The 72,089-nt window shown below is 37.9% G+C and overlaps 1 protein-coding gene across 1 annotated transcript; it reads left to right on the forward strand.

Moving 5' to 3' along the window:
* Positions 1–22,062: 22,062 nt before the first annotated feature.
* On the forward strand, positions 22,063–58,354 carry TSPAN8 (tetraspanin 8; the record flags this gene model as incomplete). The annotated part of the gene is made up of 8 exons (XM_080706363.1): positions 22,063–22,122; positions 34,327–34,389; positions 39,446–39,583; positions 41,689–41,763; positions 42,100–42,207; positions 49,791–49,925; positions 53,583–53,666; positions 58,301–58,354. The coding sequence occupies 8 exons, from the start codon at positions 22,063–22,065 to the stop codon at positions 58,352–58,354; spliced, it is 717 nt and encodes a 238-aa protein (XP_080562489.1).
* Positions 58,355–72,089: the final 13,735 nt, after the last annotated feature.

A 72,089-nucleotide genomic window follows, 5' to 3' on the forward strand; every position in this document is an offset into this window, starting at 1 on the left:
GGAAGGGAAATTACGTCTTGAACACGCTTTCTGTCTTTATCAAAATATAAATATTAAACCATCCTTTAACTATGAAAGAGCCTACCTTTACTGCATCTACTACATTCTGGAAAATGACGATGCATAAATTATCAAAAAGCTTCTGAAAGAAATGGGGCAACTTAAGACTGGCTACACAGAACTAACTGAAGAAAATAATCAATCTAAATTAGCAGCATAATTTACTTGGAGCAAACTTCGTCAAAAAATACAAGTTGACGAAGGTCATGTTACAGAGAAAGGTATTATTTGCCTTGCTTTAATGAGAAAATTCAGGTCATTTGTAATCAGCACATTAATTATATGCAAATGTTGTAGTTATAGCTCTCAGAAACAACAGGTTTCCTTAATTTCACATTCTGCCTACTTACACTTTGATTACATTATTCACTCACTTCGCAGAACAAATGTAAAATACTTAATTATCAGCCTGAATTAGTGAGATTTTGCCATAATACAGAAATACAGATGAGAGAATCATTAAGGGAAAAAGCAGGAAAGGAGGCTGATTTCTTACGTGATTTCTCTATGTTTAGCAGAATGCCCTATATACTTTCTTTTTCTTAAAGATGTAATTGCTGCTGGTTATTGTATGTCTTTTAGGGTACCAAAAAAATGCCCAGTTATCCTAAGCATTTATAGGTCAGCTATAAAGAAATGAGATCGAGCCCGGCGTGGTGGCGCACGCTTGTGATCCCAGCATTCAGGAGGCTGAGACCGGAGGATCTCGGTTCGCGGCCAGCCTCAGCTACTTAGTGAGACCCTCTGCAACTCAGTGAGACCCTGTTTCAAAATAAAGAATAAAAAATAGGGCAGGGGGGTGTAGCTCGGAGGTCAAATGTCCCTGGGTTCTAATCCCAGACCCACAAAAAAAAAAAAAAAAAGAAAGGAGATCAGTAGACATAGCAATGATTATAATAATTTCTTCCTTAAATTAAAGCATTTACAAAATGCCAGTCCCATGCCAGATACTTTCTATGTATACTCTTATAAGAGCACCCATCTTGTGCATGAGGTACAAATCTTTATTCTTCCTGGCTAATTATTAACCACAGACTCTTTGGCTGGCTCCTTAGTTATCGTATCAAGTAAAACATTACCTTCTGGCTGGAAGCATTTAGACCAGGTGGTCAAAGTAGGTTCTTACAACCAATGACTTTCTGGATACCTTGTGTTTTTTTTTTTTCTTCTTCATGGAACTTACCATAATTTGTAAGTATAGATTGATTTATTGGTTGGCTAGACTATAAAATCCACCAAGGCCGAGATTATATTTTCTCTTCTAACTATTGTATACCCAGCACTTACTTGGCACTTAATAATACACGTTGGACAGGCAAAAGAACAAAGTTCTCTGAGCTGGTAAGAAGCAGGTTCATATTTTCAAACTCAGAGCTTTGTGAAAGCAAAGCCCATGCATTTGCCAAGAGCCTTTGGCTTGTACTTCCCTGCACAGCTCGTGCCTCCTTTATTTTACCCCTTCATCTCACAATTTCTCAGATGGAGCCCGATAGTCTTTCCTACAAGCTGAGCTGCCCTGCACATTACTGTTTCAGGGGAAAAAAAGTTGTAAAACCCATTCTTGAGAACATTGTGCTATTCTGATTTCAGTGGACAATGTTTCTACCCTGCCTGCTGCCTGCTAGTTTAATTAGAACCTTCCCTCCTCTTGGGAGGGCTGGGTTGTTCAAGGGGATGTCGGGACTAGCAAACTTAACAGGAAAGCATTCAGGAATGTCAGATAGTTAGAAAAGCTGGGGAAGGATTTTAGAGTTGATAAAAAGGGGGATGTTGAAAGCTAGAATGTGCTGGTTGTTTTTATTTTGCTCCTTTCACATGGGGTTACAATATTACAGAAGGTTTAATCAAAGGAAACACTGGGTAATGTGCCAAAATACCTAGAAAGGTCTAAAAATATCTCTAATTATAGTAATGATGAAAATTAAGTCGGTGAGTTGAAGAAGTATTGTTTTGTTAAATGAGGATGGTTTGTCAAAATTATGCTCTCTTATCTCTCTAGAAATTAGAAAAATTTAAAACTCACAACATTTACTTTTTTTTCATTCACTTAGTTTTAATTAGGCAAAAGTCTTGCAGAAGTCTCCTTATGGAGCACTATTGTACTCAGTCTGCCATCACGGGGTACTGGAAACCGAGGCCTCCTTTTTCAGCCTGCCACAGCTGGAATCAAGCCAAGTCTCACTTCCTTTCAAAGCCTGGATTTTTTTTTACTGATAAGACCAGATCAAACCTGCAACTTCCCGGCCTCAGTGGGTTGCACAACAGGCCCCACCCATCCCTCTCTCTATTGGCTTCTGGCCCTGCACAAGGTGAGTAGCTTTTCTCCACGTGGGCTCCTTGCTTCATTCTAGGCTCAAAAGCAATGAAACTGGCTGACCACAGATGAAAACCTCCGAAACTGTGAGTCAGAGCAAGCTTTTCCTCTTTTTAACTTGTCTCTGGTACTTTGACCCAGTGACAGAGGGGCCAGAGGAATGGGAGTACAAAGAGATCCAGCCAAAGAAGATCTCGTGTGAGAAGCATCTCTTCACTTTATGCTTGAACAACACAGCTGAGCATATCAATGAAGCCGCTATCAGGAGGGCATCTGAGCCGGGAGAATGGAATAAATAAAAAGATAAAGCTGGTTAATGGGGAAAAGGCAAAAAAGTTTATATTGGTTGGCATAGATGATACATATCAGGAAGTTTTGGGGTTTATTTATTTATTGGTACTAGGGACTGAATCCAAGGCCATTCTAGCTCTGAGCTATACTCTCCCCTATTTTATTTTTTATTTTAAAACAGAGTCCTGATAAGTTGCTCAGAGTCTTACTAAGTTGCTGAGACTGGCCTCAAATCTGTGGATCCTCCTATCTCAGCCTCCTAAGTACTAGAATTACAAGCATGCACCACCACACTCAGCTTAGGGATTTTGATTAGGAGTAATTGAAGGACTGGCTGTAAAAAGCCCTGATGCCCTGCTAAAGAGTTATATTTTGTTTAGGTAATAGAGAACCATTACACATACTTTTGTTAAACACAAAGATATTCTAAAAACTGAAATACATGTTCTGTCAGTTCACTGTGAACTAGAAAGATGAGATATTATGTTGGAAAAAAGTTCTTTATTATTCTATGTCATTTCAGCACAATTCAAGAGCAGGAGCATTAATGGCTTTTGTTTCATTTTTTTTCCTTAAGAATGTTTGTATGACAAACAGCCTCGGAAGTAAGATATCTGTCTCCCTTCTGGCAGAGTGGAAGGAGTCTCTTTAAAAGATTGGGGTTTCCTAAATTCAGAGTCCTTCAGTTGTGATACAAATTACTTTGTACTCAAGTATCCATCTGAGCCATTAGACATCTCTCCCATGGGACATGGGAAACAAAGAAAAACCCATATAGCTCTGATGCTCCTAGAGCTTGCTGTGCCATGACTTTCAAAATCATTTGTATCTGATCCAGGAATCTCATGCCTTCTGACAGCAACCATTAAATTGTGGCAAGCTCAGAGGGAAACACAGCAAGGGATATGTGCAGGTGTTTATGTATCACTTTGAGTCTCACTATGATGTATAATTACAAGGCACCAATAAAAAGATTTAAGAATCTTTTTAAAAACTGAAAACAAAACAAACAAAACCCCACTGTGGTAGGCTAATTTGTTAGTTTGCAAGTATAGTAAAAATCTCAGAGCCTTCACAGTCTCAACAGACTGAAATCTTAAAGTTCAAGGAAGTAGTTACTATATTTACTCAATAAGATATAATAAGACATTGGCAGTGGGCATGAGGCTAGAGATACTCCAGAGATATCAAAGTCTGTCTGTAAACTGGAAAATAACTAGTCATAAATAATGGTTGTAGAGTCTCATTTTACATGGGATGATGTTGATCTCATAAAAAATAAGAGAATGAAAAGATAAGGCAGAGAATGAGAGAAAGTATTTTCAAAACACATCTTGGGGCTCAGAAAAAAATATGTTATACACTCCAAAATATCCTATTTGAGACTTCAACCAGAGCACCTGAGCAGCGGTCAGTTCAGGGAAGGACTGTCTCTGAAGTGCTACCTACCTAAGGACTGGCTCTGCCAGAGGAACACATTTGCCTTCAATCCTCTTACTAAGGATTAACCAAAGATTAGGGAGGGCATCTCCTGTCAAACCTCACACCCAAGGCCCAGATGAACTTTGTCCCAGACTATTGCCTGTTCTCTTGGCTCATTCATTTCCTCAGAAATTTTCTCAGAAATTCTTTATTGCCCCACTTCTGCTTGTGAACATCTGTAGACATCACTGCCTTCAACCAGGCTGTCAATAATCCACCATGTGGAAAATGGTAGTCATTATGGTAATGCCAGGACCATGTCTGGATATCCCAGCCTGTTAGGCCTCTATCAGGTCCTGTCAACACTACTGGCATGCACATCAACTTAAGGGCCAGTGGAACCCCAAAAGGCCCAATCTTTGCAAGTGTGGTGATGGGCTGCCTCAAGCTGGTTCTGCTAGAGCTCAACTTCCTACTGACCACAGGAACCAAGCTGACCAAACAGCTGCTCCTTCTGGCCCATGTGACTCAAGGACAGTGAAGCCTCAAAGAGCATGCCACACAACCACATCCCTTCCTTTGAGCCCTTGTGCTGCAGTTCAAATGCTGCTACCTGCATTGCAAGGAGTAACTCCACTAGCCAACCTGTATGCACCAGCTCTTGGGGCTCCATCTCCTCTCTCTGCTGTTCTAGAACTGAGTTTCTGAGTTCTGTGCAGAGTTAAAGTGCCTGCCTGCCAAGGACATCTAGATCAATGTCTAGGTCTAACACCCCATGTTCTTTGTGTCTCTTAAGCAATACCAGATGGAGAGAAGCTGCAACAAAGTGTACCTGACCAGGGGTAGCACCTCAACTAAGAGCTACATCTTCATCAACATCCCATGGACACTATTAAAGATGAAATTGCTGAGTGCATTCAGAAGGCCTTTGAGAAAATCCTTTTCACTGAGCCCACCTGGACTCTTTTCTTCAACATGCCACCAAAGATGACAAAATATGTCAAAAACATGAGACATAAACCCCATCAGATACTACAGTTTTGCCAGCCAACAGCAGAATAGAGAAGACCCTTCCTTCTTCTTCCCTGATCAAGCGAGTCATTGAGTATACCTGGCAGCTGGAGACTGTCATTTGAGCCAAAAAGGCCCTGGGGTCATGTTATAAAGGTTACAATGCAAGGTTTCCTCCAATTAAGATGGTTTAACATTAAAAAATCATTTACTATCTCTCTAAAATTGCCTGTATTTGCTACTTTCTTCTCTTCCACGAAGAAGACATTTCAACATTCTGGCCCTCCTTTGAAGTTCATATTTTTTTTTGTTGTTGTTGTTGTTTGTTTGTTTTTGCGGTCTGAAAAATTTGCAGATGGAGCCCAGGGGCATTCTACCTCTGAGCTACACCCTCAGCCCTCTTTTTTATTCTTTATTTTGAAACAGGGTCTCACTGAGTTGCAAAGGGCCACATTAAGTAGCTGAGGCTGTCCCCGAATTGTGATCCTTCGGTCTCAGTCTCCTGAATGCTGTGATTACAAGCGTGTGCCACCACGCCTGGCTGAAGTTTATATTTTGAATGGGTATCCTGCACATGCCCATGCTAAATAAACTTGTGTACCCGCTTCTCCTACTGATGTATTGTCAGTTTGTTTCAACTGACTTGAGCCTTCAGCGGGGAGGGAAAAAATTTCTGTGTCCCTATACACATATTTGATAAAGGACCAGTTTCTGAAATATGCAAGTTAATTAATCTTAAGATAGCAACAACAACAATAATAAAGCCAATCAAAAACTGAACAAAAGATGGAAAACATATATATATATGTATATATATATAGTGACAAATAAGCATATGAAATTATGCTCAACATCATATTTCATTAGTTAATTGCAAATAAAGGCCATAATGAGATCTCACTGTATATGGATTAAAATGGCTAAAATCCAAAACACCGATAACACAAAATATAGACCAGGTTATGGAGCAACAAAACTCATTCATTGCTAGTGGGAATGTAAAATTGTACAGCCACTTTGGAGGATGGCATAATATTTTCTTAAAAATACTAAGCATTATCTTACCATGTAATCCAGCACTTTGTATTCCTGGTATTTGCCTAAATGAGTTAAAAAAAACATGTCTAAACAATGTTTACTGCAATAGACATTCCTTTTTTTGTGTGTGTGGGTCTGGGGATGGAACCCAGGGGCATTCTACCTCTGAGCTATACTCTCACCCTGTTTTTTATTCTTTAGTTTGAAACAGGGTCTCACTGAGTTGCAAAGGGCCTCACTAAGTAGCTGAGGCTGTCTGCAAACCACGATCCTCCAGTCTCAGCCTCCTGAATGCTGGGATTACAAGCGTGAGCCACCACCGCCCAGCAGCAATGGACATTTCTATACAATGTCTATGAATGTTTACTGCAGCTTTATTCATACTTGCTAAAACTTGGAAACAACTAGTGTGGCTTTAAAATTGGTGAATGGATAAATGAGCTTTAGTATACTTATGCAGTGAGATATTGTTCAGCGTTAAAAGGAATTGTGCTATTGATCCACAGAAAGGCATGGAGGAAACTTACATGCATATTACTAAGGAAAAAAGCCAATCTGAAAAGGGTACATGCTCTAGTCCCAAATGCCTGGCATTCTGGAAAAGACAAAACTATAAAGAGGGATAAAAGATCTGTGGTCATTAGTAGGCGGGAGGAAGGGAGGGTAGAGTTCAGGGAGCATACAGGATTTTGAGGGTAGTGAAACTACTCCATCTGGTGCTGTGGGAGCGAGTACATATGTGTCAATATTCATGGAATGAACAATACAAAGAATGAACCCTAATACAGACTATGGATATTATTTATTCTTATTTATTTGCTTTTGTTTCATTTTGTGGTGCTGGGGATAGAACCTAGAAGCATTCTGCCTTTAAGCTACACCCTTGGCCCTATATTATTATTATTATTATTATTATTATTATTATTATTATTATTTTTTTTTTTTTTTTAAATAGGATCTCATTGATCAGCCAAGCACAGGAGAAGATACAAATGTTTCCTCTAATATGCCCAAACTAGGAAACACAAAGGATGCCAGTGGGACTCCAGATAATGGAGGGGAAATACCAGCAAAGTTTGAATGGAAAGATAGGAGAGGAGGAAGGCTGATCTTGATTAATGAGGGTCTACATCTGAATATGTGTAAAATTATGAATAAGACATGGTTAACCTAGACAACCATTGGTGGGAGGGGGGAAGGGAAAATGGGGGTGGGGGGGAGAGGGCACCAAATATAGTTTAAATGTATACTATTTATGTTCAATAAAAAATTGTTAAAAGAAAAAAAAAGAAATATAAAAAATAAATAAATAAAACTATGCTCTTCCACTGTGAAAAATAAATAAATAAATAAATAGGATCTCATTAAGTTATTGAGAAGCTCACCAGGTTGCTGAGGCTGGCTTCGAACCTGTCATTATCTTGACTCAGCCTCCCAAGTACTGAGATTATAAGCATGTGCCACCACACTCATCTAGACATTATTTAAATAGTAACATATTAATATTGAATCATCAACTGTCAAAATTTACCACACTAATGCAAGATGCTAATAACAGTGGATACTCTATGTGGTTGGGGGTGTTGGAATATAGAGAATATAGTAATTCTCTATTTTCTGCTCACTTTTTCTGTAAACCTACAACTGCTCTAAAAATTGTCAACGAAAAAAGTAAAGAGAGCTGGTGATTGTTTGGAGGAACAGATTAGTTTCATTTGATGAAGTCTTGGGTTTTAGGTCCTGAGAGATGTAAAGATATTAGTATGTCATATAAAAAACTGCAATCCCAGGACTTGGGGGATTGAGACAGTAGGATCACAGGCTCAAGATCAGCCTCAGAAACTTAGCAAGACTCCCAACAACCTAGCAAAACCTAATTTCAAACCCCAAAATAAAAAGGGGCTGGAGTATAACTCAGAAGTAAAATGCCCCTGGGTTCTATCTTCTGTCTCTCTCTCTCTCTCTCTCTCTCTCTCTCTCTCTCTCTCTCTCTCTCTCTCTCTCACACACACACACACACACACACACACACACACTCTTAATGTTAGGGGGAAATAGTGGCCCACTAATAAGGCCAAACTATGCTAGAAACAACAGCATGGAAATTGAAAACAGTAAGTGAAACTGGTAGAAATCTCAGAACTCTTCATATTCCAAAGTGTTTGTATCTGGCAGGCCCACCTCGGGAAGGCCATGTCGTAGAGATGCCCCCAAGGTCCTTGTGAGGAGCTGGCCTTCTTTCCTTACTGCTGTCATTAGCGCCCAGCTTCAGCAGAACTCATCCTCCCCCCTACACACACACCTTGTTGGAGAACATGTACAAATTGGTTGTTAAACTCTGAGGGGAAAAAAAAAAAAACCCTCATTCTAGAATGGCTGTGCCTAGGACATTTTCCTCATATATGTGCCTGTTTATTGCATTGCATCTGTGATAATAATACTTAATTCTCTATCCTGAGCCTTCTGAAATGTTTGATCTGGCTCCTGGTCACTGAGTTCCCCTTCATACATTCAGTCTCTGCTTCCATCTAGCCAGCAAAGAACTCATTCCTCTCTGTTACTTCTCTGATGTGGCCCTCTGCAAGACCCAAACACCCTCCCAGCCTGGCTGCTGAGACCCATCTGGTTTACTGTCTTCTTAGCATAGGATGAAAACTCTGAATTTTCAAATTTTCTGGATAGTTAATACATCTTCAGAGCTCAAACATCAAAAGGAAATAAAAACATATACCATGAGAAAATTTGCCCCTTATCTAGTCTTTATTTATTCTGTTACCTTAAATTTTCATGTTTATTTATGCATATAACACTTATATATATTCATTTTATAAGCTGTCCAAAATTATTTCTGGAACATGGCATAATAGAACCATTGGAATTCTTACCATAGCTTTCCCTTGATTTTTTATCTAATACTTTTATATTTTATTAATTTGCTTTCTATATGTGATTTCTTATTAATAACCATTGTATAAAGTGCTATCTGGGCTCAGCTTGACAGTACTACGGTCATGCTGATTGTAATCACCATGATCGCTCTGGAGTAACCCTCTTTGGGTTTTCTTGCATAGTTTCCCAGCAAACTGTAAATATACAAAACTATTAAAGTGGTAGGTGAAGCTCTACAACCAAACCCAGGTGCCCAGAAATGTTCCTGACACTTTAATATTAGCTTAAGATAAACCAGGTACATGTCAACGAGGATGACATTTTTGTCTTGACCTGTTTTTTTCAGAGCAGGCATAATTCCTAGTTACTGTGGTATCTGAATGCCTATACAGGAAGTTTCATCTAAGAAATTTTATATTGATATTTTTCTATTCTTTTTTTTTTTTTGGTGGTACTGGGGTTCCTGGAAGCCCTTCTACCTCTGGACTACACTCCCAGATCTATTTATTTATTTATTTATTTATTTATTTATTTATTTATTTATTTATTATTTATTTTGGAAACAGGGTCTCTTAAGTCAGTACAGCTGGCTTCGAACCTGCGTGATCCTCCTGTCTCTGCCTCCCAAGCACGGGGATTACAAGCGTGCGCCACCACGCCCGGCCTCTATTCTATACTATAATTTACTTAGCTGTAATCTCCACTTATGATTTTCTACAGGCTTTCAAAGGATCAATGAGGAGATTATGTCAATTGTGATATAACATCCCAACATTAGCTGTACATATGGTAAGAAACTCTCCCTTCAATATTATATGGGAACTAATTTTTCACATCCTTCTTAAATTTCTGGTGGACAGTGGAACTGCATAAATCCACATTATCATAGATTCCATAGAGGGAATCCTTCCCTTTATAGCAAAACTTGAAATCACTGTTCAAAGTAAGTGATTTTACTTTCAAATTTCTCATTCCTTCTTCAGTCCTTTCCATGTGGGCTCCGTCTCCACCACGTGAGTCAAAGTGGTCTTTTTTTTTTTTTTTTTTTTTTTTTTTTGCGGGTCCTGGAATGAAACCCAGGGGCATTCTACCTCTGAGTTTCACCCTCTGCCCTATTTTTTTAAAAATTTCTTTATTTTGAAACTGGGTCTCATTGAGTTGCAGAGGGCCGCACTACATAGCTGAGGCTGTCTGCGAACCGCGATCCTCCGGTCTCAGCCTCCGGAATGCTGGGATTACAAGTGTGCGCCACCACGCCCAGCTAAAGAGGTCTTCTCTCAAACACAGCAACGACTGATTCCAATGCTGCCCCAAACAGTGGTGACGTGGAGTTCTGTCCTTATGAGGTCTTTTTCTCTACGGCACTCAGCAGCTCTCCATTTCTCTTCTTAAGACACGTTTCTTTTCCTTGCTTCCAGGACACCATGCTGCTGAGTTTTCTCTTAATTCTCCATTAAGAAAAAAATGCTCTTTAGTCCTTTGTGTTTATTCCTCATTTTTATAACTTTAAATTCTGGCAATGCTGTTAGAGGAAATGTCTAAGTTCCCACCTTACCTAGCTGTGCCTTCTCCTCAGGTAATTTCAGCTAGTGTTTCTAGATATCATCCAAATGACTTGGATTCCTATTCTACATCTCTTGCTCTGAAGTTTTCCTGAAGTTCATATTTAAATATGGAATAGCTCTTGATGTGTCTACTTGGATATGATATAGGTTTCTCAAGTCTGTGATGTTTAGAACAGAACCTCTGTTCCTTCCCCGGTTTTCCATCTTGGTGGCATCACCCAGTCAAAATCTAGGTGGCATCTGTGTTCCTTTTTTTCCTTCACTGCCAAGGCTGATTTCACCTCTAAAGCACATCTTGAATCCATGTCCACCTCTGCACTATTATCAACCTCGACCAGCCACCATCATCTCCTGCTGGGATCACTGGTCCATGCCATTTCATTGCTTAAAATATGCCTGCACTTCCAATAATTCTTCATTAGACCCTATTTTATTTCCCCTGGCTTAGAGATTTCTGCAAGTTTTGGACTGAGAGCTTTCTCTCTGAATGCATCTCACGCTGCACTCCTCAAAACTATGCAACATACACACTGACCGTCCTTCTCCAACATGCCAAGCTTGAGCTCACTTTAGAGCCTTTCTGCTGTTAACCGCTGACCATCTGGAATGTTCTTACTCAATGTCTTGGCATGTCTTGTGACTTCTTATCAGACAGGACCCAGCTTAAATGTCACCTTCTCTGAGTTCTATCTAATGGGAAGAAGTATATTTGTAATACATGCTTTGTATATACTTTGTAACACAGGATCTGTTATGGTAACACAGGATCTTATAGACATTGTAGCATAGAATCCTATATTGTAAAATAGTATCTTGCCTACTTTGTAACACAGAACCCTGCTATTTCTGTCTTCTTGGTGGCTTCTTGTATAATTATGTATTTATGTGGTTGCTGTCTCAAGTTGATAGAGTATGTGGTCTATTAAACCAGCACAGGGTTTGTTTTTCTCTTGCAAAGCAGAAGCACATAGTTGTGATTATAATCTGCCCATTACAATGGTAAACACAATAGATGCTCTTTATTTTTTTATGAAAGAAAGCAATTAGTATATTTAGATAACTTGTTATTTGGTCATTCATTAAAGAAATATTTGTTGGGTGCCTAGCATATTCCAGGTCCTAGAGGTATGGTAGCAAAACAAAAGAGAAGATGACCCAACTTGAGGTTAAAAATTCCAGAGAGGCAGCAGAAAAGGAAACAGCAGATAACAAATATGTAATTGAGAAACCCATTACATATTTGCAATTGGAGAGGGTGAAGCAACTTCTGCAGAAGAGGAGATTCTGAAGGAAGAAGAAGAAGCAGAAAAGCAGTAGATGGCAAGTCCAAGGACCAGCAAGGGGCCTGCTAGAGTAGGAGCCGTGGGAAGAAGGAGGGAACCAATCAGGTGAGGCTGCCAGGTTCCCATCTTGTGTGGTTTTGCATTTTATTCTAATAGCGATGGGACTCCATTAGAAGGTTCAAGGCCATGGAGAAATATAATCTTTTACTGCAGAGAATAGTTCAAAATTGCAGTTTTGAACTATTTCTTGCCCAGAAAGCTCCCACGGCACTGGCTGAGATACAGTGATTCTCAAGAAACTTGACATTTCTGGCTGATATTTTGTATGCATCAGGGCCTGTGCTGGCAGCTAGAAATCCTGGGACATGTTCCTATATTTGCACATTTCTTTCAGAGGGCCTTGGCTGGGCCAGTCTGTCTGGCTTACCAACACCTCTTCATTCTCTGGCTTACCAACACCTCTTCATTCTCATGTACTCAAGAAAGCATGAAATGAAGAGAAGGAACATAGGAATTCCTTGGCTCTCTGAAGCCTCTACCAAGAATATGGTTTACATAAATTAGTATGCAAAATAGAGTTTGGGTCCTTTCTACAATTTGATAAAATGAACAAACAAAAACCTCCCAAACTCTCAAACCAGGAAGGTGTCCTTTGGAATATTTTCTGAAGGTTTAATGATTTGTGTAGGCAAAATTAGAGACCAACATGATTCCTGTGAAGCAAAACAATCCCTGGGATTTGTATTACCCATAGGTATTTGAATCACCCCCAAGAGCAGGAAACAAGAATCCTGCCTTCCTCACATGGCTGGGTCCGGGAAAGGCACTTGCTGAAACAACAAAGAATTAATAAGTAAGAGAGTTACTGAGAAGGTCAAGCAAAGAGGTGTTAATGCCTGACCACAAATGGGGAAAGGACCCAAATGAGGTCTAGGAGAAATGGTGAGTTCTGTTCCTGGTTTCTGGAAACACTGCATTTGATACTGTCTTCTTAAAGATATGTACTTTTATTTGTTATGATTGAAGTGAGGATGGCATATTCATCTGAGATGATTGTCAGAAAATGCAGCAGATAGACCATTGTCCTTTTGGGGGGATGGAGGAGCTAGGGACTGAACCCAGGAATATTCTACCTCTGAGCTGTACCCCCAGCCTTTTTTATTTTTATTTTTTTGAGAAAAGGCCTCACTAAGTTGCTGAGGCTAACCTCAAACCTGCGATCCTCCTGTGTCAGGCTTCTAAGGACTGGGATTATAGGTGTGAGCCACCCCACCATGCCTGCCATCATTGTCCCCCCCACCCCAATGATGGTTTAGGTGTTCTGCCACAGGTTTCCTGGGGTATGTTTTTTTTTTTTCACCTCATACTAACAGAGAACCAGATCTTTCAAGTGCTCAAGATAAAACTAAAATAGAATTCTCTGTGGTTTAAGAAAATCCATCCAAACTAGATCGTGAGTTCTTTTCTACCTGAGCTTATCGGGATATATTTTATTGTTTCTTATAAAGGTGTAAAATGGAGATCTGGGATTTCCTCATAAATGACCTTTACAATGACTTTCTGTTGTTTTATGATTGCTTGGGAACCAGAATAGCAGTGCAATTCTTTTCCCACTATGTGAGGTTGACTAAATCGTTGTAATTTGGAATTAGTCACTTGTGGGATCCTAATTTGTATTATGAGTGCAATGCCTATGTTTATTTCTGACCAGTCATGAGACAAGCCTGAGTTAAATTCAGTGTAACATTTTGTTGGCTTCTTCAGTTTGAGAAGCTGGTTTCTGATTCAACATTAAATGCCCCATACTATTCTATTTTTATTATTTCATGTTTAAATTCTGTGTTGATAGACTCCACTCACTAACCCTACCTGTTAGTCATGGTTAACTCAGAACCTAATCTTATTTAGTAACTAATGTGTACCTTGTGAACCTACTAAACAAAGGAAGGATTCAGAGAACTCATGGAAGAGAAGATTGATATTTAAACTGTAAACTTAAAAAGCAAATATCCAGGCAAATATTTGGCATGAAAATGGACTACCGAAAGGTCCCGGGCTGGTGATGACAAAGCCCTGTTTTGTATTCTTCATCCCTTGTGTTAAGTGTTGTAGTTCATATATGGACACAAGTCCTGAATAAGAGTGAAGAAAAATAAAATTGACCCCTGAGAAATTGGCTAGCATTACTTAAAAGACTGGACAAGGGAATCAATGGTGTGTGAGAGAATAATTTTGGAAGTATCTAAAATGCAATTAAATTGAGATCTTGGAAGGACAACAATTGCAATTGTAGTCTGGTAAATCTGGAGATAAACTTTGATCACAGAGAGGCAGGGGCTGGATGGAGTGCAGAGCAACCTTGAGCAAGAGGCGAGGTGGCATGTCACAGCAATATGCAGGGAGAGGCTGAGACCACCGGAGACCCTTCTGGAGGGTTTGGCTGTCGGATCCCTGGGATGGTTCTAGACTTACCAGCCTAGTAAATTTGGCAAAACATCTACGGACTCCTTTACTGAATTCATCCCCAAGACACCATCTGTGCATGCTTGGCTTCTGTGACACTTTTTTTAAACAGCGACAAGATTTTCTGAACAGCTATTATTTTATGCTGGATGGTTTTTGGGTGTGTTTCTTGTGATGAACTAAGAAAATGACATTCTGGCTCCTGGATGGGCATTTAAGGTGAATATTTCCTAAAAAGCAGATGGCTCCAGGAAAGGCTGGCACAGCTGAGCGTTGGGGGCTGTCAGTCGAAGGACCTGACCTTGATCCCCCCACCTGGCACCTAGCATCTGGCTTTATTCTCAACTTGCCATAACTACTATAAGTATAAAAAGAATATAAATGAAGTGAGGCATAGTAATAATTCAAAGGCATCTCTGATCCACCATGGTCTGAAACTGTATTTTGAATTACTATACTATTTAGCCTTAGTTTTTTTTTTTAACTAAAAAGACTTAACAACAGATCTATGTGATCAAAAGCCTATTTTTCTTATTTATAGTGCTTTGTTTTTCCTTATGTAACCTCTGTCCAGATTCAAAACATACATATTTTAGGCTAAAAATATTAAAGAAAAGGAAGACTTGGGTTTTGGATAATGGATACTCATCGTTTTATGCTATGCTTTATTTTCTGAGCTGAAATAAATACTACAAGTACAGATTGTTGTTTAAAAATGTCCTGCAAAGGAAGGAGAGGGACCCTTCTCACACCAGATGGTTCCCACCCCCATGGCAGTACACTAAGGGCTTTTGTGAGCCAGGTTCTATAAGCACTCTGGATAGGAAGCACTGAGCAGTGTGCTAACATAAAGCAGAAGAACACTCGTCTCTGGAAGTGGGAATGGGATTCCAGGACAAAAGCTAAGTCTCTGCTCCTGGGAAGGGAACCATGAAGCTCATACATGAGTAGCTTCCACTTTCTAAAAGTAAGAAAAAAAAGTTTTCAAAATGAGAAATGCTAAAAAGAATCAGAATTCTTTCCTAACTAATTGTGTTTAGGGTACATGACCCAATTCCCTTATGTGCCCACCTCTAAGTACAGTTGCAGTCACAGGGAGGAGGAATTTCAACATCATTTTCTTGTCACCAACCTCTGAGAAAAATGACTCAGAATGTCGGGAGATTCTCAGCAACCTAATGACATGTTGTTTCAAAGCAAAAAATAAAACAAAATTTAAAAAGTGGGCTGGGGATGTAGCTCAGAGATAGAATGTCCCTGGATTCAATCTCTAGTACCACACCACACATGCAGCAGGAGGAGGAGGAGGAGGAAGAGGAGGAGGAGGAGGAGGAGGAGGAGGAGGAGGAGGAGGAGGAGGAGGAATAAAGAAACCACACAGTATACAGTGACAACAGGAGAATATATATTGAAGAAACACGTGATTTGCTTCTAAACTGTCTATTCCATTGACTAATATTTTAGGATTATTAGATTTCAGAAATAAAAAAATTCAAAAGAGAAGTGATTTTCTTACTACATGCTCCAGAAAGCAGTGATCTTTATCTTGTTTGTAAATTCTGTGCCTGGAATATAGTTTGAGTGATTTTTTTAAGTGTATCTTATAGAAGGGAAGATAATACCAGGATGATAATATGAACTTCCTGTCTAGACCTGCTTTCTGGATCCAGTCCATCCTTACTCCATTTTGTGTTGCTGTAACAGATTATCTGAGACTGGATAATAATTTTCTTTAATTTGATGGTACTGGGGTTCCTGGAAGCCCTTCTACATCCGGGCTACACTCCCAGAACTTATATATATATATATATATATATTTAAAATTGGAAACAGGGTCTCTTAAGCCAGCATGACTGGCTTCGAACCTGTGTGATCCTCCTGTCTCTGCCTCCCAAGCATGGGGATTACAAGCGTGCATCACCACGCCTGGCTTGGATAATAATTTTTAAAAAACAGATTCATTTCTAACATTCCAGAGGCTAGGAAATTCAAGGTCAAAAGGCCAGTATATGATGCTGCTGTAGAAAGCAGAGGGGCAAAAAGTTGTGCTTGCATGCATAGTGTGGAGAGAGAGAGAGAGAGAGAGAGAGAGAGAGAGAGAGAGAGAGAGAGAGAGAGAGAGAGAGAGAGAGAGGAAGGGAGAGAAAGGGAGAGACAGAGAGAGAGAGAGAGAGAGACAGAGAAAGAGAGAGAGACAGAGACAGAGAGACAGAGAGAGAAAGGGAGAGACAGAGAGAGAGAGAGAAAAGAAGAAGAAGAAGAAGAAGAAGAAGAAGAAGAAGAAGAAGAAGAAGGAGGAGGAGGAGGAGGAGGAGGAGGAGGAGGAGGAGGAGGAGGAGGAGGAGGAGGAGAAGGGAAGGGAAGGGAAGGGAAGGGAAGGGAAGGGAAGGGAAGGGAAGGGAAGGGAAGAGGAAAGCAGAGGAGGGGAGGGGAGAGGAAAGGGAAGAGAGAGAAGAGAGAGGGGGCTGAAGTTCCTTGGACAGCAGACACATTCTGAAGATAACAAACACCCACAGTAATGCTGGCAATCCTAAGGATCACATTACTTTTAAAAGTGCCACTTCTGTCGACACAGTTGCACTGAGGATTCAGTTTCTGACATGTGAAATTTGGGGGCACATTCAAACCATAGCAAGTCCCAACTGTAAATATATTTTGCCTGATGACCTTGAAGGAGTGTCCTGTCCTTATAGGACGTCCCATGGTCCCATGGTCATCCCATAAAGCATCTCTCTTTCTCCTTTTCCCGGGCGGGGTTCCCATGTTGCTATGGAAACCTAGTATAATGGTGATGACTTCCTGGAGTGTTTTCATGATTAATCAGATTAGAATCCTTATCTTGCTTTGCCCTGTGCGTTCACTGTGAGTAATAATAATTGGCATGATAGTCACATTAGGCAAACAATCTAAATATGCGGGTCTTGTCTTTTGTTCTTTCCCTGGTTGCTCCCAGTCATGACAGCCCGCTCTCTGCTGCCACTCCCTCCGGCCTCTTTTATGGGGTCTAAGATTTATAACTGACACTTCCAACTCCACCCCACCCTCACCCCACCATCACTAAACTACTTGTTAGGTGGTAATTCCTCAAGATCCGAATGACTCACACCTCCTAACTGATGGTGCATGATTGATGCCAGTGAACCCAATGCCACCCACCCTGACCTCATTGCTAAAGGAGGCTCCCCACTACCCAGCTTTGTGAACTTGGGTACTCAATGTCCTTGACTGCACCTTTCTCCTGTATAAAATGTGTGTGGGGGTGTCCAGATCAAGGTTCCCATGCCTATCATGTGTGTTCTATAACACTGCTTCTAGACATGTTTTTGGAAACATGTTCTGGGGCGATGCTCATTTGAGAAATGCTTTTATTACCTATTTGAGTGTTAGAAATTGATAGGCTCTGATGAGGCCTGCAAAAAAGAAGTTTTGTTTCTTTACCTCATAATTGACTTTGAAGGAGAAAGGGTGGCATATTGGTAGTTCTCTAGAGAACGACCCAGTGGGGAGGGAATCACTAGTGAATTGTGGGGGGCAGGCTTGCAGATTGCAAGCTGCTTTATCCCCAGTGGCAGCTGCTGTGAGTTCAGAAAGGACTAGGCCCTTTAGACATAAAGGATCAAAGAGGAGAGAGATGCCCGTCCAAGAATATTGGATGGCAGCTACAGAGTAAAGGCTCGTTCAGATCATAGTGAGTGAGGGCTGAGGAGCAAGAGTGGGCAGGAACAAGGACCTGAAGCTTCTGTGGGTGACGTGCCCGTCGAGCTGTGCAACAGGTGTGTTTGAAGTTATTCACCAGGCAGAGAAGGTAGGAAAGAATATTTCAGGCAGGAGGAACAACAGGTCATAAAGACATACAATTACAAGGTTTGCCAGAGGCCTGTGAACTAGTTCTGTAATTCTGAAGCCTAGGAGTGGAGGCTGCAGAGAGAGAGAGAGGAGCAGGGCAGTACTCTACCAGGTGGGTGCCACGTGCTTTGACTGCCATCCTAAGGAGCCTGAAATTTATCTTACAGGTACCAGAAAACTGTCCTCTACAGATACCAGGAAACTGTCCTTAGGTTGTTTGCTTTTTTTTTTTTTTTTTTTTTTTGGCAGTACTGGGAATTAAACCCCGGGGCATTCTACTTCTGAGCTACACCACCAGCCTGATTTTTTATTCTTTATTTTGAAACAGGGTCTCACTAAGTTGAGAAGGGCCTCAAGAATTAGTAACTGTTAACTCTGTGTACATTGTCTTTGGATATACAATTTTTTTTTTTTAGGGAGTTTGTATACTCCTCTGTTGCCTGTGCCTTTGAAATCATAACCAAGAAATCACTGCCAATTTCAATGTTGTGAGGTTTTATGACCCAGGTTTTCTCCTAAAAGTTTATAGTCTTAAGATTTATATTTAGGTCTATTATCTATTTTGAGTTAATATTTGTATATGGGATTAGGTAAGGGTCCAATTTTATTCTTTTCCATGTAATTATTATTTTTTAACAATATTTAGTTAAAAGATTATCATTTCCACCACCAAATGTTCGTGGAAACCTTGTCAAAAATAACTTGACAATATAGGGAAGAATTTAGCTCTAGGCTTTTATTTAACTTCCATGGTTTATATATCTGCCTTTAGAATAGTACTACACTGTTTCAATTATTGTAGCTTTATATGGTTTGAAATCAGAAAATATATATCTCCTAGCTTTGTTCTTTTTCAAGATCGTTTTGGGTACCTAGAGTCCATATTCCATATTAGGATAGATTTTTTTCTGAAAAATAAATATATAAATATATGATAGTTTCACCTAAAAAATAGAAAAAAATATTCTCTGGTAAGAAAGAAAGCAAAAAGAAATATTGAAATGTTATCTTTAAGTCATCAAAAGCTTGGTATCAGACAAATGAAACTGTTATGTGAGATTATCATTTTTAATTTTAGATAAATTGCCATAATACTAGATGTCAACTACTAAGCCAAGCATGGGAGGGAGGGATAGGGAGAGAATGGGGTGGGGATTGGGTGGGGGCTGACTGGGAAAAGTGTGCATGTATGTCTACAAAAGTATGTATCCTACTATGATGTATGAATACAGTGCACCAATAAAAATAAATAAATTAAAAAAAAAAGAAGTAGCTGAGGCTGGCTGTAAAAGCGATCCTCCTGTCTTAGTCTCCCAAACAGAGGTTAAAAGTGTGTGTCACCACACCCTTAGGTTGGTTTTAAATATGGGGTAGTACCTATCAGTGTTTACAAAAAAAATCCTGGAATGGTGGGGCAGAGGCGGGAAGAGACTGGCATGGAAACCATTTATGATTCCATTGAAGGGCTCAAATCGTAGATGGCAAAGGGCTGGCAAATGACAGTAGCCAAAGGATGAGATGCAGGGAACAGATAAAGGAACTGTAGGAGCTCAACAGACACCCAGGGATGATTGATATGAGGCAAGAAGGAAAGAGGAAAACAAAATGACACTACAGTGTTTAGCTTGGACACATATTTTACCATTTCCTGGGAAGAAAATTTAGAGACATCAACTGCATTATATTGGTTTTGATTTGGACTGGAAATTCTATTACACAGAGTCATTTTCCTGTAAAAACACATCCATTGATTGTTTCAGAGTTCAAGAATGATTCAATTAAAGACTATGTTCTTTTTAAGGAGATTCAGCATCCACAAGAAAATCTATTCTAAACTGAAAGTAGATAGGCAATACATTTCTGTCAACAAAATAACAAATAAATACATATATTTCTTTTAATTTTTACCTCTGTAAGATACATAATCATTTGGGGATTATGAACCCATTTGTTTTTTTTATTCAGTCTAAATCTTTCTTCTTTTAGCCATGGATTACTCCATACACCTTAGCATCTCAGTAGGAGTTGGTGAGATTATTTCTACTTTCTAGGAGACAGTGCAGGAAACTGACAATGTTAGTGGTGATTTAAATGTTAAGTCATTGTTTTGGGAACTATTTCTAGATGTGGTCTTTAGCACTAAATATTTTTTCCACTAATGCATTAAGATATATTGTTTATAACTAAAGAGTAGGACTGTACATGAGCAGAAATTCGAAAAATATCCTTCTTTCGAAACAAGTCCAGTTTTGCTTATTGCATAGAATTTAGTAAAGACTTTAAAGAATTGTTTTCCCAAAAACTTTTTAAAGTTTAAGATTCTGTTATTTATAAGGAGAGGAAATCCCTTTGAGAGACCAGATATAGAAGCTAGCACTTCCTGGGTTGTTCCTTAAAGTAGTTCTCTTCTTTTCTTTCTTTCTTTCTTTCTTTCTTTCTTTCTTTCTTTCTTTCTTTCTTTCTTTCTTTCTTTCTTTTATCCTTCCTTCCTCTTTCTTTCTTTCTTTCTTTCTTTCTTTCTTTCTTTCTTTCTTTCTTTCTTTCTTTCTTTCTTTCTTTCTTCTTTTGTGGTATTGGAATTGAACCCAGAGGCATTATACTTCTGAGCCCCTCCTATTATTTTAATGTTTTGTTTTGAAATAGGGTCTCATTAGGTTGCCAAGAGTCTCACTATGTTGCTGAGGTTATACTGAACCTGTGATCCTCCTATCTCAGCCTCCCAAGTACTGGGATTACAGGTGTGCACCAGCCATGCTTGGCTCCATACCTCACACAAAATTCTTTAGGTCAGAGAATTGCCTTTACCTGGGGACAGCTGCCCTCTATTAGCACTAAGAACAAATTCTATAACCTGACATCACAGATGCATGGCCACCTCCCCACTTTTATTTTATTTATTTATTTTTGTCTCAGAGAACCAAGAATCTCAAAACTGAGTTGGAGGGATGGAGCTGTTGTTGCTACACATAATTTATCAGAAGAAAAAAAAAACAGAGTGTCCATCTTAAAACAACAACAACAAACCACGCTCTCAAAACTGGCTCCACATAAAATGGACACAGTAGGGGCAGTCAGACAGGGACTCCTGGGAACTTTTCTTTCTTTTCACATCATAAAGAAATAAAGATAAAAGTGGAACAGTCTTACCATGATAGGCAAGGCAGCCTCTCCCTCCCACTTCCCACAACTGTGGCGTAAGTGAGGCTGTTCCTCGCAATTTTCTTGAAAAAAAAAAAAAAAAAAGTAGTCGATTTAGAAAGGAAATACAGGGTTGGTTTCACAATCCCAAGGTTTATGATAAAGGGTTGCTCCGGAGACTTTGCAGATCTCTCAGCGCACTTTATTACAGTTGAAAGAGATTTCGTATTCTTGATTAAATGCTATGCAAAAATGAGTTGAAACACAATGTCCCTTTACCTGAGCAAAGCAACCTATTTCCCTATGGTCAAAACAGAGGGCAGGAAACGCAGGCTGTGGTTTCTGAAGTCAAACCACCTACTATCTCGCTGTGCCACTCTCCCCTCCGATCCAGCGCCACTCCCTTAACTTGATATCTGTTTACTTTAGAGGAGGCAGCTTTTGAGAAAGGATCATAAATATCCTGGCGCAGTGCCCCAGCAGCCATGACAAGCAAAAGAACATACTCTCCTGGAGATAGCCACTGTGACATTTAAATGTGTGGGTTAATTTTTTATCCACTTTAATACTCTGCCTCCCCCCCCCCCCTTTCCGTCCCTGCCTACTTCTTAGCTTTTTATTTCTTGCACGGAAGCTGTGGGCACAGGAATCTCTGCAGGCAGAGCACTCAGAGCATATTGCAGGACAATCCTATAACGAAGAGTTAAAATCACGGTGACTGGGTTCCTGCTCCTTTTCTGAAATGGCAGGTGTGAGTAGCTGTATAAAATATTCTATGTTCATCTTCAACTTCTTGTTCTGGGTAAGTGTTTTTCTTTTAATTATCAATTCTATGCAAGCAAAGGGATTTTGATATAAATATCAGAAACAAGAACAGGCTTTCTAGGAGAGAGATAAGATGAGGAGGAGAATGTATTTTCCAATTAATTTCTTTGGATTGTTTGTTTTTTTCATTGGTTATTTCAGTAACTGAACATAAGCCAATGGCAAAGATGTGTACTTCAACGTCCGCGAGGGTAAACATTTCATAAATGTTTTGAAATTTTTGCAAAAACAATCACAAAGGGGAAAACTCCCTTAATTTAAAGACAAGTATTCTTAGTTGTGTATCAGTTAGGGCTCTTTTGTTTAAGGACTCTGGGAAAAACATGGTCTGATTCTTTTAGAGCCTGGCTGGTCCCTGATTCCCTCTCTTACTTTTAGGTTTGAAACAGGTGACTAGCAGGTCGGGGGATGATAAAGGCATGAGAAAAGAATAATTTTCAGAACCCCGAGTTTAAAAAATGGGTCATGAAAAATTTGAGGGTGAAATGGCAAAAATCATTTAATCATGAGCTTAACCTAAGCCAGTGATTATGTGTTGGCATTTCGAAGTCAATATTTTATGTGTCCTCAACCTACCTTGTAATCAACAGGATTTGTATTTAGCAAGTTATAGTTATCTTGAAAATTGTCTGTCCATTAATACAGCGAATACATTGAAAGCTGCATTTAATATTGGAAAATGAAAAAGCAAGGTGTGAAAAAGGCAGTTTGGGAAACTGATCCTGTTGTTAGTAGGTATGGTACAGTTAAAGATGGCTCAAAAGTAAGTCAACCGAAATGACCCAAAAAGCTTCAAAGAAAAAAAAATCATCTTGTATTCTGCATTGAAAAATAGCATTTTCAGTATAAGAAGGATAAAACTCTGGTGTTGTTTTTGAGCCAGACTGCCTTTTGTAAACAGTTATCCGGTATCTCTATGTTGATAGATTTCTATCCCATTAAAATAATAAAGGACTTAAACTTAACTAATATAATCCTATGGTATAGAATGACTTTCCATTCAATAGTGAATTGTCCTAACAAATGTTCTATTAATTTTAATTTATCCATAAGATGGCTTTTTTCGAGCCTGGCTGGTCCCTGATTCCCTCTCTTACTTTTGGGTTTGAAACAGGTGACTAGCAGGTCGGGGGATGATAAAAGCACGAGAAAAGAATCATTTTCAGAACCCGGAGTTAATTTATGGATAAATTAAATAAGTAAATAAGGAGCTTCTTTAAGTTGGCTCTGAGTCCTTTTGACGTGATCCTACTAACTTTGATGACTTCTTCATTATGTGACATAGCAATATGTTCTAGAATCACTGGCCTATTTTCAGTCTAGACCTAGAATCATCTATTTTTCCTGGAAGTCCTAATCCTTTCCTTTATAAAACTCCGGCCAATGTTTTCTTTCAATGACAAAAATATATGGTCTATTTATTTACTTTTTTGTTTGTGTGGTACTGAGGATAGAACCCAGGGGCTTTTCTACCTCCGGGTTAAACTCCCAGACTTATTTTATAATTTATTTGAAAACAGGGTCTCACTTAAGTTGCTGAGAGCCTCACTGAGTAGCTGAGGCTGGCTTCGAACCTGTGCGATCTTTTAGTCTCAGCCTCCTAAGCACTGGGATTACAAGCATGCACCATGTATGGTCTATTTAAACACACCAAAATATTAATATTCTAATAAATTTCTGACTCATATTCTAGTAAGATGTTCCCCAAGTATCCAAGCCACTAACTATCTTCAACTTACAAAACAGTAAAAAAAAATATCCTTGTTGCATAAAAATAGCACAGCATTCAAAATACTGGTGGCTACTATTGTGAGTTCTTTCTTCATTAAATAGGCAATCTGAAGTTTGGAATAGATCTGATTTTTGAAAAATTATAAAGCCTAGAAAAGGGGCATGTCATAGTTTCAGGGTTATCTATTTAAGATTAAGGTTCAAGTTCAGTTGTAGATCTGTACCATGCTGTACCCAGACACTGTCTCTGCTTCCCTGCGGAGCTCTGATGACTTTATAGTTTTATCTGTTTTTTTTTCTCTGACAACACAAAGCCTTTCAGATGCTATAGATTTCAGTTAGATAGTCCTAACTTCCTTCAGGGTTTCTTCCAATCAATGTGTGTAGTGGGATCTGCAATCTCTCTGTAAAAAATATTAAAATATAATCTTTTGGTGATAATATGGTTGTAAAAGTTCTTAGCTGACTCTTGACACCAATATTTTAAATCCAAATCTAGACAGCCAGAGGAGTCTCCAGGGCTGGGGAATCATTTGATTTCTTCTCTCCCATCTACCCTCAACCCAGAGCTCACAGTTGGAATTTTACGGTCCTTTAAAGGAAATTAGCAATTTGTCACATTCTTAATGTTTACTTAAGAAAAAATTTTAACAGTCCCACTGATGTGGTTTTCTCATAGATGCCCACAGCCTTATGTTTTCACATGCATTCTTCATTCTTTCTGGGGTAACTTGCAAAACTAAACTTTTGCAAAGTAGGAACAGATGTGGAAATATCTCCGAGATATGCTTATGATCATTTAATCTAAACATACCAGTTTCTTTTGAGAAAGAACTTGAGATATGCCACACAAATATATAATAGATATCAGAGATTTTCATTCATTAGAATTCCTAGTTGGAGAGAACTCCGTGAATGTGAAAATCATTCGTGATCACTCACTTTAGAGCTTGCTGCAAATTAGAGAAATTGCAGTGTTATAGATAGCAGATAAATCATAGGCACACACTCTATTTACCTGAACTTTGTATTAAAAAACAGATGAAATGTTCACATTTTCTTGTACTTCTCTCAGATAAGTGTTAAGAGTTTATTAGGGGCCTTCATCCAGTAGCTGCAGTGTAGCCATGGCCAGAGATGCAAAACTATGGAGAGGCCAGCTCTTGAGGAGGGGGAAAAACAGTAAGATAACATGACCAGTCTCAGTGAGGCAAGATGAGAAGGAATCAAGCCTATAAGGACAGATGTACCAGCCACTGGCAGGAAATCAGTGTATGAGGTGTTTGGAGAGAACAGACGGTAATCAGAACATGGAGTGAACCCAGGAACAAAAATTTCAATGTTCAGTATTGTATTCTGTGCAGTGTCCAGGCCTCTAGATTGGATGTACTGAAAATAACTAAAAAATTGGAAGAAAAGCAGACATAACATTGAGATAAGGATACATTAAAAGTAATCAGATGCCGGGCGTGGTGGCGCACGCTTGGAATCCCCACACTTGGGAGGCAGAGACAGGAGGATCGCGCAGGTTCGAAGCCAGCCGCGTGCGCTGGCTTAGGAGACCCTGTTTCCAAATAAAAATGTAAAAATAGGTCTGGGAGTGTAGCCCGGAGGTAGAAGGGCTTCCAGGAACCCCAGTACCACCACCACCAAAAAAAAAAGTAATCAGACGCAATTATATTTTATTCTGTCAGTTGATGAGATGCCCCAAGATAAAGACCGATCAGTGGCTGATATGTATGCACTTTGTAAATAGAATGGGTACCTTCCAGTATGGGGTTAACATGGGCTTAGTTATGATGATGACAAGGGATGCTGGGGTCCAGTTTTTGAGAGCTGGAGCTGAGCTTTAGCTTCCTCATCACTAGCTGTGCTTCCTCAAGGGAAACGTTTAACTTCTCTGTGCTTTATTGTTGGTCACCAATGAGAATAATGACAGCAGTAGTGTCTACCTCACGGGGTTGTTCTGATGATTAAATAAATGAATGCACAGGAAGAATTCAGAGTAACACTAAATAAATATCACTAAGACCTACATTATGAGACTAGACTGTACCAATAAAAATACAAAATGGAAGACATTGCAGTCAACACGGTATAGGCATTTTTAAGGGACAGAAAGGTGAAACTACGCCATATGAATAATTTTTAGTGGTATATTTTGAAGCAGAGAAGGAAATAAAATAATAAGAATTATGATAAGACAGGAATTCTCTTATCCTAAATTAAAGGAATGGAAAAATAGTGAATTCATACTGAATGAGATTTGAATCTCAAATCTACCCCTTTCTGTTTTGTGACCTAGAATAAGTTCATTGACTTTCCTGTGCCCTACTCTCTGTATTTGTAAAATGAGGATGATTATTTTTACCTGAAATAATTAGTCATAGAGATTAACTAAGACATTTTATGAATGCCTACAACCAATTACTGGCATATTGGATAACAATAGTCTAATTAATGTTTATTTTTTTCTGATTCCAGTCATCATGCTGCTTTTTAATTTAAAAGTAGCAGAATCTGGTGTAATAGTATTTTATATGGAATGGAATTTAAAGAAATTAAATATAATTTTATCTCTACTTTGGCCCTCTTTTTCCTCCATAGGGAAAGGAATTTTTAGGAGTACAGGGAATAGGCCCACCCTGGGGCTAGCCCCCATTTTTTTATCTTGAGACCTCAAATTTCCCTGCTCAATGGGCCTCAGACATGCTACTAGCTACTGCACAGACTCTTTTACAGGAGCAATCTCTGGGAGCTATTTGATAGGGATGGGAGTAGGTTACAAACTGAGCTTGGGTCAGTAGGCTGAAGTAACCACACCTATTTCTAATAGGCCCCTTAGACCTCAAAACTGAAGCCAGAGTGTGGGATCGGGACTAGGGTTGTCATATGCTTCTGGTAAGCAAACCCAAGGAATCTGAGAATTCTAAATCATTCCTTATTCTCTAGGCCATTAGCATGCATGTTTGTTAAGGTAGGAAGATAGAACACATTTTTTTCTGTAATTATTATTTTGAGTTATGGCTTTTTAATATTAGAGACCTGTGATCTATGAGCTATTATGGACTCTTGTCCCAGGTTCTTTAAATATAGTTACAGGAGCTATAGTTGTTACTAAAATGGAAGTTGCCCAAACTAGGAAACACAGAGGATACCAGTGGGACTCCAGATAATGGAGGGGAAAGATCAGCAAAGTTTGAATGGAAAGATAGGAGAGGAGGAAGGCTGGTCTTGATTAATGAGGGTCTACATCTGAATATGTGTAAAATTATGAATATGACATGGTTAACCTGGACAACCATTGGTGGGAGGGGGGAAGGGAAAATGGGGGCAGGGGGAGAGGGCACCAAATATAGTTTAAATGTATACCATTTATGTTCAATAAAAAAATTGTTAAAAAAATAAATAAAAATAAAATAGAAGTCGTATTTTTGAAACAAAATAATCATAACACTTCTGAATTTGCATCATTTGATGATTTATGAAACATTAGCAATCAGATAAAATACTGAACATTCTTCATTACCTATTTTGAACTTACATGGATTTTACTGATTTAGTGTCTACCCAGACCCTGTTTGTTTCAGAAAGAAGGCTGGTTGATTTCTTTGCCCTAAATTTAGAGTGATTTAAAATTAGAATTTGCAATAGTTGAACTGGATACTTGGTTTAGTTATTAGAAAATGCACATGAATGCAGTGTGTACTATATGTTCAATACTCATTGACACAATACACATTACTCATTTGGGGCTGAAGATTAAGGGCAAAACATGACAGAGTCTGCTAAAAATTGAAGATATATATAAATATATATTTATATATATATATTTATATATATTATATATATATTTATTTATGTGGATCGTATTGAAAATGGCATACATTCAGACAGTGCTTGGTGCCCTCTCCCCCTGCTTCCCCTTCCCTCCAACAATGAGTGTCCAGGTTAACCACTCTACATTCATACTTTTACACATATTGGAATGTAGCTCCTCCACTAATCAACCTCAGCCTCTTCCTCTCCTATCCTTTCATTCTAGCTTTGTTGAGGCTTGCCTCCATTATCTGGAGTCCCTCTGGTATCCCCAGTACTCCCTAGTTTGGGCATTTAGAGAAAACATATGTCCCTTCTTTTTCTGTGCTTGGCTGGTCTCCCTTAATGTGAAGATTTAATTTACCTCACTGGTTTAGAACATTGGGCAATCAGATATAATGTGAAGGAAAGGAGACTATCTTGGTAAATCAGAGTTGCATTGGGCCACGCCCATAGAAAGAAAAAAACAGCAGCTTTTCCTCCAGTACATCTGAGAATTAGCATAATCCACATCACTAGAAGTAAGGCAACGCACCTATCCTTCTCTTAATGAATAATAAATCAGGATAGGTCTCACCTTATTTAATCATGAGTAAAGAAAAAATTAACATGAGGCCTAATGAAAACAATATTGGCATTATCAATGAAAGATAATATTACCCTGAAGACCCAGAGGACAGACACACATTCTGAAAGAAATGGTTGGAGGTCATAAGAAAACCATAAAATGAGTTGAAAAGGGAAACAGATAAGATAAATAAGAACTTCAAATAAACTATAAACTCAATGGCAGAATTAAAATTCTCTGTAGATCTCACATGAAAAGGAGAGAGTAATACAGAATTCAAACTAAGAATCTCTCCCAGAGGGGAGAAAAGGGAACAAAAATGTTTACCACACCTAATTCTTTCATGATTAGACTCTGTGGTGAAAAATGTCATGGAAAAACCATGATGTGAGATTCATAGAGGCTGTTGGGCAGAGTTGTTGCAGTTCCTTTATTAGGGTACAAATAAGTATCTGGTAATTATCTATTTTTTGTTTAATATACTCAATTGAAAAAAATTGATGTGGAAAGAAGATGACAGATAACAGAAAATGAAAACCCTAAACAAGCTGTTTTGCTGAAGAAGAGGACAGAAATAAGTGAAAGAACAATAATTTAATCACTCTAAGAAAATATGTAGAGCTAAAAATATACCATGTATGGAGATGGAAAGAACCTGTTTGGCCCAAATGAAGGAAGACATATATGCCTAGATAAATATTAGGAAGACTATTAATTTAAAAGTTAAGAATTTTATAAGTCTTATAAATCTGGATACAAATAAACACAAGGAAAGAGGATACAGGCAGTGCATGAACAAAAGCAAGACTGACCATAGTTATCTCTATTGCAACACTAAATGTCAGAAGATGATGGAACCAAGTCTGCTGAGTATTCACAGACTTTTGCGGCAAATAAGAAAGAATATGTCTGTAAATGAATATATTATAAAACTTACTTAAATATACTCCAAATGATTAAGATACAAACTAAAAGTAGTTTAAACATGAGAAAATCATGGTAATGAAGGTCAGGAAATAAACCAAGAAGTCACATTTCTAAATAGTCATATATATTTTTAAATTATAAAGTGGAGTGTAAATCTAGGAAATAGTTTTGAAAGAGAAGAGATATTATAGAAAAAAGGAACAACTTATCAACTGTTACTTCAAGCTGAAAGCCAAGAACAAATGCACTGGATTACATGAATTTTATGAATATACTGGATTATATGAATTTACTGGGTTATATGTTAGAAACACAGAGTCCTAAACACAACACCATTAATTCAGTTTTATACATTTCTAAGTTTTCAATAGCTCAAGAAGAAAAAGAAAATCAGAGATACAAAATTATTAAATGATGTGAAGAATAAGGTGTATCTAGTAAACTTATAATAAAGTTTATATCCTCTTGAGACTATATTGTTCCCCCCCCCGCATCTCTGGATCTTTAGAAATTGATGAGTAAAGTGCAAAACATTCTCACAAGTAACAATGTACAGCTTAAATTCTCCCACCACAGTGCATTTGAATTAGACTTCTAAATAAACACTTAATAAAAGAAGAAATTTGGAAATTAACAAAAAATATAGTAGCAACAACAGCAGCAGCAGCAGCACTCTCCTGACATGGTTGGAATGTCAGCATCCTTGCCTTCTGTAGTCATGGAGTCACTCCTATTATCCTAGAGTTATCATACAAACAAATCTTGTAGTTAATGTACTTGGATATTTTTCTATTCTTCTAGATCCTCTAAGCAGCAGCCTAGAAAGAGTTATCTTAGACAACTGGTTCCAGTTCCTTTTGGACTGATAATGATATAGCAAACAGTACACTCTTCCTCTCAGCATAGCATTACAGAACTTCTTTCCACATTCAGTGCCCTCCTAACACACTTTGATATCACACACATCAAAAGAAAGAACTCCATATTTTGGCTATTACGAATTGTGCAGCAACCTACAAATCGTGACGAATCTAGGTCTCCATCAACAGATGAATGGATTGCAAAATTATGGGAAATACACACAATGGAATTCTACTCAGCTATAAAAAAAGAACAAAATCATGTCATGTGCGAGAAGATGGAAAGACCTGGAGAACATTATGTTAAGTGAGATCAGCCAAGCACAGAAAGAGAAGGGACTTACGTGTTCTCTAATATGCCCAAGTTAGGGAGTATTAGGAATACCAGAGGGACTCCAGACAATGGAGGAGAAACCTCACCAAAGCTAGAATGGAAGAGTAGGAGAGGAAGAAGGTTCATCCTCTCTTCATTGATTAATGAAGGAGCTACATCCAAATTTGTGTAAAAATATAAATATAATGTGGTTAATCTGGACAATAATTTTGGGGAGTGGGGAAGGGGAAGGGGGGGAGGGTACCAAGCATAGTTTGAATGTATGCCATTTTCAATATGTTCCACATTTAAAAAAGAAGAAACCAGATGCTTTTCCTAATATGCGAAAGCTAAGGAGAAATGAGTAACAGGAGGAACTCTAGATGAAGAAGGAGATCCTATAGAGGAGCAAATAAGACGACCTAACGGAAGGGATGGGAGGAGGGAAGAAGGAAACTCTCTAACGCACATGATGTACTTAAACATATCAAAGTCAATCACTAGACCAAGCACGGGAAGGAGGGATGGAGAGGGAATGGGGTGGGGATTGGATAATGGCTAATTGGATGATATGTGCATGTATGTCTACACAAGCCTTGTATCCCATTAAGATGTATGACTACAATGCATCAATAAAAAATTTTAAAAATTTTTCACCAAGATCAACACAAAGAAACAATAAACAGAAGACAGAACTCGGAAAGAATAGAGATGGTAGAAAGACACATTGTCAGAAAAGAGGACAAATCAGCTCTCTACTCTTTCTCTGTATCCTCAATGATGCCATTCAGTTTTCTTCCTAAAATTTTATGGTTTTCAGCTTCTGCCTTGCCTTAGTTTGTTTGGGCTTCCATAACAAAAAACAGGGATTGGGTAGTTTAAAGAATATTTATTTTCTTACAGCACTGAAAGCTGAGTGTTTCTGGGGGAGGAACCTCCGCATGGTCATCTCACTGTGTTCTTACAGGACCTTCCTCACGTGTGTTAGTGGAGACACAGACAGATCTCTCTGACAAGACCACAAGTCCTTCCGAATTATGATTCCACCCCTTATAATGTCATTTGACCTTAATTATATCCTGAGAGCCCTGTCTTCACGTACTGTCATATTGAAATATAGGGATTTACCATAAGAATCTGGGGGGATACAAATCTATTCATCATCTACCAATATACACACATAACTACTGCCCAAGTTTTCAGAATGTTGGTTTGGACCAACTGCATCCTCATTGCATAAGAAGCAGGATGTCCTGGGAGAGCTGAGTGAAGTCCATGACCATCCAGAAGCAAGGAGAGGCGAGCCCAGCCTGTGTCTCCTGACAGCAGGCCCCAGGGACCAGCATATTTACTCCTTTACTGTCATAGCCTTAGCATTAGAAAGTAGGACAGAACTAGACACTTGTGAATTTATACCTTTAGTCTTGAAAGCAGTATAAAAGATTGAGAGAAAACCCTTAAAGCCAGGCTGGAGAAAGGACTCAAAGAACCACTGTGATGGTCAATCTTCAAAGAGTGGGGATGAAATAGTTTAGCATTATTCATGATTCTACAATGATCATTTTGGATAGAAGATAAGTTTACTTTTAAAGTCAGTCAAATCACTTATCTTTACATGTGAGTTTCTCTAATAAGATGCAAACGATTTATTTTATTTTTTATTCTTTTGGTACAAGGGATTACACCCAAGGTTGTTTTACCTCTGAGGTACAACCAGAAGCCTATTTTATTTTTTTATTTTGAAACGGGGTCTGGCTAAGTGGTTGAGGGTCTTGACAAAGTGCTGAAGCTGGCCTCAAACCTGTGATTCCCCTGTCTCAGCCTTCTAAGTACTGTTATTATAGGCATGAGCCACCATACTCAGGTGAGAATGATGTATTTTAAGCATTTGTTTCTTTTCATTTTTAAAATGAAATTTAAAAAGTGATAAAGATAGAAATGAGACATTAACCAATTAAAAAACCCCTAGAATAGTTTTATCTGACTGTGAAGATTGTAGTTGGGCAAAATAATTTTGACTGCTGAGATAAATGGATACTCCTTTCTAATCAATGTTAAGGTTACAGGTATTGTTTGGTGGCTGAGGAGACTTGAGAACCAAATATGGTTGATTTAATAAGATTTATCTACTGTAAAATAGTGAAAAAGTAAACAGCAACACAATCACAAGGAGTTTCAGAAAATATTATGTTCTTGCTAAGAGTTCTTAAAATATTCTCATTGGCAGCTTAATAAATATCAAATAAGAGTGATAATCACAATAGCTACAAGGATAATTACAATTATTTTTTGTTAAAGCCAAAGGCTAGAGTGACTATTAAGGTAATCAATCAACTCAACCCTTCATGTGAAGGAGAAAAATAAAACATCAGCAAGCAAATCAAATAACAAACAAAAGTCCAATTGGTATAAAATCACTGAAAATCCCAGAGGGTCTCATTGCCATTTGACATAAATTCTTATTCACAGACTTATTAACAATGAATTGCTAAAATGAGCATTTATTCCCATTTACAAGAAGGAAGTGGGGAGAGGAAATATAAAGGAGGCTTTCAAACTAATTTTTCAGTTTGTATCTTGGTGTGTGTGTGTGTATGTGTGTGTGTGTGTGTGTGTGTGTGTGTGTGTGTGTGTGTGTGTGTGTCTGTATATTTGTGTAAGACAATTATATTTCATAGATTATTTGGTGGTTGATAAAGAGCTCTGGTTTTCAATCATCTTAGGATAATTGCAATTATTTTGTAGGAGCTGAAGCATGAAGTAGGGGTGGGTTGTTGAGGAGCCCTGAACTTTTTCCATGTCACTGCCATCCTTGGGATTCCAGTTTCTTTATCTGAAAAAAAAAAAAAAAAAAAAAAAAGTTTGGACCTAGATGATTTCTGAGGAATTTTAGGGAGCACAGATTCTATGACCATTCTGGTACTTATTGCATTCCTTATTTGGTAACAAGGCTCTTGACCTTTTTTCCATTGTAAACTTAATGAGAAACCATTAAAAGTGCTACTTGGGAGTTATAGGCATATGACTCACCCATGCATGAAAGCAATGACACTCCAAGGTCATTGGGCTTTGGAGGACTCAGACATCTCTTTATTAGAGCAAGAAGGTTAGAAATATCTAGAAAGTTCTCTAAGGCCTGCCATGTCTGGTAATGTTACCAGGGCTTCTCTCAACAAATCTATCTAATAATACATCTTTGATTTTTTTTTTCAGGTCACAATATATATCTTTTTTTTTTTGACTCTGAAAGACAAGGATTTTCCTTACAGTAAAGTAAAATGTGTTTCACATTTTATGTGTTGGCTTTAGTCCAAATTAAATAATCTGGTAAAGTCATTTAAAAAAATGTAAGACTTTAAGTACTGTTCTCCACTCTTCCTTTTCTCTGGGTAAGCTTTACTACCTAAAAGAGCTTATTTTTGAAGACTATTTGGGTTCAAAAGATATTGGCTAATAAATATCCTTGTTGTTTAACTACATATTTTGTCAAATGCTCCTTATTGGTCCCAACTTCAACCTCTCTCTTGAATCTTCAATAAATATTTGGTGGTTAGTCAGTTATTCCATTTTGGTATAAAATAGTTTTTCAGAAATAAACCCAGGAAGTATACTAAGGCCACTTTATCTTTCAACCAATGTGACTTATCTTTAGTATTCTACAATCTAGTGAAAACATGTGATTGGAATTAAATCATGGAAAATACTTTTCGTCTGCCTAGTGGAGATGTCTTCTTGTCTATAGACAGTGACTGAACTGTAAATGAGAAGCAGAGTTGTTCTTGTCAAACTTATGAATTACACTGGAACACTTCAGCAATTATGTGTACATAAAAATGCCTCAGTTAGTGTCTGCCACGATGTAATAGTACAGTTAGTGATAACTATTGTAACTAAATAGGTGGATGTTATAAATTAATGCTTTATTTTCTCCTAATTGTACTCGTTTTTTTTTTTTTTCTACAGCTATGTGGTATATTAATCCTGGGAATAGCCATATGGATACGAGTAAGCAAAGATGGTCAAGAGGTAAATATATAAATAAATAAAATCTCCTCTGTTCCCAAAGTAATTTGTTTTCTTATGATCATGAAAGTAATGAAAATATTAATAATAAACATTTCCATAGCATTTTAAAATTACTTCATGTAATTGTGCTAATATGGGAGTTTTAATTTAATCAATTAAAATTATGCCGGGCATGGTGGCGCACACTTGTAATCCATGGGAGGCGGAGACAGGAGGATCGTGCAGGTTCGAAGCCAGCCATGTTGGTTTAAGAGACCCTGTTTCCAACTAAAAAAAGTGTAAAAGTAGGTTTGAGAGTGTAGCCTGAAGGTAGAAGGGTTTCCAGGAACTCCAGTACTACCAAAAAAAAAAAAAAATTACTATGTGCCTGACACTGTATAAGGCACAGAACAGCCCTCCCTGGAGAGTAGAAGAGGTGCTAGACCGTACCTGGGAAGCTTTCGATGTCAGTGGAGATAGGAAGGGTCCAAGGTGGAAATTTGTCTCTCTCACTATTTGCTTAAGGCCAGCCTGGTGCACAGCTTCAGGATACAGACCACTTTTATTCCCCATCAGGAAGAGCAATCTTTATAGTACAGGACAGTGGCAATAATTTAGCTGAACCCAAGGTGGTTGGTCTAAAAAAAATGTAGAAGCCAGGTGTGGTGGCACATGCTTGTAATCCCAGCATTTGGGAGGCTGAGACAGGAGATTTATAGTTCATGGACAGCCTCAGCTACTACTTAGTGAGGCCCTTTGCAACTCTATAAGACCTTGTTTCAAAAATAAAGAATAAAAAATAGGGCTGAGGGTGTGTTTCAGTGGTAGAATACCCTTTGGTTCCATCCCAGTACCACATAAAAAAAATACACACACACACACACACACACACACACACACACATATATATATATATATATATATATATATATATATATATATATATATAGTATATGAAAAATTCTCTTGGAGAAGAATGTGAATCTGGGTTTTTAAAGGCGGCAGACCTGTTGTAACTGGGTCAAGGACAACCCTTACACAACTCGGGGGGGGCTGGTCATGCTGGTATGACTCAGCAGTTAGCCAGGGATGCATGTCCAGTTTTTGCCATCTATGTAAGATCAACATGATACCCCCCACCACCACCACACATCTCTCTATGCCAAGGGCAAAGCTTTTACTAATATTTCCACAGGTTTGGAGAAAGTTTATTTCAGAGTTTCGATTCTGATTCCAGTCTTTGGATTCCAGATGTGCTATTTCTGTTCTATACCATAGTTTCACAAATATGGAAGACAGGGGGAAGGAGAGAATATGTGGGCAGGTTGATTTGTCAATTTTGTCCAAAATAACGCCACCCTGGCACTATCTCCTGGCTCCCCTGCTTCTGTATTCTACTCCCCTGTCTCCTTTTTAGGGGTCTCCCTCTTCCCAAATTACCATTCTGACATATCTATGCAGAGTGGCCTACTTGTTCTTGGTTGTTTAGACTCTTGTCCTCATTCAGGATCATATCTTCCATTGCCACAGCCTTTTCAGTCTTTGCCCAAATACAGAAAGTTTCCCTCCCTTAAGAGGAATTTTGATGTCTCTTTCATAATTATGAAGATAATATAGGTCGGTAACGACGACAATGGATTTTCCATTAGGATTTATTACACCACGGTGCAGCTAAATGCCTGTCTGTGGACACAGCCTGGTGGAAAGAAAGATTAAAAGCAAATTAACATCTGTTCTATTTCCTTTTCTAAAGTGTTTGGCTTCTCTGGAAATTATTATTATCATTTCTTTCTCCTGTCTCTGTTTTTATTTTACAATTTTCTTTGTACCCCTGGAGGACACAAAGAATCATCAAGGCTCTTAGCTGCTTCCCCATTCTGTGCTTCTGGACCTGACAAACCTGGGTGGGGCGGGTGTGGCAAGTAGTCCATTACTTTCTACTTTCTCAGAGTCTAATTTATTATTTATGCTGATAAGTGCAACCCCATTGCCTAATGGCCTAAGGTTCTGGTGTTTGGGGCCAAATAGGATGGGTGAAGGTGCACAGGACCTGTCTGATTTTGAGGCTCATAACGAAGCACAGAGACTATCAGTTACCACATCGGAGGTGCTTTGGCCTTTATTCAGATGTGCACACAGCATGCCTTCATTTCATCTCATTTTATCATTTCTGTTTAGTGTTGTCTTTCTCCCCAATGTTTCTCATAAACAAATTTGGTGTTTAGTCTGTTAAGAAATTATACACATTGAACATATTAAAGGGGAGCTGTTGTCCTAGAGAGGGTGTGACTCCACAGTCAGGGATGGGAATGAACTAAAGCAGTTAGTGTCTTTAGTTGTATTTTGACTCTTGTGCTGTCTGCCTCTTACCCTGAACCAAAGTCAGGCTCTGTGGGGATAGTGTTCACCAGCTAGCGTGTGAAATTGGCCTGATTTTCACTTATCTGAAGTCAGTGACAGAGAAGCAAGCCAGCCTCAGCAACTCTGCTAGACTCCGTTTCAAAATAAAAAATGAAAAGGGCTGAAAGTGTGGCTTGGAGGCAAAATGCCCCTGGGTTCAATCCCCAGCACCAACAAGCAAACAAAAAACCCCCACAACACAATAATAACAACCAAAAAAAAGACTGTGAAAAGCTGAATTTTATTACTGCAAAAAAAAATGGAAGTAGCAGCTTTTGAAGGAAAAACATGAGCGTAAACACAGAAAACAAAGATGTCAGGGAGATGCCATCTCTTCCTGGTAAAGGATCTTGGAGGGACACATTTTTCTTCCTTGGGATAAACTCAATACAAAGTACAGGACAAAGAATATGGGCAGCCATTCTTGTCCCAGTCACTCCTTTCTAATCCACAGACCATCTCCAAATCTTTGTCTTTCAGGCCCAGCCATATCTTTTACTGTAGAAATCCTCTCCTGGTCTTAAGACACACCCAAACTGTGTTCATCTGAAACAGCTTTCCAAACCCTGATGTGTATCTGCTGGATCAAACATCTGAACTCAGATTTCCACTTCATTCTTCAATAAGAATAGCCACTTGTTGGGAACAATGACTGTCAGACAGTCTGTGCACTGTTTTCTGGGCAGGCCCTGGCAGTGGGTCACCCTGCCTAGCCAGTCTCACAGAAGTTCCTGCCCGGGTGCCGACTGCACTACCAGGTCCCCAGCATAGCTGGGTGGCCTATTATTTCTAAGGGTAGCTGTCTATTCTAAGTCCTCATACCCAGCCAGTGAGTGTCCAACTCTCTCAAGCGCTTGAGGGTTTGCCTGTACTGATTGCAATGTCCTGGAAACCAGCCTTAGAGCTGGTTTCCTAAGATTGCTTTGTCACTTCTATTTTGACCCAGATGACATGCTTGCTTATTAAGAAAAATTATCTCCTAGCTCCAATCTTAACAAGAAAACAAACAGCCCTTTCCCAAACAAGCAAAAACCTCTAGGACATATCCAAACTTTCAAAATATGTAAATTGAAACATTTTCTGCAAGCATAGACTTTTAGAGACAAAAGAAGCAGAGCTGACCCACTTCCCTTTTATAAATGGAGAACTAGGATAATTGACTAGGCCAGGGTTACAAACTGAATTACTTCCTAGGACTCTGACTAAAATATAAATCTTCATCTTAATGCTTTTATAATTTCAGGACTATCCTTCTTACTAATTGTTGAATAAATGTTTCCCCTAGGCTATAAGTAAATTTAAAAAGCCGTTTTAAACAGAAGGATTTTTTTAGGGAGCTACAGTTGTCTTTCTATTGACTGTTAAAGGATGCAAACTATGGACTGTATTGGAAAATATGGGAGGCTGCCTCTGAGTGGGTGGAGGAACTAGTGTCCTTCCTAGGGACAGCCCAGTAGATAGAGGTTATAGGACAGAGAGAGACTAAACACAGTGTACATGTGTAACAGAGGTGCATACTCTCACACTTTTATTGTGATTGCATATTGGATGTACATGGAGGACAAGCAATAGATCAAGTTGGTGTTATGAGGGTTATGAAGAACAGTGTAACAGTGTTGCCGGGAGAAGAATTGAATTATGCCAGATGGGTTAGCCCACTCAACATCAAAGGATCTAGGATATTTTCCTCAACATCCTATTACTTAATAGGTAAAATAAAGTGTTTCTGGAAGGACTCTGCCTTCTGGGAACCAGAAGATAGAATCAGTGTAGAATATTAGGAACTGTACTTATTTTTTGTATCAAGCTGCAAAACGTTTTTATTAACCCATAAAACTTTCCTCATCTCCCTTTTCAGTCAATGCCTTCCTTCCTACTTTGCTTAAAGGCAAACACCCCTCTGATTTTTATCACCATTATTTTGCTTGTACTCGAACTTCATAGAAATAGAATCATATATGTTTACTGTTTTCCGTATGGCTTCTCTATTCAGTTCTATATGATTCTGAGATTCATCCATAGTACTGTGGTTATCAGTGATGAAGAACTTGGGCTTTTTTAACTAAAAAAATCAAATTCTCATAAAACACATGCTTTTTAGTGTTTTTTGTTGCATATGAAATGTAAAATATGTGTGGACCAAAGACAACATCAAGAAATGTGAAAGTATCTATTCTAAGCTTTATAAAAGAATTAAAAAATACTTTATTTCTTCCACCCAATGTCTAATATGCTATTTAATTAAATTAGTTTATTTATCTTGTGGCACTGGGGATTGTACCCAGGAGCATTCTACCTTTGAGCTACATCCCCAGACCTATTTTATTTTTTATTTTGAAACAGGGTCTCACTAGATTAATGAGGGTTTCATTATTTGCTAAGACTGTCCTCGAACCTGCAATCTGCCTGTTTCAGTCTGTCAAGTAATTACAAGTAAGTGCCACCATGCTTGGTTTAATACCCTATTTTAGAAAAAGATAAAATTGGAAACATTATTTAGAAAGGTGGCAGCTGAATGAAATGTAGGAGGACTGACTTTTGTTCATTTAGGTCATGAAAGTATTTCAAGGTCCCAGAACAGGGCCAGGCACATTGGTACTCAATGGGTATTTGTTGAATGAGCAAATTGAACATCAAGGAAAGGAAGCTCTGCCATTAATGTCTTTTTTATTATCAGATTATCAGTTCTGGGGACTCTGGCACCAACGCCTATATGTCTGTGAACATTTTGATTGCTGTGGGTGCCATCATCATGATTCTGGGTTTCCTGGGATGCTGTGGTGCTGTGAAAGAAAGCCGTTGCATGCTCCTTTTGGTGAGTTCTCTGGACAAATCCCCGTGTTCATCCTGCAGATTCCTGAGGATCATCTCCTGTCTTAGTCAGCTTTGTGTCACTGTGCCCAAAACACTTGACAAGAACAGTTTAGAGGTTGAAACCATTATTTGGCTTATAGTGTCAGAGGTTCAATCCATGGTTGGCTGGCTCCATGACAGAGCAAGAGGGCATGGCCAAAAACTGTCATGGCATATGGGAAGCAGAGAGAAAAAGAGGAGGGAAAGTATTAGGACATATGTAGTCCCTGAGGCCATGCCCTCAGTAACCTACCTTCTGTAGCTATGCTCCACCTACCTAAAGTCACCACCCAGTAAATCCACTCAAATGTTGATCAATCAATGGACTTATCTACTGGAGAGGTGAGACCACTTGTGATTCAGTTATTTCACTCCTGAACATTGCTGCATTGCCAACACCATGAGCTTTTCTGGAGAACATCCCATATCCACATCATAACACCTGTCAGTGGTCTTACCAAGTTTGATGCAAGTTTTACATCTACTTAGAGGGTTTGATTGTAGAAGATAATAAGGTTTAATTTGACTTAGTTTGACTTAGCTTGGAAGATACTCTGAGAGGAGACAGTTTAGTCATTCATCCATCCAACTCATTCATTCCATTCATGCAATGTAACTGCATACCTCTACGTCCAGATACCACGCTAATGGATGCATTAAGAACTTAGAACAATGAGAGCACACTGAGGAAGATTAAAAAGTAAACAAAAATAGTGGGAGGGCTCCAGAAGAGAAGAAAAAGAATAGAGGAGAGAACTTTCAAGGCTGGGTCAGAAGTAAATTAAGTGTTTGTATGGGTGAGGGTGTGATGAGATCTCCAGGAAAAGAGCCTGGCAAGAAGCCAAGGCTGGCATTTTTTGGAAACTGAAAGGCCTTGGGTGTGGCTGGAGAGGGAACGAGGCTATTTCCGATAAATGATAGGAAATGAGTCTGATTGTGGTAAAATCATAAAGTATCCACCTGCAATGCTAGGAAAATTTTAAGGAAGTAAGATAATCAGATTTGTCACTTGGAAAGCTTCTAGGAGGTTGAGATAACACAGACATTCACTTTTAACATATACAATAGAAAATAATGAATAAACAAGATGGATACCTGTTTTTTTGTTTTGTTTTGATTTGTTTTGTTTTGTAGTACTGAGGGTGGAACCCAGGGGCTTTTCTACCTCCAGCCTATACTTCCAGATGTATTTTATATTTTATTTGGAAACAGGGTCTCACTATGTTGCTGAAAGCCTCACTAAATATCTAGGCTGGCTTCAAACCTGTGCGATCCTCTGGTCTCAGCCTTCCAAACACTGAGATTGCAAGCATGCACCACCATACATGGCTCCTGTGTTTTTTGAATATGGTAAAATATTAGAAAAAGTCAAGTGAATATCAGATACAAGGATGACATAAGCACTTATCAGAGCTAATCTAAAATTGTTTTAATGAAAAGTATAGTATTAGTACTTGAAAATAAATTTTAACTGTTTAATATGAGGGGAAGAAGACACAAAGTTTAAGAAGACTCTATTAGCATTCCTACTGGTTGCTTTTTTATGAATAAGGTCTCATTTGCAATTCAGGGAATTTAATTACTTAAATATCTTGTTAAAAACCCTAATCTGGGGGTTGCATTCTTCAAAATTATGATTGAGTAGATCTGAGGTAAGTTTCAGGAATCTATGTATAAAACAAGGTCCCTCGTGATTTTGATAGTAGTAGAAATACTGTTTTGCAGCCAGCTTTGAGTTTTGGGGTGTTTGATGAAAAAAAGGAAGGAAGAAATAATATTTAAAGAAGTTCATTTAGGTTTTCAAACTTTCTTTCCTCTACTATCATACAAATATGAAAAGTCCTTTCAGTCAAGTTTTTGTTTGAATCACTTTGCTTGATTAGACCTTGAAGCAAATTTTCTGAGTAGAAATGGATCCATGAATAAATGGAATAAATGAAGGGTGGAATAAATGAAGGCTGTGGTTAATACACAAACCACGATCTGATCCCAGCTCTCAAGAGAAGTGCAGGCTGACGATGTTACTGAATGCACTGAGTATAATATTTCTTTTCCTTTTCTTTTCAGTTTTTCATAGGCCTGCTTCTGATCCTGCTCCTGCAGGTGGCAGCAGGTATCCTAGGAGCTACTTTCAGATCTGAGGTATGTACACAGATGATGCTTGATAATTTTGGAAAAGTCTTAAAAAAAAAAAAAAGAAAAGAAAAGAAAAAAATTAAAATACTATCTTCTGCTGGGCGTGGTGGCGCACGCTTGTAATCCCATCCCCCCCCTCGCTTTCACTGGCTTAAGAGACCCTGTTTCCACATAAAAAAGTAAAAAAAATAAGCCTGGGAGTGTAGCCCATGGGAGTGTAGCCCAGAGGTAGAAGGGCTTCCAGGAACCCAGTACCACCACCACCTAATAATAATAATAATAATAATAATAATAATAATAATAATATCTTCTGGTGTAACAATATTTACTTTCAATTTTCAGTCTGATCGCATTCTGAATGAAACTCTTTATGAAAATGCAAAGCTTCTGAGTGAAACAACTACTGAGGGAAAAGAGATGCAGAAAGCCATGATTGAATTTCAAGAAGAGGTAACTAGAATTTGTAGGCCATCAGGGGAATTTAACTTCATTCTTTAATTTTTAAAATTTTTAAAATTTTTATTTTTAACTGATTTGTTCCATAAGGTTTGAAAAATGTTTCAGTTTTGCAGATTTTTGACTAATTATTCTGTTACTATACAATAAGGAATAAAAAATTCAAAAATATTTATAATTTTTTTCATCTTTATATGAAGTTCTAAAACAATTTAGAATGTGTATTAGGAAAATATAATTATGATTATTTATTGGGTCAAATCAACAATTGTTTTTATATTATTACATATAAAAGAGGACTGTGTTTGGGGGGATGTCAGTCTATCTCTCTCTTTTTCTTTTTCTTTCCCTTTACATAAAGTGATTAGTGCTAACAATCACTGCTCTTTGCTTTGTACTAGGTTTTACAATCAGTCACTCATTTGATACAACTCTATGAGATGATGCTTTAATCTGTTTTGTTTTGCTCTAACAAAACACCTGAGACTGAGTACTTTATAAAGAAAAGAGACTTATTTAGCTCATAGTTCCGGAGATCCAAAAGCATGGTGCCATCACCTGCTCAATTCTGGTGAGGGCCTCATAGAGAATGGCATCCCAGGGGGAGCATGTGAAGAAGAGACTGCATGGTGAGACAGGAAGCTAGAGGCCCAAAAGGGGCCAGTCTTTCTCTTTCTGTAACAACCATTTTCTTGAGAACTCACTCCTGTAAGACCCACCCACTTCTTGAGATCAACAGTAATCCTTTGAGGAGGGTAGAGCCTCCATGATCTCTTTACCTTCCTCTGGACCCACCGCATGAAAGTTTCTTAATACCATCACACTAGGGACCAACTTTCTAGCACATAAAATTTTGGAGAATTTTCATACCATGACTAAACCATAGCAGGTGGTAATATATGATCCCCAAAACCCATTTTACAGATGAGGAGAGTTGGATTTAGAGAGATCTGACAACTGATGAATGATGGAGTTGAAATTTGAATCCAGATCAGTCTGACCATTCTTTCCCTTCCTCTCTCCTCCTTCCCCTCCTTTCTTTCTCTCATCTTCAGGATAAAATCAAAATATGAATATACATTAAAGGTATTCTACTACCTGGCTCCTACCTAGTCTTTTAACTTTACTAAATACTATTCTGTAAAGAAAACATGCAAGTCCAGTCATATTTATCTTCTTAATGTCCCTGAACAATTCTGTCTTATCTTTGTCTCATTCCCCATCTAAAGAGTATACTTACTGCTTTTCTCTTTCCTTCCAAAAAATTGCACTCAGGAGCTTGACTGAAGTATTAGTTACTCTGTGAAACTCCTCCTAACACATTTCTCTATTCAGAATTCTCATCATGCTAACTACAGGTAGCATTCATTTTAGGCGTGTCATGGAAATTCTCAGAAGCTTGAAGAAGGCTATTTTTATAGGTTATTTAACCTAACTTGTCATTGATTGAAGTGTTTTATATTTATGGTCATCTATCACTTAAATATTGGAGAGCTAAAAGTTTATTCATTTTTGTCCATTCCGCTTTTACAAAATTGATGATTACTGTGTGTTTTCTTAATGTGAAACAAGAATCTATCTCCTTAAAGTCTACATCATTTAGTCCTAATCCTTTGGGTGTTTCAGAGTCTGTGCTTTCTATATATGGCAACTTTTCTTTGAAAGTGGCTATGGTTTGACTCCTATTAAAGTATGCTTTTCAAGTTGAGGCATCTTTAGTTTCTTGGGCTACTTATCAGATGACATATTTTTGGAGCATTCACTAGTTCCTATTTGGATAGACTCCAGTTTATAAAAATTCCACTTAAAGCATTGTTTCTAAAAACCAAAAGTTGATATGGATCAGCTCTCTGTTTAACTTCCTCTGTCTTCCTTTTTCATAGCTACATCCTTTGTCTACCTTCCTGATTCATTCCTACTCTGGAAAACAGACTAATGCAGGAGGAATTTAGGCAGCTTGAGTCCTTTCACTGGGTGGAGCTGAACAGTCTTGATCATCCCCAATAAGCTGATTTAGGCCAAAGTGGAATAGAGGTATCCACTGCACTTCTGGGTTACGTCCAGAGTCACATTTGTTACACATTGTTCCTGGAATTTAAGGTTTTGGTGCCAATTGTGGATTTTTTTGTGTGTGGTACTGGCATTCCTGGAAACCCTTCTACCTCAGGGCTACACTCCCAGACCTATTTTTTATGTATTTATTTGGAAACAGGGTCTCTTAAGCCAGCAAGGCTGGCTTCGAACCTGCGCAATCCTCCTGTCTCCGCCTCCCAAGTGCGGGGATTACAAGTGTGTGCCACCACGCCGGCTCAACTGTGGATTTTTAATGTTCTGTTATAACATGGTCTCTTGATGTACTCCTACTCCTGTATAGAAATTCTCTACCTAAAGTTCCTTGTGATGATATGACGGTACTTCTTTCTTTCTTATTAGCTATTCTGTTTGTTTTCTTAATCATTTTCTTACCTATATTGAGTTTTTTAGTTATATTTTTTTTGGCGAAGGATTCTACCCTACATTCTGATTGGGTGACCTAGGACCCCCTTCCACATGGACATAAATTATAGATGCTGAATGGCTTTCTCTGGATTTCATGAATTTTCCCCAAGTTCCCTGTTAATTTATAAAAGAATGACTCCCTCCTCTTGAATTCTTGGCAAAATGATTTTTCTATAGGTGTTGTACCATTCACTGTATATAATGCCTTGTTCATCCAGCTGTTATGTAATTCAACAAGTTCTGACCAATGTCTTTTCTAACTGCCCCCACTGCTAATCTAAACACCAGATATCATGACCAGCTTTAGTTTTTCTGCTTGCTATCTAGTCTTCTGTATGTCACTATGACTCGCTAAGAAATCCTGAGGTCTATAGTATTTCATATCTGGATTGATCTTTAAGTGTATATAGGAGATTAATATCCTATTTTTAGTCAATATTTTTGTTACCATGACCAAAATACCTGACAAACACAGTTTACAGAAAGAAGGGTTTATTGGATCACGGTTTTAGAAGTTTCAGTTCATGGTCAGCCAAATCCAAAGAATGACTTGGCAGCAGGGCGTTAGGGCATGGCAGAAAAGGAAGAAGGGAAAAAAAACCTTCTTCTTGGTGGTAGGAAAGGAGAAGGAAAGGAGAGAGAGAGAGAGAGAGAGAGAGAGAGAGAGAGAGAGAGAGAGAGGACAGAAGACAGAAGAGAGAAGAGAGAAGAGAGAAGAGAGAAGAGAGAAGAAGAGAGAAGAGAGAGAGGAGGAGAGGAGAGGAGAGGAGAGGAGAGGAGAGGAGAGGAGAGGAGAGGAGAGGAGAGGAGAGGAGAGGAGAGGGGAGGGGAGGGGAGGGGAGGGGAGGGGAGGAGAGGAGAGTAGGAGGTAGAGGGGAGAAGGTATCCAAAGACAGATACAGTCCCTAGTTACACCCTCAGGGATTCTCTCCCTACAGCCATGTCTCACCTCCTAGCCTAGATGCACTGCCTAACACATGAACTTTTTCTGGGGGACATTTCACATACAAACCATAAATCCTTATGTACAGCCCTAGAGGCTCATGTTCATCTCACAGTATAAAATGCATTAGTCTATTTCCAAGAGTCTCCATAGTCTTAAAGGTTCCAAAATTGCTCAAAAGTTCAAAGTATCCCCTGAGACTTAAAGCAGACGTTTAGCCTCTGTAAAAGTAAAAGAAAAAAAAAATCTTAGAGACTTAGAAAAGAGACTTTGAGCCTCTGTAAAAGTAAAAGAAAAAAACAAGTTACATTCTTTCAACATTCAGTGGCATAGAGTAAACATTTTTTATAACAAAAGGTTGGAATGGAGGCACAGGAAGAGGGAATTGTGACCAAACAAGGTGAAACTCAGTAGGACAAACATTAAATCCTCTTGTTCCATATTTACCATCCAGGGTACAGAGTGGTGAGATGTGGTCTCCAAAGGGCTTCAGCAGCCCCACCCCTATGGCCTGGCTGGTTACAGCAGGTGTGGATGCTCTCAGCCTGGCTCTACTGCCTGAACTCTGCAGGCTTCCTTGGCAGGCTTTCCACATTCCTGGCATCTGTTAATTCTGAACTGTTCATTGCAGCTTTGGCTTCACTCTCATAGCTTCAAAAATTGCCCCTTCAGGGCCTGTCTGCGGAAATTTTCATAACCCTTAAACTTTAGCATCCTGCATTCCTGCAGAAGCAGCACTATGTGGATGATGCTGAGATCTGCTACCAACTTGAGGAGTAGCTGGGTCCCCTGGACCAGGGCTGCTATGGCCTTTGCATGCCTGGCTGGCTGAGCATGGCGAAATAAATCCTGGAGAAGCAACTTCTTAGGCATTCCTGTGTGAGCAGTTTGTTTGAAAAGCAAACTTTTTCAAACAAGTTTCCTTGGTTACAACCTTGAACCTTCAATGTGTGTGGTCTTGCTAACTCTTGAACTGCCCTCACTGCATTCTTTCTTTTTATCTGTGCGAAACACTCAATTTCTCCGCAATAGCTGCATCTTTCTTGGCCTTAATTTTGCAAACCTTTTCTGCATAAAGTGCAAATTTTAAAAATCTTTCTGCTCTGCCTTTTGCCTCCAATTTCCAGAGCAAACCTGGATAAAAACCAAGAGCAATAACCATGCCACAGTCTCACTGCTCTGCTGCTTCGAAATTTCTTCTGCCACGTTAATTAGCCTATCACCTTTAAATTCAACTTCACAGAAAGTCTGAGGACATGGGCAAAATATAGACAAGTTATTTCTCAAATGTAACACATGTGGGCTCTAATTGATTTCCCTATGGAGTCCTCCTTATCTTCTGAAACCTCAGGAGCACAGTCTTTGCTGCCTGCCTTCCTATCAGGTTTTGGCCTTCCAAACTCCCCCCAGAAGCACTCATTAAGCTATACTTAGAACACTAAAGCCTACATCTCAAAACTTTTCCAAATTTTTTCCACAAACCAGTTCCAGTGTTTTTTGAACAATGTGGTAAGTTTAATCATACTACAACCCCCCATTTCTCTGGTACTAATTTCTATTTTTGTCAGCTTTCTCATCACTGTGACCAAAATACTTGACAAACATAACTTAGAGGAAGAAAGGTTTATTGGCTCTGTTTCAGAGGTTTTATTCCATGTCAACTAGCTTCAGAGTGTAACAGTGGCTAGCAGGGCTCATGGTAGTAGTAAGGAAAGGGAGAGAGAGAGAAAAAAGAGAAAGAGAAAGAGAAAGATGCAGTTATTGTCCACACTTAAGTATTCATTCCTTCCAGCTATGTCCCACATTCAAAACTGGCTGCATTGTCTAATACATGAGCTTTTCTGGGGGACATTTTAGATTCAAACCATTACACATTTGATATGGAATATATGTATTAATTAATACTATTCAAGATTATGAAGCCAGAATGAGTAAGCAATTAGTCATGCCTATCATAAAAACAGGAAGGAAGGTTATTTCAAGAGTGTCCCCAAGCCGGGCGTGGTGGCATACTTGTAATCCCAGCATTTGGGAGGCTGAGAAGAGAGGATCGTGGTACATGGACAGCTTCAGCTACTTAGTGAGGCTTTCAGCAACTTAGTGAGACCCTGTTTCCAAATAAAGAATAAAAAATAGGGCAGGGGGTGTAGCTCAGAGGTCAAATGCCTCTGGGTTCCATCCCCAGATCCGCAAAAAAAAAAAAAAAAAAGAGTGTTCCCAAGCTGGCTGTTTTGGAACATGCTTGTAATCCCAGCATTTGGTGGTACTGGGGGTGGAACCCAGAGGCTTTCTTTCTACTTCTGGGCTATACTCCCAGACCTTTTTTTAAAAATATTTTATTTGGAAACAGGGTCTCACTAAGTTGCTGAGAGCCTCACTAAGTAGCTGAGGCTGGCTTCGAACCCCTGCGATCCTCCTGTCTCAGCCTCCCAAGCGCGGGGATAACAGGCGTGCGCCATCACGCCTGGTTTAATCCCAGCATTTGGGAGGCTGAGACAGGAGGATTGTGGTTTGCAGTCTCAGCTACTTAGTGAGTCCCTTTGTAACTCAGTGACACTCTGTTTCAAAAATTAAGAAAAAAAATAGGGCTGGGGGTGTAGTCAAAGGTAGAATGCTCCTGGGTTTCATCCCCAGTGCTGCAAAAAAAATAAATAAATAAAAATAAATAAATAAATAAATAATAAAAATAAATAAATAAATAAAAGAGTGCCCTCCTTGCTAATATTGACCTTGGAACAACCTGAAATTTCTAACTCTTTGTCATAAGTGAGTCATACACTGGTGCAATTCAGTCTTTGGGCCAAAGTACAAGACCTGATATTTGCCTTTTAAACTTTTAACTGAGCTGAAGTCCATTGTTTGAAACTTGATTCCATTTTCTAGAATATTATTACTCCCAACTCTATGACAATTATAGTATTAAATAGATATTTTCTATGATTTCATCTTCATTGAAATCATTCAAAACAATGTCGAGCAGCTCACATTCATGTGAGAGCATAACAGGCGCAACAGCAACAATAGGAAAAAAAAGCAAAACGTCAGCAACTAATACGAATTAGTGACTGCTTCCTGCAGGCCAGGTACTGGGCGAAGAACTTCGTATGGATTTTCTCTGTTTTATCTTTACAAAAAGTATGTGAATTAGATGTTATTATCAGTAACTATTATCTGTATTTTACAAATGAAGAAACCATGGTACAGAGAGGTTTAGGTAATTGTGTGTAATAAGAGCAAATTAAATGAAAGTCACTAAATGAAAGTTCTTTTCGATATTTTGATGTTTTGATGAGTCAGCATTTGGAAGATCAGCTAGTGTTGGTTCTGTTTTCTCTAGCAATCTTTTCTTTATCATGTCTGCATGAGGAATATTCTCCTTAATAGAGCAGCTAGGAGCATGATGGGGAATAATTACTGTTCTCTTTTTCATTTAACAATACTATGCACCATATGCCCTGAGTCATGGGGCTTATTACTTCCTTGTTTTTCTTCCTCAAACAAATTTTCCCTATTTCCATTTTTAGTGTTTTTCCATGTTCTTGTTTATTCTGAGCCTTAACCTTCCTGATATTATAAGAGCTTTGTCCTTCATTCTTATTCCCTCCCCTATTTTAAAGGTGTCCTTAAAAAATCAGCCTCCGGGAAGGCCCCTGGACAATACTTTTTGGTCTTTAAAATGCATCTAATCCTTATCCTCTCCCCTTCCAAAATTTATCAGAGATCATGAAATGAAAATTTTATTTTAACACTTCTCATCTTTGAGCAACAGTTCTTGAAGGATACCTTGACTTTCTTGTGAATACTTTGCAAATTTCTTTGCTAAAATCCAGGATACATATATCTGGCTCTGTCCTCTCTTTTATCATTAAAATGAGAAGATAAGGTTTTCTAAATCATCTTTCCAAACTCTTCATACTTTTGCATCCTAGCCCAATTTTTCTTCACTACTATTGAGACCAAAATGAAAGATTCCTTCATTTTTGCGTCCACATTCAGTGAAGTGAATGAGATGATTGGCACTGTATTTTAGCCTAAGAAACATCTTAATAAGGATTTTCAGAAGACTGTAATTACATGTGTTGACACTGTTTTAATCTTTCTCGTGACTGTTTTTTATTCTCCTTTTATTGAATAGTTTAAATGCTGTGGTTTAGTCGATGGAGCTGCTGATTGGGGAAATAATTTTGAACAAGCTTTTGAGTCATGTAAATGTCCAAGTCTATCAGATACTTCTTGTACATCTTATAGTGGAAAAACGGTTTACAAACAGGTAAGAACAAAATCAAACTTGGAACAGTAAGTGGTTCTGTTATTTATTATTATTATTATTATTATTATTATTATTATTGTTGTTGTTGTTATTATTGGTGGTACTGGGATTCCTGGAAACACTTCTACCTCCGGGCTACACTCCCAGACCTATTTTATATTTTTATTTGGAAACAGGGTCTCTTAAACCAGCGTGGCTGACTTCAAACCTGCGTGATCCTCCTGTTTCCGCCTCCCAACCGCGGGGATTATAAGCGTGTGCCATCACGCCCAGCTATTTATTTATTTTTAACAAGGAAAGTCTCTATAAAATGTTAAAATGATGCAAGTACAGTGGGAAACATGATACGAAAATCTCAGAAATTATCCAAATAAAAAGGACATTTTTATTAAAAGATAAAAACAGATATAATTATGAAATAATTAATTTCTTCTATGAGTCTGGAAATACTTGAACCCAACTTTAATAGTCCAAAGCAATAGTCTACAAGGAAAAACAAAGCATAAACTAACAGAAAAGGGTTTGTTTTGTCCTTTGTGTGACCTTAATCAGTATTCTTCTGTTTTTGTTTTTGTTTTTTTTTTCCTATTTTAACATAAGTTTTAGAAATCAAGATTTTTTTTCTTTAAATTTCAAAGTCAAAGTCCTTCCTCAATCAATTTCTTTTTTTCCTCAAGAAATTGCGTACATGTAAAGAAAGGACCTGGCCAACTGGGCCTGGTGGTGCACTCTTCTAATCCCGGCATTTTGGGAGGCTGAGACAGGAGGATTATGGTTCCCAGGCAGCCTCAGTTATTCAGTGTGTCCCTGTTGCAAAATAAATAATAAAAAATAGGGCTGAGAGTATAGCTCAGAGGTAGAATGCCCTTGGGTTCCATCTTCAATATAGCAAGAAAAAAAATAAAAGGGCTTGGCTTTTAGGAGTTTAGGTTCTGAATATTACATGTACCTACTAATTTACCTCATTATTATTGCAGTTGGGATATTGTCTTGGATATTTAAAGTCAGCTTAAAAAGATGAGTGTAGTTTTATATGTTGTAGATGGCATATTTATGTGCCTTTTGGATAGCAACATGTGGTTGTCATATTTCTTTTTATTAATCAATTCGGCAAACTTTATAGATTACCTCCTATGTGGCAGACCTACCAACCACAGGAAATCTGCTCTTAAACAGGATATAGTGTCTGCATTCGTGGACTTGACACTCAGAGTGGAAAGAGAGAAAGATAATTATCTAATTCTTAGAAGTTCCAGATATGGGTTCATTGGAGGGTATGACAGCTGTTGCTTAACTTAGAGTTTTTTTTTTTTTTTTAATAAAGTGTTCCTTCTTACTGGAAGTACTGCAAGATAAAATGACACTTGGTATTAGTGTTTTATTTATTGGCTGTTATTCTTCAGTGCTTACTATATATCTGATCCTTGCTAGGATCAGACATACTTCTGAATCCTCTGGGAGGTTAAAATCTTTTTGAGAAAGAAATATATGAAAGCCATTATAATCCACAGTGAATGAATTTCCATATTATCTAAAGATTATTTTCAATGTAGTGTTCTTTTTTTTAGTATCTGCTACCAACATTCATATATAAAAGGAGATCAAGTATTCCAGGGAAAACTTTCTTCCTCCTGACTACTGATCTTTGTCATTGATCTTACCTATTGCCATTATTAGACTTTTTTTTCAGAAGGAGAATAGCCATCATTAGTATTTAAAGTAACTGATAGGAAAATGTATTTTCTAGACCACAATGGTACTATGTCTTTTCATTTTCAAAGCAGTATCATTAAGAAGTTTTATATTTTTTTTTATAATCTTCCTACTCCTCCATCTAATTTTAGTGACAGTATCTACAAGAAAAAAGAGGAAATAATATGATGTAAATAAATAGTTTCCACTAAGAATAATAATTTAGCTCAAAGATGTTTTTTCCCCACAAGATGGATTTTGAAAAGGATTATCAGAAAAAAATAAAATAAAAAAGATATTGTCTGCATGTTCACATATAACCCTGCTAAATATAAGCTGATGGTTGCCCCAGCTTCCCAAAAGGAAGGTCATAAATTCATAAACTACTTCCATCTGCCATGTGTCATTTGCAAGAGGCCTGGAAAACTATGAAATCTGGAATGTGCATAATTCACATTTCTTCCCCCCCCCTCTTTCATTTGCCAATATAACCACATTATCTTGGGGGAGGAAGTAGGGAAAAAAAAGAAAAGAAAAACACAAAAAACAAAAAACCTCAAACATAATTAATGTGACTCAGTAGATGTAATCATTAATCTCATAGTTAACCCTAAATGACATGATAATCTCCTCAAATGTTTCAAATGCAAATGAAGAAACTCATTGGTCAGGATGAGGGAAAAAGGACTTAGCCTTATGGAGAACTTTTATTTTATTTAAAAAGTAGCAGTTTTATTAGCCCTTTGCACACATGACTGTCATGGGTATGATAGGTTTTATGGCAATACAGACAATGCCACTATTACACTGTGAAGTATTTTTTCATTTTAAAAAATGATCAGTATAATTAGAATTTTTAGATTCCATCTGAAATAACTTGAACCTGTATTTGTATGTTAACATAAAATAATTTTCAAATAATGTACCAGAAAGACAACTTTCTAAATTCTTTGATATCTAATGTAATAACATAATGGTAGACATTTTTTTCTCTTTAAGGTAAAAACAACCCTGATAGATATCATTAAAGTATTTTAAAATTCTATTTTAAAAATAAAAAATTGCAGCTGGGCATGGTGACGCACGCTTGTAATCCCCGTGCTGGGGAGGCGGAGACAGGAGGATCACGCAGGTTCAAAGCCAGCCTCTCTGGCTTAAGAGACCCTGTTTCCAAATAAAAGTATAAAAAATAGGTCTGGGAGTGTAGCCAGGAGGTAGAAGGGCTTCCAGAAACCCCAGTACCACCAATAAATAAATAAATAAATAAATAAACAAATAAATAAAAATAAAGAATAAACATAGGGCAAGGGGTGTAACTCGGAGGTTGAATGCCCCTGGGTTCCATCACCAGACCCGCAAAAATAAATAAATAAATAAATAAATAAATAAATAAATAAATAAAAACTTGCAATATAATTAGCTAATACCTCAACCAAGGACTTTTTGCTGCAGATTACGTACTTGAAAAGTCCATATTCTAGGTGACATCAGCTTTAAAATGAATAATCTGTAGTTGGGATAAAATTATTATAATTTTTAAGTTATAAACGTTACAACTTATGCTGTTGAAATAATTGTTTGCAAATATCAATCTATGCAGTCAGCAAGTAGGTAGTTGAAGCAAAATTTGAGTCCTCAAATGCTTCATAATTTGGGAAGATATTAGTTAAAAAGGCATTATTTATAATAAAAAAAAGCCTAGATTCAGTAGTTGGGTAGTTGAGTAAAATTTTGCTCCTCAAATAAAACTTTGCTTCTCCATTTGAATGTATGAACAAACCATAGCAGTTGCAATCTTTTGGAGCAAGAGTGAAGCAGATATTGGAAGCAAAATATAATTCATTTTTGTTGAGTTTGCTCCTTGGTGACTGTAAAAGTCAATCAAATGAATAAAAATTTTAATTACTATAAGGTCAAATTTAACTCTAAACTCTTTGTGTGTTTGGTTTTGTTTGTTTTGAACAGACATGCATCGCTTTTATAAAGGACATAGTTGCAAATCATATTATCATAATTATTGGAATAGCATTTGGACTGGCAGTTGTTGAGGTATGGTATAATTGTGCATTATTTACTCTTCATTATATCACTTTTCATTAGTTATTCTAACAAATACTTATGGGGAACCAAGTTAAAAAATCAAGTGATTTAGAAAACTATTGGGTACCAAGTACCCAAGGTCTGGCAGCTCCCTAAATCAGCCTTGAGTCCAAAAGGGGGAAGATTATAGTTCTATGAGCTAAGCAGGGCTGAGATGGCTATTTCTGAATGACCTGTCTATTCATTTATACATAGTTCTTAGTCCTAGATATCTTTTCCCATTTAAAATAATCACAAAAATAAAATTGCATTAAGTGAGAAGAAAAAACACTAAACAAAATCAGAGAAACAGCCTTTATAATTTCGTATCTCTCAGTTTGACTTTAAAACAGAAAATTAAAACTGAAATCATGTGTGAGAAGCTGTTTTTTTTTTTTGTTGTTGTTGTTGTTGTTATTTCATTCTAGAGAAACCTAACAAGTTCTAACAATCAGGGACAATTGCCTCTGATTTTTCTCAGCTTACGTACTATTAGCTTACTTGAAGTTTTCAAGGAAGCTCTGATTGGAGCCTATGTACTACTCTCGTTGATTAATTATTAATGTTGAAAAAAAGAATTCTGCATAGGATTTTTATCTTCATGGGTTTTCTTGGCATATTTTTTGAGAATCTGAAAGGACACATTTTACATAGCCTAAATCTTTGCCAAAGCTTGGTGACGGTGCATACCTGTAAATCCCAGTAAGTACTTGAGAAGCTGAGACAAGAAGGTCATAGGTTCAAGGACAATCTCAGTAGTGAGACTCTCCATAACCTAGCAAGACCCCGTTTCAAAACAAAAACATAGTAAAGAATAGGGATGTAGCTTGGAGGTAGAATGCCCTTGGGTTCAATACCAAGTATCATATACACACACTCTTTCTCTGCCAAGATTCTGAAAAGCATTTTTGAAGTTATCTCAGATCTTGGGTAATTTAGATATTAAGTGAGTCATATTTGCTCACAATTCTGTATCAGAGGATTAGCAAGAATTCAAACAATGTAAGGTACTTCTTGGTTAATATTTCTAAGTCCTGGTGAGTTTTGCTGAGTGGTGCTTGCGTCACTCTCATAGAATGCTATACAGTGCCCCCTTGGACTTTCTGGTAGCTTTCTCTCTCTTATTTGTGCCACATCACTGTGAGAACACTAAGATTTAATCTCAACTAAAATTTTTAACTGGTCATTTAGTTACAGGTAAAATTGTCTTGCCTACTCTTAGAGAAAGGGAATACTGGCAGCAAATGTGGCTGTCGAGTATGGCTTTCTTGTAACAAATAAATAAGGCTAAATGTGAAGCATACTCTATTGATAGTAAATGACTGTCGTCTGATAAATAATCAAAGTTAAACGGCAATTTGGTCTTTTTCTCTTAATTCTGCCTTTTTAAAAATGTTGTTTCTTTCTTTACTCTGTATTCTATGTTTGTGTTAATTTAGAAATAAGAACTATAGAGGCAGATAAACAATCATACACATTTATACTCATACGTGTACCATGTGTACCAAAGTAGACTTTGAATGAATGATCAGGGCTGAGGGCGTTGCTCAGTGATAGAGCATCTGCTTAGCATGTGCAAGGCCTTAGGTTCAATCCCCAGCACCAAAAGCAAATAAATAAATAAGTAAATGATAGAGTAAGCTTTAAATGAAGTAATTCACTATTAAGTGTTAAATTTCATGTTAGACCCAAATTCAGACAATTGGCTATAACTGGCTACAATACACAGATGTTTTACAAAGCTTCTTGACGGCAAAGGCACCCACACCACAACAAGGGCATAATCAATTAGGGGATATTGATATATCTCTCATATCATAGCCAAAGGCATTGACAAGAATCTAAAAACATCTAGTGGAAAATAATGTTGCAAGAGTAACAGTGCACATCAATATTTTATGAAATTGATGATATATTCCATGTACTTGTTACATGTCTAAATATTTTATTGGTTTTTCTAAAGATCTTTACAGGGAAATACCTTAATAAAAACCTCTGTACAGCATTTAGAGGTAAGGAGCTCATATGATACTGTCATAAGAGGTAGCCAATATTTTAGTTAGGTCAGTTAAATGAAGTGTGATTTCTAAACTATCTGTAGATGTGGTAAATAGTTGGTTCAAAGAACTGCTTATAACTTTTTGTTTAGTTTCTCAGTCTAAAACCTGCCTCCCTCCTAAGGCTTGAAAAAATTATATATTCCTTCTTCCTTTATTCAAAAAGGAATTTAAAAAATAGTCTTTTGTGCCAGGTATGGTGGCACACGCTTGTAATCCCAGTATTTGGGAGGCTGAGACAGGAGCATTGTAAGTGCATGGGCAGCCTCAGCTACTTAGTGAGGCCTTCGGCAACTCAGTGAGACCCTGTTTCAAAATAAAAGAATGAAAAATAGGGCTGGGGGTGTAGCTCAGAGATAGAATGCTCCTGGGTTCAATCCCCAGTACTTCAAAAAGTCTTTTGTTATTCCAGTCAGTAAAAACATATCCCAAAACATATTAGAGTCTGACTTGGAGTCTTTAGAATTAGTTATCTAATGCTTAGGCCCATCTCCCTTATCTATTTCTCAAATTTAAATTTTAAATTTAAGTAGACATAAAAATACATAGAGAAAATCTTTTCTAATATGTATTTTTAGGAAAACAAGTAATTATCTCCTTATAGAAAATATATTAAATCCATCTCCATTGAAAAATATCATATAGGGAAAAATTCCCCACATATCTAGAACTCTGGAGTAGGCTTTGATGGAGTGGAACAAGAATTATTCTTAAGACTTTGTTAAGACTGTAGCTTTGAGGAGTTCTTCTCCACTGAATGCTAGGAATCTATACAAAACGCTTTATTCTTTTAAAGCATTGTATACAGACATTTTTAAATTTCTCAGTAGACTTAAATAATAACTAGACTATTACATATCACATCTCTCCTTATTTAACTACAGTGACTTATAGATGTATGCATGTGTATGTGCACACACATGTATACACACACACATACACACAGCCATTAGTACTCTATCTCACATTAAAAGATAAAAACTGAGCCGGGTGTGGTGGCTCACACTTGTAATCCCGGAGCCTGGGAGGCAGAGACAGGAGGATCGAGCAGGTTTGAAGCCAGCCTTGCTGGCTTAAGAGACCCTGTTTCCAAATAAAAATATAAGAAATAGGTCTGGGAGTATAGCCCAGAGGTAGAAGGGCTTCCAGGAACTCCAATACCACCAATAAACAAACAAACAAATAATAAAAACCCATTGATGCTGTTGGTCATCACTTTGTAAGATGAAATTATCCTGAAAGGAGGCCCTAGGAATAGTGTAGTTAAAAGAAAAATGATAATCATCACAATTTTTAGACAGCTTTTAAATGTGGGAACCTGTGATACCACATAGGACATTTGTCATGAGTCTTAGCTCATACTGTAATATGATGAATCTCTTTTATTTGCTATTTGTCTGAAAAAAAATAAATGTTCTTTTCAGAGAGTGAAATGCAAAACAGTGTAATAGTCCCTGTCTAGTCTGTGGGTGAATGGCAGGCTTCTATTTCAAGGCTGTGGTATTAAAAGACCAGAATTCCCTTATTCCATTATTTACTTATTATCTTTATTTCTTCCTGATACTTGTCCCCCAGACTTAAAGTTTGGGATCAAGTTTAAAAGAAAAAAAAATTAGCCCTGAATTTTAGAACATTCTCAGTGGAAATCACTATGAAAAAGAATTGATATGTTTTCATTATAAGAAGGAAGACATATTGGGCAGCAGTTCTCCTTTGAATCACATTTCCAGGAAGGTATTAGTAAGCAAAAAGTCATCACAGGCCAGGTTTTGAGATGACTCAGCAGGAATGGCACCTAGCCCTCCCCTGCCTCCCTTCAAAGGGAGCTGATGAGTGAAAATAGCCAATTTCTAATAGAGATAGGTCTTTTCTGTCATTTCTACATCAAAGCTACCACACGCAAGTCACCAATGGCAAAGCCAATTAGAACAAGTTTTGGGGTCTCTTACTCCTGGAAGAAGTAATGGGATGGAAATTATGCCCCAGATTTTCAGCTATGCTTCTTTGGCACTTCAAAGGAAATTCCTGAAATAAACTATTCCCCATAGTTTAGAAGCATTTTCTTTCTTTCTTTTTTTTTGAAAGTTCTTTTTTTTTTTTTCTTTAGGCCATGCCTAACACTATGGCAGAAGAAATTCTAGACTCCTTGATTTTTTATGCAGATGATCTAAACCAGATGACCATAGTTGTTTTTTTTTTTTATGGAAGCAATAGGTATATTTAGCCCCCTGAAAGCTGGGGTTCCCAGCACTCCAGGGGAGATGCCCTACAGAAAGATGTGCATTTGTAGGAAGGGGAGGGCTCCTCGGGACACAATTAAATAGGGCCATTAAAGGGTGTTCAACTAGCTGGAAATCCCTGATTAAAATACATGCATACCAAAAACCCTCAGAGAATTCTCTTAGTATCCTTGTGTCCAAATGGAGTCTAATTTCCCAAGAGAGATTTAATAGACAGATTTTTTTGATATATAATGTTCTGCTTATTTAACAATATCTTTAGCATTTTGCTCTAATTCCATGTTAATTCTATTATTTTTTCCTCTAGATCCTTGGTTTGGTGTTTTCTATGGTCCTCTATTGCCAGATTGGGAACAAATGAATCTGTGGATGTTTCCAGCTATCTTCAGTCAAACGCCTTTAAAATTTTGCTTTGGCTCTGTAACTTTAAATATATGAGTGCTGTATATGTCCAGGGCAACTGTCTTACTAAGATGTCTCATTTAGCTAGACTATAGATAGCTTCTACACATACTAAGTATATTTAAGATTTAAGGGGCATAAGAAAAATGATATGAATGTGCATTTTTACTCAAAATAAAAAGAACATTGTTTATACTGGTGCTTTTCCGTGTCTGGTTGTATTCAGGTGGCTGTGTGCTTCCAATGTTCATCTGGAGCCACCCAGTGGAATAGTTGTAATTTTCAAATGACAGGGCCCTAGATAATTAAGGCAGTGAATCTAGGATTTTCAGAGGCAAGACTATTTTTTTTTTTTTTTTTGCCAGTTATAGCAACCATTGGTGATAAGATTGAATTAAGTCTGAAGGTAAAATAACTGGGAGTGGTCCGGGTGAAAGAGATGCCATCTCTTTTCTATATCACTATTGCTAACAGTGTCTCACTTTTGCTACCTAACCATTGTGGGGACAAGAGCTGAGTGGCCACCTCATTACTATTGAAACTTTGCTACTGTTCTGCATCTTCCTCTGGGTAAAACAGTTATATTTACGTTTTCTCTCTGGTTCTCAAAAACATTTTTAAAAGTTTACTTGTTATTGAGATACATGTAGTAAGGTACCTAAGTCTTAATGTGTAACTCTGTGAATACATATATGCTTATGTAGGTACTATCCCGATCAGGATGCAAAGCTTTTCCCACACATCAGAGCGCCCTTCGTGCTTTCTCCAGGTGGTGTGCTCATGACAACTTGCCAGAGCAGGTGCTATACAAAAGCGTTTCTTTCCAAGTCTGTGTTCAGCAACATTACATTGTTGGCTTGTACCCCACAACAGTGGGATAATTTACACCATAAGAATTGGCATAAAATTAGGGTTTTTTTTTTTTAAGAGCTGGTTGGAAAATATTTACCAGGATACTTCCCATCTCAGAAAATACTCCATAAAAGTAACCCTGCTTCTGATTCCCATGGCCATAGATTCATTTTGCCTGGTCTTAAACTTTTTTTAAACTGAATAATAAGGTCCACACTCTGGATTCTTTTATGCAAAAGCTAAGCTTTTGTTCGGCTTTGCTTCTTTGGTCTATGAGATTCATTTATATTGTTGCATGTAGCTGTAGTTTATTCTAATTGCTCTGTAATAGTCCACTGTATATGCATATTTCAAAATGTATTCATCTCTTCTTCTATTGATGGGCATTTGGTTGCACTATAATGAATAAAGCTTCTTACAAATATTCTTTTACATGTCTTTTGGTCCGTACATGTATTTGTAGATATGTATGCAGGGGTGGAACTGTTTTGTATACATGTTCGGCTTTAATAGATTCCAGAAATCTTTTTAAAGTTGTAGTAATAATTTATTCTTTTATTAGAAAAATGTCATAGACTCAAGCCCCTTTTCCGAGGAGAAAGAAATAAGTAAGGAAGACAGTTATTGTCAAGTACATCAGAGTGATGGCCGAGGAGTAGGAAACTTGGGGGACCCGGCTGAGTCCTTTCTTCTGCTCTCTTGCATTTATAGATAGATAACTATCCTGTGAACACATGCCCTCTTCCAAGAACTATCCAATAAACTGTATTTTTATTATTTCATTTCTTCCCATCATATCCTCATAAAATCACCATTTTTCAGGTGACAAAATTGAGGCTTAGGGAAGTATAGGTAACTTTCCCAGGCTCAGTTAATAAATGGCAGAACTGGGATTTAGAACTTGACAGAGGCTTCCCAAATCTTGGCTGTTGATCCATTCGACTTTTTCTTAATACAATCTATCTATAAATTTGCCATGTTTTGTTATATTACTCTATTCTTGTGCTTGCCTCTGTTAGTATAATGAAACTTCTTAAATACATCAATTATTTCTTATTTGTGTTTATATCCCCAGTGCACAGATTGGTACTCAGTAAATTGTAGCTAAAAATAATGGATTTCCTGGGAGCTTACTATATTAAAAAAATATTCTAAGCATTTTACATAGAGTAATTTCTTTAGTCCAGAATAACCCTCTTGGATTGGTGCAATTATTGGGCCCATTTGAGAGAAAAGGAGAACAGGGTCTGGAGAGATTAACTAGCTTTTCAGGGGCTCTGCAGCTGGTCAGTGGGAGGAGTTGTGACTCAGCCTAAGTGACACAGCCTGGTCTTCTTATATTACCTTATCATTCTGTCTCACATTACAATGTTGTGGGGAGAAATAGTAAGAAAATAAATATTAAAGTATCTTTTGCATAATGTTGGGCACATATCAGAGGCTGAATAAATAGTATAAGGTATTGATGGTATAAAGTACTTGTATCAGTCCAGGTTGGCAGGAAAATAGAAACCCTCCAGTCATTTTGAACAATGAGACTATAATGTAAATACTGTCAGCCTGGGCTGCTGTAACACAATACAGTTGATTGGCTTAAACAAAAGGATTTTCTTCTCAGAATTCTGGAGGCTGAGAATCCCGAGAGCAAGTTTTACCAGTTCCTGATGAGGGCTTTTTTCCCCCAGTTTGCAGAGAACTCCTTCCTGTAACCTCGCCTAGGGTGTGAAGAGGAGACAGGCATCTCCTTATATTGGAAATAGTTCTTTCAGCTCAAGTTCTACCCTCATGACTTTATTTAAAATTAATTACTTCCTTATTCCAAATACTTCCACAGTGGGAAGTAGGGCTTCAACATATGGATGTTAGAGGACTACCACTCATTCCATAGCAACTACTTACACAGGTGAAGGAAAATCTAGAAAGCCAACTGAGATGGCAAGTTAAATCATAGATTAACAACAGAATGAACTTGCCACCACCCTTAAGTCTGGAAGTACAAAGGTGTTATCAGAGCTCAGGATATAGGACTACCCGGTGGAAGGAAAGGACCCCAGAGGAAAGACTTGGCTAGCCAGAGTAGAAGCCATAGTGGGAATTCAGGAGAGAGAGAGAGAGAGAGAGAGAGAGAGAGAGAGAGAGAGAGAGAGAGAGAGAGAGAGAGAGAGAGAGAGAAAAGAAGAAGAAGAAGAAGAAGAAGAAGAAGAAGAAGAAGAAGAAGAAGAAGAAGAAGAGGAGGAGGAGGAGGAGGAGGAGGAGGAGGAGGAGGAGGAGGAGGAAGAAGAAGAGAAGAAGGAGGAGGAGGAAGAAGAAGAAGAAGAAGAAGAAGAAGAAGAAGAAGAAGAAGAAGAGAAGAAGGAGGAGGAGGAGGAAGAAGAAGAAGAAGAAGAAGAAGAAGAAGAAGAAGAAGAAGAAGAAGAAGAAGAAGAAGAAGAAGAAGAGGAGAAGGAGGAGGAGGAGGAGGAGGAGGAGGAGGAGGAGGAGGAGGAGGAGGAGGAGGAGGAGGAGGAGGAGAAAAGAGAGAGATGTACCCTGGCTTCCTCCCTCCTGCCCACTCTAATCTTCTGCCAGACTTCCTATTGGCCAAACCCAACTAGAAGCTAGAAAACAAGGGAGCCTGAGAATGTGGCTTCCTCTGATACAAAGCAGACCTGGACAAGGACTGGCCCAGAAGCAGACAAGGGAGGCTCAACAACTTGAGGGTGATAGCAGGCACATAGGTGACGAGCTTTTTGAGAAAAGGGCTATGGAAGTTGTGGAGAGCTTAGCAGAGATTTTGAATTTCCATGAGCCATTGCACAATGTTTCTTGGATTCTCTTTCCTTTGGCTGAAGTTCATGGCGTTTTTAAGGATGGAGAGGACTTTAGTTGCTCTTCACTGGGGGCCATTTTGCCCCTTGGGAGAGGAATGTTTTGCAATGTCTGGAGACATTTTTGGTTGTCACAACAGGGAGTGGCAGAGACAGGGGTGAGGAGGGGTATTACTGGCATCTGGTGGGCTGGGGCTGGGAATGCTGCCAAACCTTCCACAGTGCTCAGAAATATGCCCTAGGGCTGAGAATGACCCAGTCCAAGATGTCAATATTCCTGTGGTTGAGAGTATCACAGATGAGTAAGAAGTAGTCCTTCCCAGGAGACAGCAAGATGCCTGTGAATATGCAAAGTGATCTGGACTGGGGTCAGAAGTTCTGGACCAGCTCCTTGGTGTGTGACCTCTGCAAGTCACATGAATGTTCTCTTCTTCAAATGAGAGACTTAATTGAGAATATATTATTTATGTGCCATTACTTGAAAACTTGTGTGTAATAACTTCTGAAATCATTCTGCATTTTAAAATAAGTATTTATTTTCTTATGATAGTTCATCTAGGTTTTAATTTTTTTTTGTCTCTTTCTGTACTGAAGGTGACTATGTGGGAAGCTTTTACTGTTTTAAAGATATTATACTTGTACTTAAGAATTAGGAGCTGGGCATGGTGGTGCATGCCTGTGATCCTAGTACTTCAGAGGGTGAGACAGGAGGATCTCAGATTCGAGGACAGCCTCAGCAACTTAGTAAGACCTTGTTTTGAAATAAAAAATAAAATAGGTCTGGGGTGTAGCTCGGAGGTAGAATGCCTCTGGGTTTAACCTTCAGGAACAAAACAAAACAAAAAGAATTACTGTCTTTTTTTTATCTACCTGCCTCTAAGATCAAACCAGAATATTAAAACTATGTTAAATGTAAATAATCAGCAAGAACAAAATGAAAGGAAATTCTTGTTAAAGTGATAAATGCAAGTGGAAGTGTTCTTCCAATTCAGAGAAATAGAGGAACTTTCTTGATTATGCTTAAAACTGTACACTTGTAATAATTTAGATGGATACATTTACATTATAGCTTGGTAAATGTTCCTCAAATCTGTTTCTTTGCTTCTCTGTCACTGATATGCTGTCTCACCTTTCACAATCTCTTCTGGGTTAGGATCATTACAATAATCTCTATGTTTGTTCCTTTTTCAGGTTCATTCTTCAACATGATCAATGCACAATCCATGTACATATGGAACGATCACACCATTAATTTGTACAATTGTTATCTCTAAGTCAAAATTCCTTCCTCACAATGCTGCAGGAGCAATCTACCTAAAATGCACAAGTATTATTATATTGCTCTCTCTCAGGTCTAGAGAATCATTACTGGTCTTCCACTGACCATTCATAAGAGTCTTGTCCGCCTTTCCCCACTCAGCTCCTGACATTTTCTGTCATTCACCCCATGAACTTTCCGCTGTCTGCTCTTTAATTTTCCTTCACATTTTGCCTATCTCTCTGATGACATTACTACTTGTTTGATTGGATTCTTTCAAGGTCCAGCTCAAATGTTACCTTCCCCATGATGCTTGTCTGGATCCCATCAGGACTAAATTAAATTTTTATTTACCTGCACTTTCTGATAGGATATTTTATTTTAATATCACCTATCTTAATATATTTTGGCTAGTTTTTTTGTTGTCTCTATATTATTTAAAACTCCCTGAATACTCCTAAATTGCTGAATTAAATTTGTACCCCAGACTCCAGAATGGTACTTAGACTTTATTAGCAGCTCAGTAAGCATATACTGGCATTAGTATCACCTGGTCCATATGAAGAAGATATTCATTCTTACTGTATAAAGATACTCATTATGGAACCAACCTATTTCTCTATCAACAGAGGAATGGATTTTAAAATTATGAGAAATACACAAATGGAATTCTATTCAGCAATAAAAGAGAACAAAATCATACCATTTGCAAGAAGATGGAAAGACCTGGAGAACATTATGTTAAATGAAATCAGCCAAACACAGAAAGAGAAGGAACATAGGTTTTCTCTAATATGCTCAAGCTAGGGACTTTTAGGGATACCAGAGGTACTCAAGATAATGGAGGGGAAACCTCAGCAAAGCCAGAAATGATGGGAAGGGGAGGAAGAAGGCTGAGGTTAATTAATGGAAAAGCTACATTCAAATATGTGTACACATGTGAAAATAACATTGTTAACCTGGATGTTCAGTATTGGGAGGGAGAGAAAAGGGGAAGCTGTGGGGGCGGGCACTAAGTACTGTGTGAATATATGCCATTGTCAACATGATCCACTTTAAGATTTGAGACTATAGTGCACCAATAAAATAAAAAATAAGAAAGTAAACTTAAGGTTTAAGGATACTTTGATATATATGGAGTATGAACATGTAAAATAAAATTATATAATTAAGAAAGATATTCCACTGAATGTCAATATAGGAATATACATTTTATAATGATAATAAAATGGCTAAAAATATTCCAAAGAATTCACATATATCTACTAATTCAACTCTCAGAACAATTCTATTATTAAAGTTATTCTTATTTTTAAGATAAGGAAACAAACACAGGGAAGTTAAGTTGCCCAAAATTAATAGAACCAAGATTCAAAGTCAGATACTCTGGCTCCACATATTACATTTTTTTATTTTATTTATTTTATTTTTTATTTTATTTTTTTTATTTTTTATTGGTGCACTGTATTCATACATCATAGTGGGATACAAACTTTTGTAGACATACATGCACACAACGCCCAGTCAGCCCCCACCCAATCCCCACCCCATTCTCTCCCCATCCCTCCCTCCCATGCTTGGCTTAGTGGTTGACATCTAGTATTATAGCAATTTATCCAAAATTAAAAATGATAATCTCACATAACAGTTTCATTTGTCTGATACCAAGCTTTTGATGACTTAAAGATAACATTTCAATATTTCTTTTTACTTTCTTTTTTACCAGAGAATATTTTTTTCCTATTTTTTTTAGGTGAAACTATCAGATATTTATATATTTATTTTTCAGAAAAAAAAATCTATCCTAATATGGAAAATGGACTCTAGATACCCAAAACGATCTTGAAAAAGAATAAAGCTAGAAGATATATATTTTCTGATTTCAAACCATATAAAGCTACAATAATTGAAACAGTGTAGTACTATTCTAAAGGCAGATATATAAACCATTGGAGTTAAATAAAAGCCTAGAGCTAAATTCTTCCCTATATTGTCAAGTTATTTTTGACAAGGTTTCCACGAACATTTGGTGGTGGAAATAATAATCTTTTAACTAAATATTGTTGAAACATAATAATTACATGGAAAAGAATAAAGTTGAACCCTTACCTAATCCCATATACAAATATTAACTCAAAATAGATAAAAGACCTAAATATAAATCTTAAGACTATAAACTTTTAGGAGAAAATCTGGGTCATAAAACCTCACAACACTGAAATTGGCAGTGATTTCTTGGATATGATTTCAATGGCACAGGCAACAGAAGAGTATACACAGTCCCTAAAAAATAAAAAAATATTGTATATCCAAAGACAATGTAAACAGAGTTAACAGTTACTAATAGAATGGGATAAAATATTTCCAAATGCTATATCTGAAGGTATATTAGTATTCCAACTAGAAATCCTAAAAATTAACAACAATAAAGGCAAACAATACAATTTAGAGATAGGTAAAAGACTAACATAAATAATGAATCTCCACAGATAACCAATCTTAGTTGTCTGTTGGATGGAAACTCTTGTTTCTCTGGTTCTGGTGTGTGTTACCTATTTCTTCTTTGTAGTTAATCTCTTTGAGTATTTTCTCTAGTGCTGGTTTTGAAGACAAAAATTCCTTCAGTTTCTGTTTGTCATGGAAGCTTCTTATTTCTCCATCTAATTTGATAGAAAGTTTTGCTGGGTAGGAAATTTTTGGCTGGAAGTTGTTTTCTTTCAGAGTTTGGAATATGTTACTCCAAGCCCTTCTGGCTCTCATGACTTGGTTTGGGAAGTCTGGAGTGATTCTAATTGGTTTGCCTCTGAATGTCACTTGGCCCTTTGTTTTTGTTGCCTTTAAGATTCTCTGCTTGGCTTCCACATTGGTCATTTTGACAATTATGTGGCGTGGGGATCCTCTTCTCCGATCCTGTCTAAAGGGAGTTCTATAAGTTTCCTGGACCTGTGTATCAACCTCTTGCTCTATGTTTGGAAAATTTTTTGCTATTACTTCCTTGAAGAGCTTGTTGATCCCTTTGGTTTCACTTTCTTTTCCCTCCTCTATTCCAATTATTCTTAGGTTAGCTCTCTTAAAATGGGCCCATATTTCTTCAATATCAGATTCCTGCTGTTGGATATTTTTTCCTAGATTAGAAACTATGCGTTCATTTTTGAAATGATCATCTTCTAAGAGCGAGATTCTGTTCTCCATGTGGTCTAATCGGTTGTTCATGCTTTGAATTGAGGCCTTTACTTCATTAATTGCATCCTTTATCTCTTTTTGGCTCTCTCTGAGTTCTTTTCGAAGCACCTCTATTATTTCTACAGTTATTTTCCTGATTTGATCTTCTAGAAATCTCTGATTTTCTGTTTTATCGGGTTCTGATGTTGTGGGGTTGTGGGCATTCATTGCTCCAGTATTATTCCTCTTTCCCATGATTTCGGAAGTTTGTGCCTTCTCTGGGTTCTTCCCTTGGGTCACTTTGACTTCACTTAAGGTGTTCTGGATCTCGAGTCAGTAGTATCTCAGACCCCACTACTCCTTTACTGGGTTGTATCACAGAGTCTCCGACCCAGAGAGTCGATAGAGGCTGCTTTAGACTGTGGTGGGTGCCAGGTTGCACGTTCTCCTATGGTGTGATATCTCTGCCACCGCCCCTCCCCCACTGGGTCAAGTCCCAGGGACTACAGTACTGGGATTTCTCCTCTGTGGCCCGCAATTTGACTCACTGTTCTTGAGTAGGCAGATGTAGCTGTACTGGATTCGGTGAATTCTCTGCTGCTGCCGCCCGTGGCAATATGGTGCCACTGTTATGCCCTCGGCCATGAGGCTGGCATATTTCTTCTTGGTTTTGATTTCCACTCTGAATCCCTGCAGTGTGTGCTGAGCTCAGCCACTGGGAGCTTTAGATTTTACCTGCGGTGAGAAATCCCGCCTGGCTGTCCCGCAGCGGCTCACCTCGGCTTGCTGCAGCCGTCCGGTGAAGTCGCCGCTGCCGCCGGCAGTATGGCGCTGCTGCTGCGGCCTCGGGCGTGAGGCCGGTGTATCTCCTCTGTGGCTCTGAGCTCTGTTCTCAGTCCGCTTTCTCTCTGGAGCCTGGTGATTTTTTTGTTTGTCTGGTGATGGTGTTTTCTGGCTTTGAAAGGCACTGATTTTGTGGTAATGGAGATTAGTTGTTAGCGGGGCTCTTAAGCCCCGCTTTTCTCGGTCGCCATCTTCCCGGAAGTCCCACATATTACATTATTAAACCACTATACCATACTATATCTCTGAGATTCTTTGTAAAATATTTGAATTGCTGAGGCTATTACATAAGCATGATGTATAGATATAAATCCAAATAGAATGGTTTGCTTTTTCCCCAATCTTGTACTATATGTCTATCCTCACCATAACATTTGTCATTCTGTATTTCAAAGATATGTTTTCATGTCTCCCTCTTTATCTGATTTTTAACAACTTAAAGCAAGAAATGAGCCGGGCGTGGTGGGCACACTTGTAAACCCCGCGCTTGGGAGGCTGAGACAGGAGGATGGCAGGGGTTCGAAGCCAGCCTCAGCTACTCAGTGAGGATTCCAGCAACTTAGTGAGACCCTGCTTTCAAATAAAATATAAAAAAAGGTCTGGGAGTATAGCCCAGAGGTAGAAAGCCTCTGGGTTTCACCCCCAGTACCACCAAAAAAAAAAAAAAAGCAAGAAATGTGCTTTTATTTTTCACTTTGTGTTCTGTACATACAAAACTTGGTAGTTGGTAGATATTTATTGAATGAATAAGAAGAGATAGCTTTTTTGTGGTACTGGGGGAATTTTTATCTATTTTTTACTTTTTATTTAGAAACAAAGTCTCACTAATTTCCCAAAAGCCTCACTAATTTGCTGAGGTTGGCCACAAACCTTCAATCCTCCTGTTTCTGCTTCCCAAGTACTGGGATTACAATAATGCGCTTCCACATCTGGCTTAGCTCTTACATTTTAAAATACATCCATAAAGGAAAGTTGATACATCCATAAAGGAAAGTTGACAAGGTATGTCACTTACAACCAATTAACTCCAAGAGATGAGATCCTTGTCCTTTTTCATGAATTGATTCAGTTGCCACTTTCATTTCTTCTTTCTATTATTGTGGGTAGTGATTAAGAAGTATAGAATTAGCCGGGCGTGGTGGCGCACGCTTGTAATCACCACGCTTGGGAAGTGGAGACAGGAAGATCGCGCAGGTTCAAAGTCAGCCGCGCTGGCATAAGAGACCCTGTTTCCAAATATAAATATAAAAGTAGGTCTGGGAGTGTAGCCCGGAGGTAGAAGGCTTTTCAGGAACCCCAGTACCACCACCAAAAAAAAAAAAAAAAAAAAGAAAAGAAATATAGAATTAGAAATCAGATTTATTGGGATTCAAATAATAACTTCACCATCTAGTAGCTATGTGATTTTGGACATATTTCTAAATTTCTCTGTGCCTTATTCAAAACCAAGAATAAAAATAAATCTCTATAGAGCTGTTGTGAGATTAAATGAGACAATGCATGTAAATTGTTTCTGACATACAGTATAGTCAAGACTCACTAAGTGTTAATAGCTATAACATCATCATTATAAGAATACTTTCATTGAGCATTGGTATTTAATCCATGCATCAAGTTTGTCTTTGATTATGGAGCTTCTTTACACTTCAAAGAGAGTCTAGGGCTTCAACAGTTTCATCTTCAAAGACCTAAGATTTACACTGGATTTTGACGATAATTCCTCCTCACAATGACACATCTTCTGCTCAGAATCTCTATACAAGGCTACATCCAGCTCTCATGTTAAGTAGTAGAAGCTAAAAAAGAGAAGAGACAGTGGGCCAGTAACTGAGCTGCAGAGAATGACAGACAGTAAATGAAAAGGGATGTAATCAGGAATCATGATGTTAAATAGCACACATCAAAACAAGCAGACAGCTCCATCAGTTTTGCTGGCAAGGTGAGACCCAAATAAGTCCTGTCTTGTTTAATACAATCTGAGAATCGGTTGTGGCAAAGCCAAGAGCAGTAACTAACTGAGGCAAACATGACATTGCACCTGGCTCACACTATCTCCAAGAGTAATTTGTGACACTATTTCAAGAGATTCCAATAGAACATGTTGTTCTCTGCAACAACTGTGAACTTGGAAAACAGGTTAAGGTTCACAGAAATAGTGGAGATGAAAATTTTTAGGAATGTTCTAAACAATCAGGAAATTACTAGTAAGTTCATAAGCGAAAACCATAATATTGGCAATCAAACTTTTTTAATAACCCCAAAATGCCTAATATAGAGACAAGCAGGTCAAGTAAACTAATCACAATCGATGCTCAGAAATAAAATAAGTATCAAATGTATCATCTCTGTATAATGAGCATTAGAATATGGCCAGTATTTATTGAATTGAGAACAGAAGAGTCTCATGGGTCTGGAAGCTGGAACCGTGGCTTGTATGTCAGGCCAGGAACCTGGCTCTGTGTAATGATGGCTAGTTATCCACTACCTTTTTTCATCTCAATAATTATTCCTCAGTGGCTCAAAGTTCTCGACTTTGGAAAGTACTTACAAAAGATTCAAAGATTTCAATAAAAATCCTTAGACACAATGAGCAAGTTTCTGAAGGAAGAGCCAATTTTCATCCCAGGGAAGCATCCAGCCATAAAAATCTAAAAATATCTTGGAAACATTATATATTTGAGAAATATAAAGCAGAACTTTTATTGTTCCTACTACCCAGCTTACTCTTGTATGCAATTGTCTTATACCCTTATGGTAAAATAATAGTAGCTGTGTCCCAGTAGAAGAAATGGGAAGCATAATCTTCAGTCAGTGGAAGGAAAAATGAAGGAATCAAAGCTAGGATTATGAAACCATCCCAAAGTAAACACCTGTTCAAATAATACTTTTCTTAGGTTCGTGAATTGAACGGCAATATCAGATTACCTGTTGTTGTGGGGGAAAATGTTGGTAAGATAACTAAGATTCCATATATAACTTATCCAATTATCATAAGCAAATAAAAAACTATACTATGTAGGAGAGAATTAATTAATTAATATTTATTTAGTAGATATCAATGGTTTCTCTGGCTCCAGGTTAGGCACTTTGCATACTTTGTCCCAAGGTAATATCTCAGTACTGATCCCTGGATCCCACTCCTAGAGATTTCAATTAATCCATGATTATAATGTATAACTGAGGTTGAGAACTTCTGCTTCATGAAGACCTAATGAAAACTAGTTCCTGTTCTCCAGTATCATGGTTTCTTGTACTGTTGAATTCCATAAATTGTCTCAGGCATGTTATCTTAGAGTACCTGTATGCTACCTACAAAAACACAATCACCTTGAAGCACACCCAGTAATTCTTACATATTTTCTCCCTTTTGAGACTGTATACAAACCTCAAAAATTCCTTTCATGAGCTCCTACTTGGCTCTAAATTTGGAGTGGAAATTTGTAGTGGCTGGTTGAGTGCTTGCTTTTTTCTAGAGATTGGCTTGAATAATACATATCTATTATTTATTTGGTGTTCTGTAGGGCATATAGGACTCAGCAGTCTTTTTTCTTTTTTCTCTTCTTTCCTTTCCTTTCCTTTCCTTTCCTTTCCTTTCCTTTCCTTTCCTTTCCTTTCCTTTCTTTTCTTTTCTTTTTGGTACTAGAGATTGAACCCAGAGGCATTCTACCCCAAATTATGCCCCAGCCTGATTTTATTCCTTATTTAGAAATAAGGTCTTGCTAAATTTCCGAAGCTGGCTTTGAACCTGCGATCCTCCTGTCTCAGTCTTCCAAGTACTAGGATTCCAAGTGTTCGCCATTATGTCTGGTTGGCAGTCTGGTATTTAAAGAAAGAAACATTCTTCTGTCTTCAATTGTCTAATGTGGAACAGTTTTCTTTTATAGAGTCAAACCTTTGCTTTGGGTGTGTCCATGGAATAAGATGTAATGGCCTCCATATTGTTTGGAATGGTCTAATGGGACATACCTTTAATGATATCTGAAGTGTACATCTTTACTACCTAACTTCCATCCTCCAGTTCTTTGTCCTTCATGACTTTGCCAAGCATGGCACAACTTGAGGATGATTTGAGTGAAGCTGTCTGCAATGATTTGGGTGGATAAATATCCTCCAATGATCCATGACGTAATTGCTTGGTCCCCAACTTTTGTGATACTTTTGGCAGGTGGTGGCCTTTAAGAGGTGGGGCCTATGGGAGATCTTTTGATCATTGCAAGTGTTCTCTCAATGGGGATTGTGGAACACTAATCTCTTCCTTTCTCTTTCATTCTTGGTCATGAAGTAAATAGGTTTCCTCTACCACATTTTCCCACCATAATGTACTTCCTTGCCATGGACCCCAAGAAATCAGGCCAACTAATGAAGGACTTAAACTTTTAGAACTATAAGCCAAAACAAACATTTCTTTCTTTTTGGTTTATTATCTTAGGTATTTTTGTTATAGTAGCAGAAGGCTGACTAACATGTTTCTGTGAAACAGCTACTTGTTTGTGGACAAAATGGCCACAAGCAACAATAACACACCAAAGTTTTCCTGTATTAATAAAATGTCAACCACACAATGTTAAAAACAATTTTGACAAAATAGAAGTTAGATTTTACCAACAAGGGAGCCATTCCCTACCCATGCACCTATGACTGATGAATCTAATCCTTGTAAGTTGTCTCTTGACATGTTCCTTAGGTCTACAAATTATACTCCCAATTTTATTTCTCAGTGTTCATGTGACATCTGTCAAATGTCGGGTCTTAACGTTCCCCAAACTACAAAA

This window comes from Muscardinus avellanarius, assembly GCF_963383645.1.
Source record: "Muscardinus avellanarius genome assembly, chromosome: 11".
In the NCBI taxonomy this organism is placed as follows: Eukaryota; Metazoa; Chordata; class Mammalia; order Rodentia; family Gliridae; genus Muscardinus; species Muscardinus avellanarius.